Source organism: Pelophylax lessonae (assembly GCF_965119305.1).
Source record: "Pelophylax lessonae genome assembly, chromosome: 6".
Classification (NCBI taxonomy): domain Eukaryota; kingdom Metazoa; phylum Chordata; class Amphibia; order Anura; family Ranidae; genus Pelophylax; species Pelophylax lessonae.
The window spans coordinates 278,182,446-278,243,393 of NC_138773.1; the positions used below are offsets into that span (position 1 = coordinate 278,182,446).

At 45.2% G+C, this 60,948-nt stretch overlaps 1 protein-coding gene across 1 annotated transcript; it reads right to left on the bottom strand.

Moving 5' to 3' along the window:
- Positions 1 to 22,004: 22,004 nt before the first annotated feature.
- ARL6IP6 (ARF like GTPase 6 interacting protein 6) lies at positions 22,005 to 56,195 on the bottom strand. Its single transcript, XM_082262435.1, has 4 exons — positions 55,820 to 56,195; positions 55,472 to 55,522; positions 52,746 to 52,878; positions 22,005 to 22,247 (listed from the first exon to the last, which is right to left on the bottom strand). The coding sequence occupies exons 1-4, from the start codon at positions 56,190 to 56,192 to the stop codon at positions 22,154 to 22,156; spliced, it is 651 nt and encodes a 216-aa protein (XP_082118561.1). The 5' UTR covers positions 56,193 to 56,195; the 3' UTR covers positions 22,005 to 22,153.
- Between the last annotated feature and the right edge of the window lie 4,753 nt (positions 56,196 to 60,948).

Here is a 60,948-nt window from a genome sequence, read left to right on the forward strand (position 1 = left end):
AAAAGATCTTACAATAACAGGTACATTACATAAACAATAGCCCATTCACAGGTTGTCATTATACCAAAAGCATATGGCCATAGGAATTGAACAAACAAAAATAAGATAGATCATTGTCAAATAAACAAAAAGATACATTAGAGTGCTCTCAGGTAAATATACCAACATGAAACAAATAATAATTATTACCAGGAAATAGAAAATATGATCCTGGGCAGCAAGGGACCAGGTACAAAATACTTATAGTCAATAACTAGAAATTCAACCAGGTAGGCTGGCTATGCAGACAGATGCATTTTAGCCACCTGGGTAGGAGCCAACTACCAACGTAAGAGGAGAGATTCAGTTAGGTGCCAGGGCGATACTGTGGCCATTTTAAATATACGAGGAGCGTTAAAGTCAAACCGGGACTTTTGAGTTTATATAATAAAAGAGCAAATTTCAAGGAGTGGAAACTGCATTTATTTTTTTACATACTCCCCTGCTACATTAAGGCTTATACATTTTTTAAATGCTTTTTGCAGAAATGCACTACAGTCCATTTAACATGGTTTCCTATGGGACACGTTGACATCTATGTTTTTTTCAGCCATTGCATTTTTGGAAAGGGCCAGGGACTTTTTTAAAAGCAAAAACGGTGCATTTTTAGTTCAATAGACTTCAATAGAGAAGCCGCAGAAAGCATGTAGTGTGTTTTTGCCACAATTTTTTTTAATCCACCCAACAACAAATTGGCCAAAAAAAAAGCATAAAAAAATGAAAAATGCATACAAAATGCATGTGCAAAAACATAAAATACATCGCAACAAGCACTGCAGAAACCGATCAAGAGAAAACTGCATATGTGTGAACCAGGCCTTTTACACTTATCCCAGCACTTAACGAATGCCTGGAAAGCTTTGGCATTGAAAGATTTGTCAGTACACTGAACCATCCTAGGACAGCCTGCTTCACTTCATCATCAGAAAGATTAGTCTTTTGTGCAATTTCACGACAGGTTATGCATCAATTACCCAGGATCAGGAGTTCCACGTGCTGAATGTTAACAGGAATGACTACTGTAGGATAGGTATCACCATGGCCGGGATAGTCACTGACGGACATACAGCCATCTTTGAAATGTTTACACCCTTCAAATGTCTTACTGCGGCTGAGCGTCTCATCACCATAGTGTGGTTGAAGTCTTCTGTAGATATCTGCAGGTTTTATGCCTTCGTTCACAAGAAACTTCATCACCACACACTGTTCCATGCACCTACGAACACTGTTGTCTGCCATCTTGATTAACGGTCTCTGGTTTGGCCAGCGACATGTGCAACTCCTATCAGTAATAGAACACACTTGCCACTTACTACTACATGCAATACCTCCATGCTAGCATCCTTTTTTATATCTGCACATTTAAAAGTCCCGGTTTGACTTGAACACCTCTCGTATGTCAAGCAGTTGGAGTCATTATTTTGGAAGAAAAAATTATAGGGACAGTATTGAGAAATGCCTCAGTCACGCAGGGGTGCAAGGGTAATAAAATAATTGGTTATGTCTGCTACTATTTCAGACTTGCTTTGATAGAGAAGATGTTCTACCTTATGTATTGCTGTAACACATGTTGCATTGCAGTGTTATTAATTTAGAAAAGCATCAAACTTGTGGGGTTGACCAATTACTCTCCAGACCTGAAAAAATTATGTAAATGTATGTAAATGCCAAGTGTCTAACTGAAGTGAACTTTAAAGGTAGGCTAAGTTTATATTTTTTACAGTGATATTAGATTTATTATACATTTCTAATGGACCTTGCTTGTTAAAAAAAAAATAAATAAAAAAGGATTTGGCACCCTGACGGTCTTTGATTCCTTTCATGTTTTGTTCAGGTGGATCTTCAACTCCCAAAGGTTACTTACTTGCTTTAAAGGCTGACCAGGCACAGCTTCCTGTTGGCTTGCCTGTCATTGCAGCAGTATGGAACAGAATCTGAAGATAGACTCCCAATAAAACCGATGTTGGTGGTCTACTGTGGGACAGTACAAAAGCAAATTAGCACCCCTTTTCCTCAAACTGTATGCCCTAACTCTTTAACTACTACTTAATACCGTGCACTTTCACCCCCTTCCTGCCCAGGCCAATTTTCAGCGCTGTCACACTTTGAATGACAGTTGCGCGGTCATGCTACACTGTACCCAATTACATTTTTATAATTTTTTTCACACACATAGAGCTTTCTTTTGGTGGTATTTAATCAATTGGTTTTTTATTTCTTATAAAAAAAAAAAAAAGAAAAAAAGACAGTAAATTTTGAAAAAAAAAAAAAAAAATAATAATGTTTCTGTGAGTAAATTTTTGAAAATAAAAATAATTTTTCTCCTTCACTGATGTGCCCTGATGAGGTGGCACTGATGAGGAGGAACTAATATGCCACACTGATGGGCACTAATAGATGGCACTGATAGGCGGCATTGAAAGGCGGCACTCAGAGGTGGCACTGATGGGCAGCACCATCAGTGCCCATAGTGCTCCCAGTCAGTGCCTACATGAGCAGGCACTGATGGGCACTGACTGGCAGCACTATGGGCACTGATTTTCACTTTTTTGGAATCAGGGCATTGATGATCAGTGACCTGATCACCTGTCCTGGTCTCCCCTGTGAGGAGGAGACGCTGATCGGCTCTCCTCGCCTCACACTCTGACAGTGTGAGGCGAGGAGAGCCGATAAACCGCACTTCCTCATTTACATGTGACTGGCTGTGATTGGACACAGCCGATCACATGGGTAAAGAGCCATGTCATTGGCTCTTTACCAAGACCAGGGTCGCGCCATGTCCTAGTAACACGGCGCAGCCACGATCGCCGCACTGCTCGCCCCTGGGGGCGCGCGAGAGAGGCTGTTCTGGTGCGCCATCATATGACGGCGCCTCAGAACAATAGCTGCACCGCTCATTTGACAGTGGGCGGGCAGTATGTGGTTAAGCAACACAGTATTGGAGATTTATCATTAATTCTTAAAAAGGGGCTCATTCACATGGCCGTCAGGCCCACCACACTCAACAGCCTTTTTATGTATATTGAACACGGTGAAGCTCGCATGCAGGCAGCCTATGTTAGGCAATAGTAAGCAGTGGCTGTATAAACTCACTTGCACATATACATTTGACAGATATGGATAATGAATTAATTTTTTTAAATCTCTTATGTAAACATTTCTATTATTTATTTTACTGGCCCTGGAAATCAGCTTTGTGTTAAATATAAAAAAAAAAAACAAACACAAATATGACAGGCATAATGCAGGGATAGGCTCTAAAGCCCCGTACACACGCACCGACTGTTGGCCGTAAATTTTGGGCCAACGTTCTATCGGCCGATTGTTGGCTTGTTAGTCTGATGCTTCCGACAACCGACTGCGACTTTTCGGCCGAACAAAATCTGGTGTGCATGCTATAAAGTTTTTGTTGGCCGTCACCAGAACGGACGATTGTTCGTCAGTCAGTACAGATATCGGCCGACAAAAGTCAGATGAGCAAGACTGGGCATGCTCAGAGAAGAAAAAACACATGAAAAGTAGACCAGAACATGACATCACTTCTGCAGTTGGTTGTTGTTGGCCGACAAAATTTGTGTGCAGTCTAGAGCACATTTCAACCAACACAACAACACTGGACAAAAGACGGCCGATCGTTCGGCCGACAATCGGTGCAAGTGTATGAGGCATAAGTCATTAAATTGTTTGGAAAGCAGAGCTCCAGATTGCTTTCATTAGACCATCAGTGCCAAACATGTGAAACACACTACTGTGCAGCACAGGTCAGAATGTATACCAGAGATTCTGGGGAAACTGGCCTTAAAATGGTAGCTGTAAAGCCCCGTACACACGTACCGATGGTCGGCTTACAAATGTTCCTCTTTTCTCCCCGGGATGTCGGTGTCTGCTGAAAAGTGCAAAGACAGCACAAGGACAGCACAAGAATTTTGTCCGCCGACTGCAGAAGTGATGTCATGTAATGGTTAACTTTCCCTGTGTTTTCTATTTTCTGAGCATGCCCAGTCTTGCAAATCTGCGGTCTGTCGGCCGAATTGTGTACTGACAGGCGAACAATCGTCCGTTCTGGTGTCGGCATACAAATATTTTCATGTTTGCACGAAAGACTTTTGTCCGCGGATTGTGCGCAGACATCTGTCGGAGGCACCATACTAACACGCGTACAATCGGCAGATCCTTCGTCCACCGACGTTTGTATGCCGACGATCGGTACGTGTGTACGGGCCTTAAAGCATGCAGAATTACATATGAAAGTACTAAGAAATGTAACAGGCTGCATTATTGTTTTTTACACTCCAATTCTAACCATTGGGAAATCCATACTGAGCAAACGACCTACAGTTGTGTTCAAAATAATATCAGTCCAACATCACTAATAACATCAATCACTGTTTTTGGTATAAATTATATTTCTGGCAAATAATTTACTAGTACGTGTAGTAGAGTAATAGAAAACCAACAGTCATGACATGCATGCTGTTAATTCTGTGTTATTGAATCAATAATAGAAAGGGGCGTGTTCAGAATAATAGCAGAGTGGAGTTGAATTAGTGAGGTCATTCAGTCTATGAAAAAAAAAAACAGAGGTCAAACAGGTGGCCCTTGTTTAAGGACGAAGGCAGCAAATGTTTTACATGCTGGGTATAGTGCATTTTTCTCTGAAAAACTGAGTAAAATGGGTCATTCAAGACATTGATCAGAAGAACAGCGTACTTTGCTTAAAAAGTTTATTGCAGAGAGGAAAACATATAAAGAAGTGCAGAAACTGACAGGCTGCTTAGCTAAAATGATCTCAAATGTTTTAAAATAGCAACCAAAACCAGAAAGGCGTGGAAGAAAACTACCATTTGAATGGATGGAAGAATAGCCAAAATAGCAACAACTCAGCCAATGATCAACTCCAAGGTGATCAAATTAGAAGATGCCAATGTAAAGCCAAGAAGCTCCCCACAAAGTCCCATTGTTGAAAAAACGACATGTGCCGAAGAGATTACAATTTGCCAATGAACACATTGACTGGCCTAAAGAGAAACAGCGCAACATTTTGTGGACTAATGAAAGCCAGATTGTTCTTTTTGGGTCTAGGGGCCACAGACAGTTTGTCAGATGACCCCCAAACACTAAATTCAAGCCACAGTACACAGTGAATAAAGTGAAGCATGGTGGCGCAAGCATCATAAGGGGATGTTTCTCATACTATGATATTGGGCCTATTTATCGCATACCAGGGATCATGGATCAGTTTGAAGACATCAAAATATTTGGAAAAGGTCATGTTGCCTTATGGTGAAGAGGAAATGCCCTTGAAAAAACCCCAAACACACCAGTAAGTGAGCAGCATCTTGGTTCCAGACCAACAAGATTAACATTATGGCGTGGCCAGCCCAATCCCCAGTTCTTAATCCAACAGAAAACTTGTGGGGTGACATCAATAATGCTGTTTCTGAGGTAAAACCAAGAAATGCAGAGGGATTGTGGAATGTAGTACAATCGTCCAGGACTGGAATACCAGTTTACAGGCGCCAGAAATTGGTACATGCAACACAAATGTGAAGCAGCTCTCAGAAACAGTGGTTATACAACTAAATATTAGTTCAGTGATTCACAGGAAAGCTGTGAAAATCTTCAAGCGTTTTTCAGTTTATACAGTAAATGTTTGAGTTTGTAAAGGAAAAATGCAGACACTATTTTTTTATTTTGTAAAACGGTAAAAATTGGATTTTTTGACTTACCGTAAAATACATTTCTCTGATGTTCATTGACAGACACAGCTCCTGATTCTTCATAACCATTGGGTTATACTGCCCCCTCCAGGAGTAGGACACTAGGCAGAAAAAAGCTTGACTAATGCCTCATACACACGCAACGATTATCGGCCGACCGATCGGTCGACTTTTGTCCAGTGTTGTTGTGTTGGTTGAAATGTGCTCTAGACTGCACACAAATTTTCTCGGCCAACAAAAACCAACTTCAGAAGTGATATGTGCTGGTTTACTTTCCGTGTGTTTTTTCTTCTCTGAGCAAGCCCAGTCTTGCTCATCAGATTTTTGTCCGCCGAAATCTGTACTGACAGACGGAAAATCGGCCGTTGTGTTGACGGCCAACAAAAATTTTATAGCATGCACACCAGATTTTGTTCGGCCGAAAAGTCGGAGTCGGTTGTCGGAAGCATCCTACTAACAAGCCGAAAATCGGCCGATCGGACGTTGGCCGAAAATTCACGGCCAACAATCGTTGCGTGTGTACGAGGCTTAAGTCTTTGGGCAGTCCCAGGAGGTATCAACCCACTCTCAGCTATAGGGACTCAGTTTTGTTACAAGCAGTGTCAGAAGAAAGCCAACTCCACAGAGGAGTAGGTGCTGTGTCCGTCAATGAACGTCAGAGAAATGGATTTTACAGAAAGTTAAACATCCCGTTTTCTCTTTCGCTCATTGATGGATGCAGCTCCTGATTCTTCTTAACCATTGGGACATCCCAAAGCAGTGTTAAACATGAGGGGTGGGAAAACATCAGAAAAAAATTCACAAGGCTAATTATAGCCAACCAGGTAACATAGCGCTCAACCATAAACAACTGGAGCTCACCTGAAAAACAATACACCCTCTAAGAGGGCCAAGTCCTCTAAACAGCAGCCAAAACCAGCAGCAAAATCCTGTGGCCAAAAGAAGTATCTGTAGATGCCAACAAAACCACTTAACAAAAATATTTGTAAAAGTGTGCACCGACGACCAGATGGCCGCCTTGCAAAAGTTGCATCACTGACGCTTGAAGACGGAAATCCCAGGAGACACTAAGCGCCGTAGTAGAGTGCGTCTAAACAGGGAAATGAGGAACCTGACCCCTGATGCAATAGGGCTGAACCCCCATCTGTCTGATCCATGAGGAAATGGTCACGGAAGAAGCGGACAACCCTTTGTGAGGTCCGTCCAAGAGTCTGGAGTTCCTAAAAGACTCCGTAGCTACCAGGTACACCCTAATTGCCCAGACCACATCCAAGACATGCAAGGCAATTTTCCTCAGAGGTTTAGGCCTGAGAAGGCAACACAATGTCTTCATTCAAATGACAGTCAGAGACCACCTTAGGAAGGAAAGACAGACAGAGGCAAAGCACCATCTTATTCTTGTGAAGCACCATAAAGGTGAACGACAGGATAACGCTGTCAGTTCCGACACCCTGCATGCAGAGGTGATAGCCACCAAAGAAGGCCACCATCTGGGGCAACGTAAGTAAGGAAAACTCCCGAATATTTTCAAAGAGAAGCTTGAGTAGAGCTGAAAGCACCACCTGGCCTACGTCTTCCACGTACGATGGTAGATCTTCCTAGAGGCAGATTTCCAAGCTTTTAACCGCGTAGGATTCATAGATTCAAAACAAACCTCCACCCTTCAGCACCTGGCGTTCAACAGCCAAGTTGCTCTAGCCAGTGACTGTAAAGCAGGATGGAAGATTGGTCCTTGGCACAGCATATCCTCCCTGACAGGAAGTCCCCAAGGAGCATCGGCGACCAGCCGTACCAGATCGGCATACCAAGACCGTCGATGCCAGTCTGGAGCCACTAGAATGACCATAATCCCTTCTGCCTGAATCATGCACAGGAGTCGTAGCAGAAGTTTGAGAGGGCTTGAACGAATCAGTCAGCCCACCTTTAAATGCTGGCTATTTACCGAGCCGCCAGGACACTTCTTGTGCCCCCTTGGTGATTGACATAGACCACCGCCGTGGCATTGTCAGAATGAATTTGTACCGGTCACCCCTACAGATGATTGTCCAATGAGCCAGACAAAGTCTGAACGCTCGGAGTTCCAGTACACTAAATCCGCAGTCTGGGCTCTGCCAGAGTCCAGACCCCCTGAGGATGTCTGTGCTAAGGACGCTTCCCCACCCAGACAGGCTGGCATCCGTGGAGACAACCGTCAAGTATAGGAGGAGAAGGATTTTCTCTGCTGAAGTACCAGAGAGCGAAGCCACCTCTAAAGACCGTGGATCCTGGATCCACTTTACCAGAATCTCTTTAGCAGAGATCTTGTGTGGATCTGTGAAACAGACCACCTCGAGGGTGGACACCATCAGACCCAGCACATGCATGCAAACCCGGAGGGATGATCGTCTGCTGAACAACAGAAGCTGAATTGCCTCCTGCAATGTGTGGAGTTTTTCCCAAGAAGAAACACTCTGGGTGAGTTCAGAGTCAGACCCAGATAGGCCATTTTTTTGTGGACAGAACCAAAGCAGACTCCTGAATGTTCAGGATCCCACAAACTCAGAGTAATCCCCAGTAGTCCATCAGAGCAGTCGGAGACTCGCAGAAGATAATCCTCCAGGTACCCCAGTACCGCGATCCCCCACTGACTCAAACAATGCCAGGACTGGGGCCAAAACTTCTGTGAAGAAACGAGGTGCGGAGGTGAGACCAAAGGTCAGCGCCACAAACTGATAATGCTCCTCGTCCATGGCAAAACAGAGGAAGCACTGGCGGACCAGCGCATATTAGAATGTGCAGGTAGGCATCTTGATGTCGAAAGAAGCAAGAAGAAATCTCCTTGATTTAGGGACACCACTACCGTGTGAATATACTCCATGCAGAACTTATGTACTCGCACAAAGCAGCTTAGCGCCTGGAGGTCCAGAATTGGACGCACCTTGCCTTCCTTCCTGGGGACTGTAAAGACGTTTGAGTAAAAAACCTTTAAAAATGTTCAGAAGTCGGAACCCAAACAACCACCCCTTGAAATAACAAGTCTTGCACTGCCCCAAGGAGACCCTGTAAGTGATCTAGGGACAAGCAGAGGTTGGAAGGGAAAAAACCTTTCCAGAGGACAAGATTGAACTCGATCTCATAGCCTGACCGAATAACATTGTGGACCCACTTGACCTATACCACGGATCCGGAAACTAGCGAAGTTATCCCCTCACCCCAGATACAGGTGAGGGCGCCTCTTCATGCAGAGGCAGCCTTGTCCACAGGTCTGGAAGAGCCCGCTCGTGGCTTGCCAGACCAGGCCCTCTTAGGTCCTCCTATGTTGGAAGCCCTGACTTTTGATCCCTAATCTTGAGATCCAGAGAGGCGAAAAGGGCCGCTTAGGAGCAGAGGAGAATGGCCCACATCTTCGACGGGGCTCCTCGCCCCTGGTTGACTGCGGAAGAAGAGTACTCTCCCCCCCGTGAGACCCTTAACGATGTCATCCAAGGAAGCTCTAAACAGGCGACCCCCTACAAGAGGGGGATCAGATAAGGCCTTCTTAGAAGTTTAGGCCGCAAACCAGCATTTCAGCCAGACAATACGCTGAAGGACCACTGCTGATACAGACAGCCTAGAAATCAAAAGAGCCTCATCCAAAGATGCATCAAAGACAAACTGTAGCCCCTGGACCAATTGGTCTGGCAGCTCCGCAAGACAGGCGGAAGCTATTCTCCCTCCAGGTCTCGGCGTAAAAGCTTAGCCCAATCGGTCAGAGTTTGCGACACCAGGGCAATAGTAATTACCGGCCGAATTGCGAAACCAGCTACAGCGCACATATGGTGGGCCAACAGCGCACATATGGTGGGCCAGAGCATCCGCCCTCTTATTAGATGGACCTTTACAGGTCGGGGACTCCTCAACCGGGGTGAAGGTAACTCAAATTTGACCTGTAAACCGGTGAGTCCACTACAGGCGGGACCATCCACCTTTTACGCAGTAAATCCTCATATGGACACCGCAAGCAAAAAACGCCTAGTAACCACTGCATTTTGGACAACCCCACTGTGACAATGTTGTCAAAGTAAGCAGAAAGAGGAACACTCTCGCCGCTTGAAGGGCCTGTTGAACCCTCCTTAACCTCCATTTTTTAAAGTTTCGTGCACTGACACAAACAGTGCATCCACCAGAGCCTATTTAAGCGTGGCTAGAGGAGCAGACCCAGGGTGCGTGGACGCAGACCCAGTAGTCTCACCTCGAAAACATAATCAGCGGAGGCCACCGCCTGCGATCTCACAAGGCAGGTGCCACATATAATAATGGCGGCAAGACTGTCATTAACAATGAAGCGCCCCCACAGTGTCACGTGGTTCAAGGGAGGTGCCAAGCTGACAATATGGCCCAGAAGGCCGCAAGCCATGGCCTAAGTTTTTGTGGGGGGCCACCCGCAATTGCACGGATCCTTAGCTTGGCAGATGCCCAAAGGAAGAGTGGGGGCTTCAGCTACACGCACTATAGTCGCCCACCAATGGCAGCGCTCAACTCGGCCGCATGGCCTAGTAGGCAGCCCACCATGGCCTAAATTTTTGAGAGCGGCCGGACGCCAGCCCCAGGGGCAGTGGAGGGGGAAGGTGGATGCCCAAACGGGAGGCAGTGGCTTCAGCCATCCTCACAGGGGCCTGCCTCACATAGGTTCCGAGGAGTAGGCTGCAAAGCTGCGGCCTAAATTTCTGGCGTACCCGCGGATGGTAAAAACATCCGCTTTTTCAGCCCAGAGGACATCCCTGCCCTAGTCACCAACCCCCAGGATGGCAGGGAACTCAAACTCCCCCCCCCCCCGTTGCGCACCAGGAAAACCCAGTCAGCATCAAATCCAACCAGCCCCCCTTAAGAGCATGTGGCAAAGCCAGCTCATCACCTCACCTGGGGGGGGGGGGGGCATGGGGTGGACCAAAAGACCCACAGTGACCGAAATTTTAGAGGGGGGAAGGGAGGGGAACTCAGGGGTCTGACCATCCCAGGGAGGGGCCCACGTCCACCCCAAGGCCCTGTGGGGGGACAGCTACTTGCCACACCAAGAAAAGGGTGGGCACCGCTCCAGACAGGACACCGCTCCTCCGTAATGTGGGTGCTGTCGGCCAGAAGGAAACACTGCAACCCAGGCCAAAGGTAGTTCGTATGCACCCTCGCAAGACATTTACCTCGCAGGCCAGCCCCCATCCAGTGGGGCAATTTTGTGGCCGACCTAGCGCAGAGCTGCGGTCTGCATGCGCTCGCTAGCCGGACTGGGGGGACCCTAAGGATCTATATTATTCTTTTTTTTTTTTTTTATTAAATTTCCAACATATAACAATTAAATCGTACTAACATGTACTATGAAGTACAACAAGATAAGTACGTGAAGTAAGGATAAGGACAACATTAACGACAAAAAATGACCAGGAGAAAGTGAAACAAGATTACATACATGAAAGCCTGCCTCCATATGCGTCAACAGCTGGGCGTGGAATGACCGGGCTGGCGCACCCCCAGAGATCCCTCAATTACGGTCCCGGAAGGTGCGCCTGACCAGGCGAGACTATAGGACGCACGGGTGCTCTAGGTCGAAGTCGTTGAAACATGTGAATACTATCAAAATGTAAAAATAAAGTACAGACTAAGGAATACAGAAATATACACACATTTCCAAAGGCAATATTCAGCAGCATTTAATATAGTAAATGTAAGTAACTCTCAATAAAGTCATCTAACATAGTCCTTTAGCCAGTGCGCTGTGCCAGGGTGACTAATTTGCATTATACAGAAGGACATGACCTTCCTTGAACGTCAATAACTTTTCGTATGTATCTATCACTTTTATATGGGATATAACTTCTGTTATGGAAAGGGGGTCATTAGTCTTCCATTTGCGCATAATGAGAGCTCTAGCAGCAAATATGATATGCATGGAGATAGATCTGGAATGTTTTGGGTAAGAGGTCACCCCAATTCCTAGTATAGCTAATTCCACCGTGGGAGTGAGATGAGTGCCAGTGATCGTATCAATCAGGTTGAATACATCTCCCCAGAAGCCCCTCAGGTGAGTACAGGTCCACAAGGATCTATATTATTCTGTTTGTTGCCCAGTCCGGCACTTGATTGTAGTTCTAACAGGAACAAAATAATAAAAGAGGAGAAAAATTCCATTTCAAATGAAAAAATTGCCAGGACCAGAGATCGCAGCAAGGAACTAGGTCCTTACTCCTGACCAGGCATAAAAAAAAAAAAAACTGAGTGCCTATAGCTGAGAGTGAGCTTTTTCCTGCCTAGTGTCCTACTTCTGTAGGGGGGAACTATAAGCCAATGGTTAAGAAGAATCAGGAGCTGTGTCCGTCAATGAAAGAAAGAGAAATTAATTTCTTTACTTTCTGTAAAGTAATAATAAATTTTAAACATTTTTCTTCATGTTTTGATTTGGAATAGACTCTGCAGTGTTCCCAATGCATTGGAAGTTTGGAATGTATGGAAATAAAAGCTAATTTAAGGATTTTGAGCTTTACTCACTTTTTTTTTTTTTTATAAAACTGTACAAGCTGTCAGCAATGCTGCATGGGTTTCATCACGCATCAAACCCCATGTTGACAAACTCAATGGTTTTCCATGTAAACAGTCGTGTACGGGTTCAGAACAGCCTTGGAAGCCCATTGAACAGTTAGTTGTTTGCATAGGTAGCCAAAGAAACTGGAGATGCACAATTAAAGAACCTGAATTGTGAACTTTCCATAAGACAGCAAGATGGAGGAGGGGGGAAATTGACCAATAAATTGGGGCATCATGAATACATTGAACGTTGAATATTTATTTTATTTTTTTTCCTATGCCATCTAGAGGTTGTGTGAGGACAGCAGCGCCCCAACACGACCCCACCTGCAGCACAATCTGCCCACGCTCTCTGCAGTGCTGCAGGTTTGACAAGGCAGGGGAAGGTGTGTCGGCTTCTAGAGTTTCACTATTTAAAGCATCTTCCCCAAAAATAGATATTTTGGATGGAGAGGGTAAGACTTTGCATTTCTTCAGCCCTGCTATTCTCTTGCTACATCTATTCTGACTGAAAATGATCTGAAATGATGGTCCAACTCAGCATATTATTTTTTTTTTTTTTGTTACTACTTTCTGATTTTCCTGCAATAAATCCAGTTTGCACACTTTTGCTTTACACATTAAAATAACTCCATGAAACAAATGATAGGAATCCATGCACTGCTAAACCGGTCCAGTGCAATGGTGTTTAAGTCAGAAATTCCATTTTTCTAAAACTGCTTTTATAAACTTTGGATGTGAAAATATTACTAGACTGTTCACAGCGCATCGGGGGATGATTCTGGTCTTTATTACAAGATTTCTGCAAAGCAGAGCCCCAGTCTGTGTGAACACATCTGTCTAAGGCTTAGTTAATGCAATGCTGGAACTCCCCCAGCAACGATTCAACATTTTTTTTTCTCCTGCTTTTTACAGGTCTTTTGCTGTTTTGATTGACTGAGACAGTATGATGTAAATCCTGTGCCTGTTCCGGAGTGGCTTCATCCCAGCACGCAGGTACTGGCTAAGAATGTATCCCAAGATGCACATGCACAGCTCTGCGTACATTGTAAAGACTGTAAACAGGCAGGAAAGACAAAGCATGTCTATTTTGCGATAAATTACCTGCTTGCACGCATTTTTTTTTTTTACGATTAGTTTCATTTTAAAGTGATCCTAAAGGAATTAAAAAAATAAAAAAACAACATGTTATACTTATTGGCTCTGTGTAATGGTTTTGCACATAGCAGCCCTTATCCCCCTCTTCTCAGGTCCCCCATCAGCACTCTGAGCTTCTCTCCCCTGCTGAGTGCCCCCATTGATATGGGGGCACTCGTGGTGCTCGCTCCCAAACCCCGGCTCGGTGTCCCCCCCCGCTCCCTTCTCGCTGGCTGTAATTGACAGCAGCAGGGGGCCATTGGGTCCCTTTGCTGTGGCTGAGCCAATGAGGAGGGAGAGAGGAGGGAGAGCCACTGCTCTCATGCACATTGCTGGATCGAGATCAGGCTCAGGTAAGTGTTACAGGGGGCAGGGAGGCAGCTGCACACAGAACATTTTTTACCTTAATGCATAGAACGCATGCTTGTAAAAAAAACATCAGCTTTTAAAAACCAATTCAAGATGAAAATACTGGCTGCTGTTGTGTTTTAGCTTTCAGACTACCAACATGCACAACATAAATGCCATAATGAAAAAAAGGGAAGTAATTCACCAGACTGGCTGTGTCACCAATGTCAGGTTTAAAATGATCTTGTGCCCAGACTGTGTGCATTAAAGTATTTATATATTCTTAACAAGCAGTTCAAGAGTTTTGATGAGAAAACAAGTCATGCCTGACCTCTCTATGTACTTTGAAGAAATTAATTGTAAAACATCCTCAAAATATCTTTGAAAAAGACTTTAAAAAAAGTCAGGTTTCAGTCAGTTTCCAAAGGATTAGAAACACTTGCTATGTGTTTATATTGGAAGACCAGCAGGCTGCCAAGATTCTGGTGCAATAGACATAAGTGTATAACTGGGTTTATACTGTTGTGGTGCATTAATGTGGATTATTGGTTGCATAAAGGCAACTTATTAATTTAAATGGGCTTTCTAATACACCAAAACAGGTACATGTTCTTATGTACTGTATATGCCTTCTGTTGGAATGAATGCATTTATATATTTTGCTCTTGGACTTCCCAATATGCCACCCCTCCAAAAACATTTTACTGGGGATTGATGATCTGCATATCCCCAAAGATTTTTTTGTTTTTTTTGTTTTAATTATTACAAATTCTATATATTTATACCAATAACAGGGACTTCTTCATGGTTAATTGATGTCTGGAAGGGTCTAGGAAATTCCTGTCTTCAGCTATATAAACTAACTTTTGAACTTGGGAAGAAAACACGGACTTTTGATAAAAGTATGGAAACGATGGGTAGAGAGCCCACATACTCTTGCCTATTTAGATCCAGGATCTTGATTACTAAATGCTTCCTTCTGTTGTCCTTGTTGATGTCCTTCTGATGTGTCACTGACTTTGATGTGTAGTGCCCTGTATAAGGATTTACTGTATTTCTAGGAAACTTATGTGGAGACATGAAAGATTACTTTGGTTTTTGTATTGTTCTCCCTCTCTGTCGTATAATGTGTTTTTAATGCAAACTCTATTAGCATATCTTAAAAAAAAGAATTGGTTAGCTGCAATATACTACATTTTTTTGGGGTGTTTAACACCTTTGTACCATAACAAGTTCAACATACTTCCACTGAGATCCAATCCAAATTTTGACTCAGAAGAAGTCAAGCACAGCCAACAAAGCACTAGCAGTGCCCGCTATAAACCCATAAAGATTGTATTGCCATACCTGTTTAAATGTAACATGTCTGACTGAAGCGTGCATTGAATCGTTTTTAGGTAATAAACACAACAAAACACAAGAACATCAGAAGTCAGAATTTTATATGATAAACTTCAGAATAGTAGTATGCATTATTCTTTTTTTCAAAAATTAAGTTTCCTTAATAATAAAATTCAAAATACATCCTTGTAAGAAAAAAAGAAATTGCTTCCACACAAGCCCACAGACATGTTCTATATTAAACGTAAAAAATAAATACACCACATCAGTTAAATGGAAAATTGTAGTCTGTACAATAAAAGCCAAAGTGACAAAAATATAAATTTTTACAAAGCATGTTTCTACAGTTTTACATTGGTGTCATCTTATACAAGGCATTCTTCTTAGAGCTAAGAAAATAAAAAAATCACTGAATCTATTTAGCGACGCATAAATCAATTCACAACTCTTTATTTCTAAATATTCCTTAGGCAACAGTACACAACCTTTTAGTAACACTTTATGCCTTTTGTGTTATTATTGTTCTCTTAAGTGCAATTTTTAGCAATGATACTGAAAAATATTACATTAAGTGAAGTTTTCTTTGATCATGTTAAGTTAACTTGTTTTCCATGGTAAAACCCAGAGTGCCCTTTAATGCAGGAGACAGGTGAGGCGGTGGCACTGGAGTATGATAGGTAAGTAACTGACATACTTTTCCTAGGCAATCTCATCGCTATATCCCCTAGAGCAGGGACTCCCAAACTACGGCCCTCCAGCTGTTGCAGAACTACACATCCTATGAGGCATTGTAAAACTCTGATATTCACATACATGACTAGGCATGATGGGAATTGTATTTCCTGAACAACTGCAGGGCCGTAGTTTGGGAATCCCTGCCCTAGAGATAATAGAAGGCACTGAATGATTCAGTTGGACTATCCCTTTAAAATATATAGGCTTATCTTTTTTTTTCTTTGTCTAATTATAATATTGCCCACAAACAGTGCCCACCTAAAATTCCGTAGTATTTTTAGCCATTCCCTTTAAGGCCTCTTCAGGAGCCTGAAAGGGTAAAGTGTCCGTCTTTAAAGCTTACCCCCCTGAACCATTTACACTCACTGTCGTTGCACCTCCTATACTCCCTCAAACACTGTTATGTGTGTAGGAGGAATTAGCCATGAATAAACCAGTGTAAAGCCTAGTACACACGCAACGAATTTCCGCCGACCGGTCGTCCATCTTTTGGCCAGAGTGGTGTTTTGTTGGTTGGAATGTGCTCTAGACTGCACACGAATTTTCCCGCACGACAAAATTCTACTTCAGAAGTGATGTCATGTGTTGGATTGCTTTCTTTGTGTTCTTTCTTCTCTGACCATGCCCAGTCTTGCTCATAAGATTTTTTCCTGTCGAAATCTGTACTGACTGCACGAAAATCGGACGTGTTTTGACGGAGGACAAAAATTTTATAGCCTGCACACCAGATTTTTTTCAGCCGAAAAGTCGGAGTCGGTTGTAGGAAGCATCATACTAACAAGCCGAAAATCGGCTGATCGGTCGTCGGACGCAAATTCCCGGCCGAATTTCGACGCGTGTGTACGAGGCTGTAGGCTCCATTCACACCAATGCATTTTTTTCATGCTTTTTGCAGAATTGCAGGGAATTTTTTTAACATGAGTTCCTATATAACATGTTCACATTAATGCAAAAGAAGAAAAACCCACAATAAACAATGCAGAAATGCTCAAAATCAAAAACTGCATAGGTGTGAATGGTGTGCTGGATACACAGTATCCCATTTTTTTTCCATTCACCTGGCAGGCTTAAAAAACAAAAAAACGAACTAAAACCTTAATACAAGCGATGTGGATGCAGGAATCCCCCTTGAGGACTCTTTACTGTCAGAATACACCGAAAGCTGCAGCCAATTGGCTGTAGGCCAATGATTGAACAAGGTTTTTCAGCAGCCCCATTTAACAGAAGTTGATATAACAATCGGCTTTTGTTAAACAGCGAGGGTTACACACAAATCAAAAATTTGGCTGGTCCTTGCTGAACAAGACAAATTTTGATCCATGTTTACACAGCTTAATCTCCCAACATGTGGCTTACACAGGGTTAGGACTGCAAAACTGAGCAGCAGGATGGCATACGAGGGGACTTTTAAAGCAAACCTGACCTAGCCAAACCTGTGTTGTCTGCTGGAAACTACATTAGTCTTCAAATACATTTTGTATCCCTGTGAAACCCTCTGAGTCTTGTGGCAGGCTATGGCAAAGGCTTCAACTATGTTCCTCTTTGGAGCTTTCTACCCTTCCCGCCATTCACCTTTTAAATGCCAGAGCCTCCACTGCACACCGATTTTCTGCCATTTGACAGAGGGTACAGTCTGGGCTTAGGGTTGAAATAATGCAAACACATTACACTAAATACTAACACACTTGCAGGCACCACAAGTTGCTTCCTCTTTGGCACAGTTATTAGGCATGGTTTATGCCAGGACATGTTGACTTCACAAGAATAAATCAAACCAATACTGAAAACTGATGTCTGGTTGGCACCCAAGTAATTGTCTTGAAGTCGCAGTGACTAGACAGACCCACTTATAATACTCTACTGACCTCTATACTGACTGGTAACCAAAGGTGCTTTGTAGTACTGACAGTAGCAAGCAGATGCAAGATCACCACAGATGCCACACACTAATTTACTCATTTTTATGCTAGTTGGTAAAATGAATACACTTTTGAGAAAATGTTGTGAACCTAAGACAAGAACCCCTAACATTACCTTATTAGCATATCTGATATTTATATAACAGATACTGCATTTCCAAGGCAGGGCAAACACAGAAACAAACATGTAAATTTCTAGAACAACTGGACAAATCATAAAAATCGAATTTGCAAGCCCTTTTTAATAATAATATAACTAAATGCTCTCTGGCTCTTCATTAAGGTAAGATGCCTTCTAGACATTGTATAGCCACCTGATCTCTGGAAGATTTACTACCCTTAATGACCAGACCATTTTTTTTTTTGCAATACAGCTCTGCGTTACTTTAACTGACAATTGCACGGTCATGCAACGCTATACCCAAATAAAATGTCCGCCATTTTGTTCCCACAAATAGCACTTTCTTTTGGTGGTATTGACTGTGCTTATTTTTTGCGCTATAAAAACAAAAAAAAAAAAAAGACTGGACAATTTTGAAAAAGAAAAAAACCCAATAAATGTTTTACTTTCTGCTATAAAACATCCAATAAAATAAAAAAATAAAATCTTCCTGCATTTAAGCCAATATGTATTCTGCTACATATTTTTGGTAAATAATATTGTGGCGCACAATCTGACACTAACACTTTGTGGGAATCGTTGAGACCAATACAGTGATTCGTGCTAAAAATATGCACGGTCTACTAAGGATGCTGGCTGGGAAGCGGTTAAATTAGCTAGGGTGATTAAAGGGTTAAATGTGTGCCTAACCAGTGTTTATGTGCTGCCTTTACTAAGGGATGTGAAGGATTTTATTCTCTGCTTTGCAGGGAAAGAAAATCCATCACAGCCCCCGCTTGTCAGAACGGAGCTCTTCTTTGTTTACAAAGGCAGAGCTCCATCCAGCCTCTCTTCCCGACGATCGGTGGGTGCTGGCAGACATCCATTAGTGGCTAATCACAGCAGAAGCGGTGTGCCCCCTTGGCGGAAGTGCAGAATCATATATATATATATATATATATATATATATATATATATATATATATATATATATATATATATATATATATATATATATATATATACCCGTGATTCTGCACAGAACGGCCGCCTTTAGCAGTAAATCTGCCATAGGGCAGTCCTTTTGTGGATAGGAAAAATGTAGACACATGGAATGTTGTATTCACATAAGCAGTCTATGAAATATTAAAAGAAAGTAGTGGACAGACCCAAGTCTACACCTGCTAATGGCAGGGTTTTTTTTCTTATTATTATTCTTATTGGCCACATGTATAAGGATACAGGAAAAAGTAATTATCACTTTTTACCAACTTAATGATTTGTCTGCCCTGCCTTGGGGTAATACATTTCTCAGAATAGCAAAAACAATGGAATAAAAAAAAGGTTGCATTACTTTATGCATTTTTTTTTTTTTTTTTGCCCCAAATAACCGGATCGTTATTTCTGTTAAAGTGACTTGTACTGCCTAATAAATTCCTTAACCTCCTCCTCCCACCTGGCCACTGCATATATATGGCCAGATGGGAGCTTCCTCCTAAGTGGACACTCCTGAACCTCCTTCAGAAGGAGGGAGATTGCGCAGCTGCATGATCCTGGTGTGCCTGTGTCCCCCAAGGCTCTGTGATTGGCCCTCCTGATCACATGATGGCTGTGTCCAGTGTAAACAGAGCCTTTTTAATGGCTGTGTCCAATGTAAACAGAGCCTGTCGGGGAGGATAGTGGATCTGTGCTGCCAGCTGGGGATCAGTGAGTTTACAGCACTTTTACTGCTTTTTACTCACTGATCACTCAGCTAGTGTCCTCAAAACAGCGTCCCCAACACAGTAAAAACACCTGTCACACATCTGTCCCAGTAAAATTATCTGTCCATGATCATCTGCCACATCTGTCCGTGATCATCTGAAGCACATCTGCCAGTGATCATCTGCCAGATCTGTCTGTAATCATCTGGCACACATCATCTGCCACGTCTATCTGTGATCATCTGCCACATCTGTTCGTGATCATCTGGCGCACATCTGCCACATCTGTGCCAGTGAACATCTGCCACATCCCAGTGATCAAAATCTGTCACACATCTGTCCACATGGCTAAAAAATTATCCAGGGCCTTTAAAAATGTGATGGGTACTCAGGAAATTAAATGTGTATTTATGCTCCTAGAATGCCTGAAGGTGCTACTTGGATTTTGGGCCTTTGTATATGGCAGGCTGTGGAAAAGTCTCACACATGTGGTATCGCCATACTCAGGACGAGTAGAAGAATGTAATTTGTGTAATTTTTGCATGTACATGCTATGTGTTAGAAATAGCTTATAAATTGACAACTTTGTGTAAAGGAAAATAGGTTTTCATCTTCTTTCCACATTTTCCAAAAACTTGTGGAAAAAAAATGACATGTTCAAAAGATTCATTATGTCTCGTAGAATATACACTGGGGTGTATTCTTTCCAAAATTGGGTCATTTTGTGGGTAATTCTATTGTCCTGATGCTCCAGGGCCTTCAAAAATGTAATAGGTACTCAGGAAATGAAATGTATAATTTATGCCTTCAGGAATGCCTGATGGTGTTACTTGGAGGTTGGGCCTCTGTATGTGGCCAGGCTGTGGAAAAGTCTCACACATGTAGTATTGCCATACTCAGGAGGAGTAGCAGAATATATTTTGGGGTGTAATTTCAAGTTTATCTATGCCATGTGTAAGAAATAACTTGTTAATATGACAATTTTGTGGAAAAAAAAATAAAATCTTCATTACCCAAACTATTGTGGGCAAAAAATTGCAATTTAAAAAAAACTCACTGCTCCTCTTCCTAAATACCTTGGACTGTCCACTTTACAAAAAAGGGTCATTTGGGGGGTATTTGTACTGTCCTGACATTTTAGGGTCTCAAGAAATGATAGTCAGTACATCAGGATTGATCAATTTTCAATTATTCGTAGCCTAGCTTGAATAACTTTCACACAAACCTATCATCATACACTTATCAGGATTTTCTTTACCAAAGACATGTAGCAGAATACATTCTGGCCTAAATTTATGACGGAATTAGATTTTATTGGATTTCTTTTAAAACAGAAAGTGAGAAATATTGTGGTTTTTTTTTTCAAAATGTTTGCTCTTTTTTCACTTCTATCAAAAAATATAAAAACCAGTGGTGAATAAATACCACCAAAAGAAAGCACTATTTGTGTGAATAAAATTAATAAAAATTTGGGTACAGTGTAGCATGACTGAGTAATTGTCATTCAAAGTGCGAGAGCAATGAACGCTGAAAATTGGTCTGGGAAGGAAGAGGGTGAAAGTGCCCAGTATTGAGATGGTTAAACAATCTTTTTGCCCACAAATAAAAACAGCTAGTCTAAAAACAGAATAAAAAGGACTATAAAAATTACCCTTTTAAAACATTAATGGCACAAAAAAAAAAAAAAACACCAAATTATATTATAATATATATATATATATATATAAACCAGCTAACAGGAAAAACTCCTGGTACTATATGGCAAAATGTAAAACTGTGAGCCTGTCATGTAAATTAAGTGTTAAAACCTAAATAAATATTTTTTTTTAAAGAACGAGCACCAAAAAGACCCTGCAGGTAGCTTTTAAATCCCCCAAATACTTTTTGTGCCCCTGTGGAGTCCATCTTTCTGTGAATTTTGATTCAGTGGTTAAGAGTCAAGTTCAACCCCCCAAAAGAGCTAGAATTCACTACTGCTAATTGACAATACAATGTGGGAGCAGACAACTTTGGTTCTGGCATAGACTGTTGAATAGCAAGAAGGGAGGGAGGGTTGGGGGATTTAGCACCGAATTGGAGTCAGAGCCCATATGGTCTCCCAGATTAGGGTTACTTCTTGGGTGCACCAAAACAGAGTTAGCCTAAGTTCACACTAAATGCAGTTTTGAAATTGTGCGAGTTCAGCAGAACTCGCACAATTTCAAACTGGCATTTCTGTCTGACTTCGGGGGGATATGAGAGACATCTGTGCGGGTTCATGCACAGAAGTCTATTGAAATCGCCCCCGAAGTCGCCAAAAGTAGTGTAGGAACTACTTTTAGGAATCGGTGTGGCGCCGTAGGTTTCGATGTTGCACCACTTTCGATATTGCACCAATTTGGATGGTGCCGTTGCCAGCAATAGGAGGGCTTAATGCATGTAAAAGGTATTTGTAGGTAGGGTGCCTGCTCTTTAGTATTATTTGTACGCTTAATTCATGTGACAGGTTCACTTTAGGACGACAATTATTGGTTTAAAAAAAAGGGCACATTCCTTGTAAGTAGAAAAACTGAGATCCTCGAAGAACATTCTTTACATTCAGAGTAGACACCAGAGAACAGTGAGGGCAGCTACAATGCCATTTAATATTGCCATGGTGTAACCCACGTGGAAAGAGTGGCCTGTCAATTTCCTGTAAAGAGAAGAATAAACAGAATAATTATACAGCTCTACAATTAGTATATGCAATAGCAAATTAAACATTATTCAAGAAAAACAACAACAGACACCTGGGATAGTCTAAAGCTGTGTTCCATACAACTTATAGCCAGAAGTCATTTTGTAGAGAAATGTTCCTGCATGTTTGTATGTCTATAGCAAACGCATCAAAATGTGCAATATTAAAAGAGAATACAATATTTAGTAATGATTTTATCCTAAGGTTCCCTAAGAAAACCACACCAAGAGAAATTTGGGTGGGAAAGCTAAAGCAAACCAAGCAAGAGGTAATGGTTCCCCACCCCTAACACTGCCCAAAAAACTAATCGCTTTGTTTAACCACTTGACCTCCGGACGATTTTACCCCCTCATGATCAGGTCATTTTTTTGCTATTTAGCTCTGCGTGACTTTAACTGGCAATTGCAATGCTGTAGACAAACAAAATGTATATAATTTTTTTCCCACACAAATTAGCTTTCTTTTGATGGTATTTGATCACCACTGCGTTTTCAAATTATTATTTTTATTTTGTGGTATAAAAAGGAAAAACGATTAAAAAACTTTTTTTTTTTTTTTTTTACTTTCTGCTACAAATCACAGTCAATAAAAAAAATGTAGAAAATCAAAAAACTTTGCAATACATTTTGGCCAAAATGTAGTCTGCTCAGTCCTTGATAATAAAAACAATCCCAATAAGTGTATATTGATTGGTTTGCATGACAGTTTTTTTTTTTTTTCCAAAACGTTTTATTGAATAATAAAGATACAATACAGCAAAAATGACAACCATATGCAAGTAAATATACATATACAGTATATATCAAAACAATTGAGTTCCCCACCCACATTTGCAGACATAGAAAGGCCAATAAGACCCAGGACCAACGTAAGGCGTCGCAAGCTCCAAGCTATGCGTATCGGTCCAGGAGCATCTGTCAAATCTTGCATAGAATGTGTAACCTGTATATACCAAACCCCGAGAGGGGAAGGTTCAGATCCAAAATCCCTATACCCAAAAATGTGAGGGAGTACAGAAAAACAGTAACAACCCCGTACAGCTTAGGAACACAAAAGAAAAGGAGAACCACTGTGAGGCACTCTAAGCCAAAAGGGTCATGACCTTGCACATGAACGCGCTCCGGGCCCAACCGGCCCAGGCACAGCAACGGTAGGGAGGGGGGAATCAAAAAAGGAGAAAATAAAAGAAAGAACAAAAAATGGTCGTCAGGAAGGGCTGTGGAAAGGTGCGAGCCGTGTGGAGAGCCAGACAGGTCAGAGCACCTAAATGAGGTCGGGGGCAGGGAGGGAGAAGGAGGGAGGCAGGGCAAGGAGGGGGAAGGGGAAGGCGGGGGAAGGAAGGGGGAGACAGGAGAAAGAGGAGAGAAAAAAAAAAAAAGGGGGGGAGCTAATGCCAATTCGTATGTAATGATAGCCAACAATAATAGAAACATCGGGATTGAGGGTGTCGATTCGGAAAACCAATGTACCATCTAAGTAGCCCCAAAACATGATACCAAACCAAGGTGTATCACCAAAGAGACAAACGTAGCTTAAGCGTTAAGTGTAGCAAATTCCGGTGTGGTTGTGAAGTGAGCCCAGCATGCCCATTTCTTGTGATGTTTAGTGGGGGTGTCATTGGCAACATGGATGAGCTCCTCCATTTCCGCGATAACAGCAATTCTACGCAGCCACTGTTTAATCGTAGGTGCCTGCGTTGAATTCCACAGAACAGGAACGCATTGGCGTGCCGCATTGATCATCTGGACTGTAAGCGATTTTGTGTAGGAAGCATGTGAGGAGGGGGAGTGGTGCAGTAGGAATTGAGCCGGTGAGAAGTCCAGATCATCCGTAGTCACCTGTTTGATGAGTCGGTGGACCTCCGTCCAAAAAGCTGTCAATCGAGGGCAAGACCACAGAATATGGAGGAGAGAGCCAGTGTCCGCCAGACACCTCCAGCAAGTGGAGGGTATGGAAGGTGTAATCTTGTGAAGGAGCGTCGGGGTGCGGTACCACCGAGAAACAATTTTATAACCGTTTTCTTGGGTCGTAACGTTCCGCGAACATTTGTGGTTTTTCAAGAAGATCTGCTCCCATTCGTCTTCAGAGAACGAACAGGCCAGTTCCCTCTCCCAGGCAGCACAGCGGGTACGAACAAGCTGACCCGAGTCCTCAAACAGAAGAGAGAGCGTGATGGAGCCAAGCCTACGGAGGGGGCCTTCCCGCTGACAGAGCCCATCAAACGTGGTCGGGGAGTCCCGACAGGGGAACTTTCTAATGAATGTTCGCACATAGTGGGCCAGCAAAAGCTAGGACCAAGGTGGGACAAGGGGTTTCTTTGCATTCTGAGCAATAGAAGAGGCCGAAAAGACCTCCTCTCCGTCGCTGACATGGTGAATGCGCAGTTGTGCCTGCGGCCAGTGGTCAAGTAAGTAATGATGGTGCATGCCGGGGGGAAAGTCAGGATTGAGTTTGAGCGGGGTCATCGGACCCTGGGCCCTCGAGACACCATGCATTTTGCACGTTGTGCGGAAAGATAGGAGAGTAGGGCCGATCAAAGGGTGAAGCCGAAGAGAGGGCGGCAAATGAGTGGGACTCAACCACGGGGACGTAGCCAAATCAAGTGTAGTGAAGCCACCTTCCAGGGACACCCAGTCCTTATACGGCTCATGAACGTTCCAATCAATGATTCTAGGACAGTTCTAGTTCCTACAAACTCTGGTACATATACAGGATTTTTTTTTCTTTTTTTTAAATACTACTAACAGCAGTGTTCAGAGACTTGTAACAGGTCACTAACTGACACTGGGGTAAACTGACTGGCTGTGAAGGGGTTAACATCTAGGGCAATCGGAGTTAAATGTGTACCTAACTATGTAAATTATGTGTAAAGTGGCTGTTTTAAAGATCTCCAAGTTTCTCATCCCTGCTTTGCAGAGATGAGAAACTGAGATTGTTCTCTCTGTAAATAGCTCAGTGTGGATTGTCAGCACAGAGCTCTGGGCAGAGATTGTACACAGCCGATCAGCAGGTTCCAGCCATGAATCATTGGCCGGTACTTGCTGACAGGCTCTTGCCGTGTAAAATCCCAGTGGGCGCTGGGCGGGTACGTCGCTTTGCATACACCGTCCGCAGTACAGTGTGGACGGGTGGGAAGTGGATAAAGCAGAATCAATGTTGGAAACCTTAGATCTGGATCCCTGCTGCGTAGCTATAGGCCCCTTTCACACAGGGGAGTCCGTCGGCGGACTCCCTTTTTCTCAGCGGGGGATCAATCCGCCGATCCCCCTGCTGAGCAGGCGGATGGCTGCTCTGTCTCCACGCTGTGTGCGGAGACACAGCTTTCAGGTCCCCGCTGTCCTCTATGGGGGAATCAGACCCTCTGTCCCTTCTCATCCGATCTGATCCGCTGGACGGATGGAAAATAGGGTTTCTATCCGTCCAGATTTGACGGATCGGATGTCAGCGGACATGTCTCTGCTGACATCCGATGCCCCATAGAGATGCATTGGGCATCCGTTTAGATCCGCCTGAAAAACAGACAGGCGGATCTGAACGGTCCGCTTGTGTGAAAGGGGCCATAAACTCTGTTTCACACGGAAAATACAGGCAGGGCTGTAGGGATGAAAAAGCCCATTGTTCGTGCCCCCCTTTCCCTTCGTCCATTCACAGATGTAGTATCTGTTGACAGAGTACAAAGCATTCTGTGAATGAACATGGGAAAATTCATCTTCCCTTCCAATCTTTTTGTCCATACACAAAACACCTTGAATTATTTAAAAAGAATACAAAAACTTTTCTTTTTTTGGTAAAAAAGAGCCACAGCTCTATATTCTCATAGTGCTGGAAGTATAGAGCCGCCTGTATTATCCGGCATCAGTGAAACTATGGGGTTGATGTACTAAAGCTGGGGAATGCAAAATCTGGTGCAGCTGTGCATGGTAGCCAATCAGCTTCTAACTTCAGCTTGTTCAATTAAGCTTTGTCAAAAAAAAAAAAAAAAAAAAACCTGGAGGCCGATTGGTTTCTATGCAGAGCTGCAGTTTTAGTAAATCAACCCCTATGAGTCACCAGCACTAAAGTAGCTTTTGTTTTCAGGAAGCTGGTTTTGTATAGGCAGTTGCAAGGGCCCCTGGGACATGCTGGCTCTGTATTTTAGAAAGCCATTGATACTAAGTGTTCTCAGCTTACGTATCCTAAAGCCCCGTACACACATACCGATTGTCGGCCAAACGATCGGCCATCTTTTGTCCAGGGCTGTCCTGTCCGCTGAAAAGTGCAAAAGACTACACACGAATTTTGTCGGCCAACAACAGCCGACTGCAGAAGTGATGTCATGTGATGGTTAACTTTCCGTGTGTTTTTTCTTTTCTGAGCATGCCAGGTCTTGCTAATCGGCTGTTTGTCGGCCGAATTCTGTACTGACTGGCGAACAATCGGCCGTTCTGGTGTTGGCCAACAAAAATTTTAATGCCTGCATGACAGATTCTGTTCGGCCGAAAAGTCGCTGTCGGTTGTCGGAAGCATCATACTAACAAGCCGACAATCGGCCGATCGTTCGGCGGCCGAATATTTACGGCCGACAATCGCTACGTGTGTACGGGGCTTTAGGCTAGTTTGTTTGCAATGACAGCTTTGCTGATAATCTAAAAGGAACTGTGGCATAGCATGCCAACCAAAACCATTTGCACTATTTTGGTGTGGAAAAGACTGCAACTTACCTTTTTTTCCCCCAATAATGGGTGTTCTCTGCTGCTTCTAATAACTAACTGTGCATGAGCCCTTTTGGTTGCAGGTATAATGTTTATTCTCTGACATTCATGAAGCCAGCTCTGGGGGCTCTGGGGAGCCAAGATGAAAAAGAAAAAAATCACAAGGTATCTTACTAGCTTCACTTTTGTATGAGAATCTTTGTTTTCAGCACTTCACTCCAGTAGCTTTGTCCTAATGCTTTTTTAATGAACACACAACTGGAGTAACTTTTTTTTATTTATATACCCACAAATATATATGCCTGGAGTAACATTTTATTCACTAAACTAATGGTGCCAAACTACTGCCCGGAGGCTGTCTCTCCTGGAGCTTTTTTAATTACTTGACAATGAATTGTAAAAACAAATTAAAATGAAAGTTCACATGGCGCACAGTATGTACCGATGCTCACCGTAATAAAATGTTGAGATAGTGCCGACAGTGCTCCATGTACTGCCCATGTTTAATCGACCTCACAGCAGTCAGCTTTTATGGCGTGTCCAGATTGCAAATCCTCCTGTCTTACTACTCGATACCAAACAACTTCATACAAAAAAATAAAAAAGTCCAAACATAGACCTTAACGTATCTAAGCAAAATACTTTTGTTATCAGAGTCTAGATGGGAAATCTTCCAATGGGGACACTAGTTCCTAATTTGCAGGGATTTCCTCTCACTTTCTTTTTGGCTATTGGACAGGAAGTAAAAGAAATCTCTGCAATGGGACACAGATGTTGAAAAAAAAAAAAAAAGATCTGACAGGGGTTATACCCTCCCTTACTCTATCAAAAATGAAAAAAATAAAGTTTTGCCTATAATTCTACTTTAAAGTGGAGTTCCACCCTAATTTTATACTTACCTCCATCTTCTCGCTCCGGGTCACCTGAAAAAGAAATGGATAATCGCATTTTTTTTTTTTTTTACTTACCTCATAGCGAAGAAAAACTGAATTTTTGTAAAATCTTACCTGTAAAATTCCTTTCTCTGAGTCCTCCGACAGTCGCCGCCTCTTCATATTCGTCACATATGGGGTATTAGACTTTGCTCCGAAGGAGTAGCTAGGCAACAGAATATGTTAACAATAAAGCTTTTAACATATCCCACCCTCAAGGGGTGGTCCCCTCAGTCAATACCCTCCTACTTCCTGCAACCATATCTCAGTTTTAGTGGAATAGCAGTAGAGTATACAACCAAACCCCAAAAGAGGGGCGGGGGCGGCGACTGTCGGAGGACTCAGAGAAAGGAATTTTACAGGTAAGATTTTACAAAAATTCCGTTTTCTCTTACGTCCTCCGACAGTCGCCGCCTCTTCATATTCGTCACATATGGGGACGTCCCAAAGCAGTGCAAACATGAGGGGTGGGAAACGCATCCGCGCCGAAAGGCAACGCAGTCTCCGCATCAAAGAAAGGAACCTTACCAAAGGAAGGAAACCAGCTGGGCAACAGCAAAAAACAAGTGCTCAACAGGAGCAACAACCCAGGAAAAGACAAAAAACCAGGGGATACAAAACTTATCCCAACAGCCAGGAGTCCCCAACAAGGGACCCTAGGGAACAGCCGCACTAAGAACCTTGCGGCCAAAGGAAGCATCCGCCGATGCCTGAACATCTACTTTGTAGAATCTTGTGAAAGTGTGTACGGTCGACCAAGTCGCCGCCTTACACACCTGGGCTACAGAAGCCCCATGACGACAGGCCCAAGACGTACTCAGAGATCTAGTAGAGTGCGCCTTCACAGGCACAGGGGGAACCTTCCCCTGCAAAGCATAGGCCTGTTCAATGGTCTGCCTGATCCATTTGGCGATGGTAGAGGCCGAAGCCGCCATGCCCTTCCGAGGACCCTCTGGAAGAACAAACAAGGAGTCCGTCTTTCGAAAAGACTCAGTCGATTTAAGGTAAACCCTTATCGCCCGAACAACATCCAGAGAATGCAATCTCACCTCCTTTGGATGTTTAGGCTTCGCGCACAACGAAGGCAAGACAATATCCTCATTAAGATGGAATTCCGAAACTCGTTTCGGAAGAAACGAAGGATTAGGTCGCAAGACCACCTTATCCAAATGAATAACCAGGTACGGAGACTTGCAGGACAAAGCCGCCAGCTCCGACACTCTGCGAGCCGAAGTGATCGCCACCAAAAAGGCGACCTTTTTGGACAACATAGACAACGAGATCTCCCTGATCTGTTCAAAAGGAGCACGTTGTAACACAGATAGAACGAGATTCAAGTCCCAAGGGGGCAGAGGATCCCGCCTAGGGGGGACCAGATGCCGCACACCCTGAACAAAGGTGCCAACCAAGGAGTTGGAAGCCACGGGACGTTGAAACAGAACGGCCAGTGCAGACACCTGACCCTTTATCGTAGCCAGCGCCAAACGCTGATCAACACCCGTTTGAAGGAAAGACAGCACACGGGAAACCGAGTACGTGCGGGGTGAAAACCCCCTGGACTCACACCAGGCAAAATAGGCCTTCCAAGTACGGTAATAAACCTTCCCTGAGGAAGACTTCCTCGCGTTGATTAAAGTATGAACGACCTCTGGAGAGAGACCCCTCTCCTTCAGGACCTCGGTCTCAACAGCCAGGCCGTCAAAGCCAGCGACTGTAAAGCAGGATGGTATATCGGTCCTTGAGACAGTAGATCGTCTCGAAGAGGCAGACGCCACGGGGCGTCGACCGCCAGATTCACGAGGTCTGCGTACCAGGACCGGCGAGGCCAGTCCGGTGCCACAAGAATCACCGTGCTGCGTTCCGAGTGTAACCTGCGAAGGAACCTGGACAGCAACTGAATCGGTGGAAACGCGTACATCAGCCTGTACTGATGCCACGGGGCCACTAACGCGTCCGACGCGTCTGCCCGAGGGTCGCGCGTCCTTGCCACGAACCTCTTCACCTTGTTGTTGAGACGAGACGCGAACAGGTCCACATCTGGAAGACCCCACTTCGCGCACAACATCTGGAAGACAGCCGGGTGGAGAGACCATTCCCCCTGATCCAGGGTCTGGCGACTCAGATAGTCCGCCTGCCAGTTCTCCACCCCCGGAATGTGAACCGCCGTTATCGCCGGGACATGAGTCTCGGCCCAAGACAGAATGTCGGCCACTTCTCGAGCCGCTCGGGCACTCCTGGTGCCCCCTTGGTGGTTGATGTAGGCCACCGCCGTGGCATTGTCCGTCTGCACCCGAACCGGGCAGCCCTGCAGCCGGTCCGTCCAGCGATGAAGACAGAGACTTATCGCACGCAATTCCAGAATGTTGATCGGAAGGGAAGACCCCCCCTCCGACCAAGTCCCCTGGGCGGACAGAACGCCCAGAACTCCACCCCAGCCCGACAGGCTGGCATCCGTGGTGATTACCGTCCACGAGATCGGACGAAACGACTTGCCCCCGGACACCAACGGGGACTGGAGCCACCACAGAAGGTTTCCTCTGGTGCGATGACTCAACGAGATTTGAAGATCCAGAGATTGAGGTCGCCCGTCCCACCTGGACAGGATCTCCGCTTGGAGACCCCGCGTGTGAAACTGGGCGAATGGAATCGCCTCGAAGGCCGAGACCATCAATCCCAGACATCTCATACACGTCCGCAGAGACGAGTGCGGAACGTCCCTGAGGGACCTGACTTCCTCCTGGAGAGTCCTGAGTTTGTCTTCCGGCAGGAAGACCTTCGCCTGCACCGAGTCCAGAATCATTCCCAGATAGGGAAGACGAACCGACGGACTCAGTGTCGACTTTGGAAAATTTATCGTCCAACCAAACTCCTGCAGAGTTTGCATCGTGACAGACAGGTCCTTCTCCAGACCCTGGCTGGTCGCAGACCGAACCAGAATGTCGTCCAGATACCCCAGGACAGAAACGCCCTGGGCCCTCAATAATGCCAGAACCGGTGCAAGCACCTTGGTAAAGACCCGCGGAGCCGAGGCGAGGCGAGACCAAAGGGCAACGCCACAAACTGGTAGTGATCCTCCGCAATGGCAAATCGAAGGTATCTCTGGTGACCCTCGAAAATGGGGATGTGAAGATACGCATCCTTCAAATCGATGGAGGCCATGAATTCCCCCGGAACCAGGGCAGCCACCACCGACCGCAGGGATTCCATGCGGAACTTGCGAACTCGCACAGAGCGGTTCAGAGCCTTCAAGTCCAGAATTGGACGAACCTTGCCCTCCTTTCTGGGCACGGTGAACAGATTGGAATAAAACCCCCGAAACCTGTCCCGATGAGGCACCGGAACCACCACTCCCTGAGCCCTCAGGTCCCGCACCGCCAGGTGCAGGTCCCGCAAGCGCTCTGGAGACAGTTGAAGATTTGAGGGAAAAAATCTGCTCTCCGGCCGAGAGAGAAACTCGATCTTGTAACCAGATCGAACGATTTCCTGAACCCATCTGTCCCTCACACGGGCCAACCAGGGCTGAAGAAAACCGAGCAAGCGTCCCCCCACCCCAAAACTGGGTGAGGGCGCCCCTTCAGGCCGAACTGTTATGGGCTGCAGATCCGGATTGGCCGGACTTCTGTTTACCAGACCAGGGCTTCTTCTGAGAGCCTTTACCTTTGAACGGTTTGCCCTTGTAGTGCGGCCGAAAGGCACGAAAGGACCCCTGAGGGGGCCGAAAATTAGCATGCTTCTTCCCAGAAGCCCCCTTAGCCTTGGGGAAATGGGGCAAGAGAGTGCTCTTACCCCCGGTGATCCCCTTAATCAACACATCCAGGGACTCCCCAAAAAGGCGAGACCCATCATAAGGTAGATTGGCTAAGGTCTTACGTGAAGATTGGTCCACCGACCAACATTTTAACCAAACCAGGCGGCGAGACAACACCGCCACGCTGTGCACACGTGCAGCCAACGGAACCAGGTCCAGGTCCGCATCACACAGATACATGACACCCTGGTGGATTTGATCCACCATATCCAGGGTCGCCGGCGAGGCCGAGTCGGCCACTAGGACACGCCTAAGCATCTGCGTCCAACTTGCGATCGCCTGGGCCGCCATGAGAGAAGCAAACAGAGCCTTAAGCATAGAACCCGTAACAGAATAAGTATGACGGGCAAGAGACTCCAGTCTCCTATCCGTGGCATCACGGAACACAGGGGAATCCTCTGCAGGAATCGCAGTGGCTTTGTTCAAAACCGCAATTGCGTGATCCACTGGGGGAGGCACACACACCACCTTTCATCAGTGGAAGGCGAAAAAGGATAACGCAGCTTGAATCTACTTGGTACCGCAAAAGGTTTGCGCAGATTGCGCCATTGATCCTTAACAGCGCGCTGAAAATCATCATTGCAGGGAAAAACCTGCGGCGTCCTGCGTTTTCTCTGCGTCCCATAAGCCGCCAAGGCAGCGGGGGGACACACTTCGTCCTGCAAACGCAGCGTTTGCTTTATGGAAGCAATCAACTCATCCATGATTGCAAGCTCTTCAGGCGAGCCAGGGGGAGAATTATCAACCCCCTCAACTTCAGCCTCCACCTCAGACCCCACTAGATCAAGAGAGGAGCGGGACCCCGATAAGGAGGCCCCCGCCATAACAGCCCCATCACCTTCACCCTCAGAATCAGAGGAAAGAGCAACTCTGGGCCTTTTAGTAGATTGAGCAGCCACCAGCATCTGCACCTGAGCAGCAAGGCCAGCCACAATAGTGGCTAAATCCCCCCCTGGGGGCGAAACAGCGGTCCCCTGGCTTTCCACCAATGCTGTAGGAAATTTGCCCTCCTGAGAATCCATTGCCCCTGTAATGCCAGACAACAAAGGGTTAACTGCCCCTTTTAAGCAAGCGCGGCAAGCGCAGCCCACCGCACCACACTCAAGCACAATAAGACCCCCACAGGGAATATGCAAACTGAACACAGGCAATGGATAGCAAGAACAGAAGGATAAAACCTGAGGAGACCCTCGCCGCTGCTGCTGCCTCGATCGGTGTTCCTGGAAAGAGGAAGTGATGCTGCCAGGGCGCTCTATGAAAGCCTATGGGAGGCTACAAGAAAATGGCCGCCATGCATGTAAAACATGCGGCCGGAGCGAGTGTAGGCAAAATGGCGTCGTTTGGCGCCGAAAACGCCGCTCCACAGTGCATTAAAACACACATTACATTCCAAATCAGAATACATGTCAGATCGCCGCAGCGATCGCTGTATATGCCCAAACATGCCAAAAAAACATGCCCCACAGCACACAGCTTCTCACACTGACCAGTCTGACACACACAGTGTCATACAGCTCCCCCCCCCCCCTTGCAGCCCACAGCATGCAGCCGAGAGATAGGGAGACAAGCAGTGTGATTAGAGGCAGGTTACACAGTCCCAGACTGACACCCCCCCAGACAGACAGGTCCCCACATAAATACACTTACCTCACATGGCGTGGGGGACCCGCACAGGCGAACAAGCCGCTGCACATGAGGCAGGGAGAGTCGCATTCAAGACGCACACAATGGGGGTTAAGAAACCGCACAGCGTCCAGTGAGGTAGCCACCTCACCAATCATCCCTGCACCGAACAGGGATGGGTCGTTCACTGTGCCAGGAGCGTTACCTGGCTGAACGCTCGATGGCAGACTGGGAAGCCACTGACCCACGACCCGCGACCAGGGGGATCAGCCCGAGACCCAGTCCGCATGATCCTCTTCATCAGAAGAACTAACTAACGCTGACAAAATAACAGCTAAGTAAAGGTAGAGAGAAAACTCAAACAAAATTTTAAAAAGAAGAAAGAGTCTGGGACAGAAAGTCCCAGCACAGAGAGAGCCAGCCACTCCTGACAAGCTAGACATTAAAACTGAGATATGGTTGCAGGAAGTAGGAGGGTATTGACTGAGGGGACCACCCCTTGAGGGTGGGATATGTTAAAAGCTTTATTGTTAACATATTCTGTTGCCTAGCTACTCCTTCGGAGCAAAGTCTAATACCCCATATGTGACGAATATGAAGAGGCGGCGACTGTCGGAGGACGTAAGAGAAATATACTTACCTTACTTCCTTCTTCCTCGGCCGCGGCCCGTCGTCACTTCCTGGCTCTGCAATGATTCCTGGGAGCTGAACGTCATCGCTCCCAGGAATCAATGCGCCTGCACCGGCCCCGGCGTCAGTTCCGGGGCGCGCGCGTCATCCCCTTCTAAACAGCTTCTGGGCATGCCCAGAAGCTGTGGAGGGATGACGCGCGCGCACTGGAAGTGACGGCGGGCCGGCGCAGGGCATCGAGGGACAGAAGAAGGCGGAAGAGGATGCTGAAGAGGATCTCGTTGGCTTCAAGCTGCCCACATCTGAGATGACAGCGCTGGACAAGACGATTTCAAGGTAAGTATTTGTCCTAACAGGTAAGTGCAACCCGGGACAGATCAGAGGCTAGCCATTGTGGCATGCACTAGCCCTGACTGTCCCGGGGGTATTTAAAAAAAAAAAAAAAAAAATCCAGGGTGGAACTCCGCTTTAAGTTCATTTTCATGGCAAAGAGGAACTTTGCAATGAATTGCAATTCATCTGATCACTCTTCATAACATTCTGGAGTACTGTATATGCAAATTGCCATCATAAACACAGAAGCAGCAGATTTTGTTGATTGGCTGTGTGTATGTGTAATTATTATATGCAGCACCCTCCTAGATAGGTGCTAGGAAGGAGGATAGTTTGCTCTGCCTGCTTAACGGGGAGCAGCAGGCAAATCATAGTCTGCTCCATCTGCTTATCAGGGGAGCCTGATCGGTAGTTATGCTGGTTGCATGTGTCCATGTGTGATTCATCTGGGCTGAGGGAGTGTCCCCACTGTATCCAATAGAGGAGCCTGTTGGACAGTGGAGGAAACCCAGCCAGTGACACACAGGCTTTGTAACTATCCCAGTGGGTTAGAGATGGTAATATACTGCGCCAAGCTCAATGTAAACTCATATACCTAAAGCAGCTAACACAAAATCCTGAATAACAGATCCATAGAATATTAAAAAGTAGGTGTAGCGCTAAGCAGGTGACATATATAGTCCACAGAGAAAAGTGAGTGCAGAGACCAGTGATCAACAAATCCTGATGGTAGTGCTTACTTCAGGGACCATCACCAGCAACAGCACCCAAGTGTCAGAGCCTCATTACAAAGGCCAATCAAATGCAGGAACATATGACGCCAGGAGAGCTCCCAAACAGTCTCCCTCGCAGTCCTCGATCGATAGCCAGATAAAATCAATACCAGGCCTGGTCTGACGGAGTCCCAGGACAGGGTGCATGGAGCACACCCGGCTAGAAGCAGCAGGCAGAGCGCTTCCCACACACCGGCCGGTGCTCCATGCGCCCGGGCCCGGGACTTCATCAGACCAGGCCTGGTATTTATTTTATCTGGCTATCGATCGAGGACTGCGAGGGAGACTGTTTAAGGAGCTCTCCTGGCATCATACCTTTCTGCATTTGATTGGCCTTTATCTGAGCTCACTCCTGTGATGGGGATGGAATGTGAGCCGTAACAGCCAAACATGTCTTGGCAATGTCCTAGCAAGAATGATGTGATCTCTGGGAGTTATTCAGTCAAGCTTCGTGAAGTACATAAATGGCCTACACCTATAGTAGGGTCATTATTCAACTTTGGTCAAAGTGGCACAGTTTGTTTTATCTACAGGAGCCCTTACCTGCATAGGCAGCTTTTCAATAAAGGTGAACTATGCCCTTAAGTTTGCTTTCTTTTAAATAACCTCTCTTCCGAAGACCTACATTTTTACAGACAGTGAATAGTATTTAAATTCTTTGATTACCTAAACCACATTGTAATTTATGTTTAGTGTTCCTTCAATAAAACATTTTAAATAGTCAGAAGCCAATAAACAGCCTAAAGGTTTGTGGTGCAACTGTTCCCTCTCAACGATTCTCTTAAACCATCCAGTTGGCTCAGTAATTACTCAGCTATTGGAAATCGGTACAGAGGAACCAATAAAGCATTTTCGGTTTCTCTTATTCTGCCCGTTCCCTGGGCAAATAACAAAAAAATATAGAGTGGAATAGTTACAATTAGCTATGTCCCCATGCAGTGTTCATAAAAGGGAGCTATGGATGGTGCTTGAAGGATGCCTTGCATGAATACAGGCAATTCATCCTTTCCCAAAATTAAAAAACACTCAATGACTCAGCCACTTTAAGATGTTGAAAAAAAAAATATTTAGGTCTAGCAGTTTAAAATTTATATAGCATTGCTAATTTAAAGTGACACTGTCTGGGTGTGTCAGATGCCTGCGCCTTCCCCCTGCATTCTGTGGTTCCAGCTGGCAACTACTACATTAGTGTGTCCCTAAAGAGCTGAAGGGACGGACTAGCAGCATAGTGCCTGAGGATTTAATGACAGCGTACAGCAGTAAGACACAGATTCTAGCAGCAGGGGCACCTTTGTAAGTGAGCAAAGCCATCCCAATCTCACAGCTATGAAATGCAAGGCTGGTGTGGTTCTGCGTGAAGAATTCTGATGTTAGAATTCCACAATGCATTCCTCTTGGCAGAAGTAGTACATCATGTAGTAGAGGACAGACTATTTTAAAGCTGAATTCTAGGAATTCCGCCAATTTGTGAAAAAAGTACAGGCACAGAATAAGTTAGGTCAATGAGGTGCATGACATCTACTGAACTTATCTCTATTATTTACATCTGACAGGTTTAGGACTGTGAGAGGAGAGAAAGCCACTTACAGCAGCTATGCCCGCCCCTCTGCTGCCCATTCAGAGAAGCCTTTGTATTTTGTGTATTAGTTCACATAATACAAAGGCTTCTGTGATTGGGCAGGAGTAGAGGAGGGGCAGACATATCAGCTGCACTGACACCAATGTTGAAGATGCTTCGACCGAAGGATCAGTGTCAGGCTCTTGGAAATACAGCAACAGCCATCTTCCAGGAGTGCAATAAAACTTCTGAACTTATCCCTATTATTTACACCTGACAATTTTATTGCACTCCTGGAAGATGACTGTTGCTGTAATGCCAAGAGCCTGACGCGGATTGAGAAAGTGGAGTAGAGGAATATGAAGGGAGAGAAGGCTTGCAGAACATTTAACAGAGTCCATATGGACAAAAAAAAAAAAAAAAGAGTCAATACTGGATTGAAACTTTTATAGAGAGAAATGGTCTAACTCTGGGTCAACTGGCACCATCCCCTTGGATAAATTGTAAATAAATTGTATAACCAGGTGAAATCTGGATATGGGGACTTTGAGTGTGCCTATATATCAACAATGGAGACAACAAATAAATAAAAGGGTATAGTAGGTTTATTAAAAATTACAAACAATATGACACAATACATCTATATATATGCAAATCCTCCGATCATATAAATCTCATAATGTATGTCTATAATGCATCACATATTCTGCTTGTGGATCTACGCGTTTCGCTGAAACAGCTTCCTCAGGATCCAATTAATGTATACATCTCAGACAGATATGTAAGGTGTCATACACTCCATCAATAAAGATCAGATGATATACTGCAAAATATGACAGCAGGCGACATTGCCTAAAGATCACAGCTGGGAGTATAATGGTGTCTATTTTACACTTAGGCGCAAACCATCTGGGAATTAAATAGGGAGTCAATACTGGGTTGAAGGGTCTAGGTAATACAGGAGGGGGAGGAAACAAATATTCAAACAGGGGGGCAGGATGAACATTCCGCACATCTAGCAAGGTCTGCAAAAGCTGCACCCTGTCCAGAATGTAGTTTCATTATCTGGGTAATTTGGACTCCTTTGTAGTAGTAAGAAATGTTAGGTATGCCCCCAACCCCCATATCATTTTGTCTTTAAAATGTGAGGAGGATTCCAGACCCAGCAGGGTGACCCACGTCTACAATGGCCGAATCAGATTCAGGATCTGATGAGACAGATGCGGCAGGGGAAGGCGTGGGGCACTTTTGCTAGCCAGTCGCCGGCAAGTCACCTCCACCCAGGATACAAGGGACTCCAGGACCGCTGTCAGTGCATGGATGGATGGATGGTTGGGACCTGGAGGGCCCGAAGCCTCAAAGAGGGGATCAGGTTGGGAAATGTGCTCCAAATAATCACTAAGGGACCCCACAAAATGTGTAAAACACTGCTAAGGGACAACCCCCACCGCGCAGGCAGCCCTCAGCAGAGAGGGAGAGGACCCTACCAGACTCGCCACCCACAGAAACCGGCACCTGCAGCCACCAGGAGAATCTGCACTACACGTACGGTGATCAGGAAGTAAAATGATCCAGGAGTCAGCACCAGGGGATAAGGAGGGGCTTATCCCACCCACAGGGCTCCACTGTAATGGCCGCCACCATTTCCAATGACAAACCACAAGAAAATGGCCACCGGACTACACAAACATGGCGGCCGTATAGAAAAAAACACAGGCTACAACAAAAAGGTGGCCCCACTGGGCACCACAAGGTTTACATGGACCCAGGAGGGGAACCAGGCCTCAAGGACAGATCCAGGCAGGACGATGATTTTTCATATATATTGTACATTCACATCAGTCCCTGCCCTCAAGGAGCTTATATGGTTCTTTTTTTAAACCCATTAAGTTACCTAACTATACGACCAATCAGAAATCCGCTTTCTGTGATCTGTCCTCAGGAAACCAAAAACTGATTGGTTGCTGCTAGGGATGATCAAACTTTTCAAAAGTTCGGTTTGGCCAGAACATCCGAACTTCCCGAAAGTGTGTCCGTGAATGAACGAAAGAGAACTGTTATTTTTAACATTTTTTATTGGATAGGTTTTATAACAGAAACTAAAAAATATTGTTTCTCTTACGTCCTCCGACAGTCGCCGCCCACTTCATATTCATCACCAATGGGGTTATGTCCTCTATTCCGTAGGAGTAGCTAGGCAATAGAATATGGTTAGTACAAAGACTTTTAACATATCCCACCCCCAGGGGGTGGTCCCCTCAGTACATAACCCTCCACTTCCTGTATCCAACTCAGTTTCATTTGTCTAGCTGTCAGGAGTAGCTGGAAGTTTCTGTGCTGGGGCACCTTGTCTCAGCTCTCTTTCCTTTCTTTGGATTTTATTTGAGTTTTTTCTCTCTTTCTTGTTAGCTGTTATTTTACCAGCGTTAGTTAGTTCTTCGGAAGAAGAGGATCATGCGGGCTGCGTCTCGGGCTGACCCCCCTGGTCTCAGGTTGTGGGTCAGTGGTTTCTCAGCCCGCCATCGAGCGTTCAGTCAGGTATCGCTCCTGAGTTATCTGAACGACCCATCCCTGTTCCGTGCAGGGATGCTAGGTGAGGTGGCTACCTCACCGGACGCTGTGCGGTTTCTCAACCCACCTTCTGATGCGTCCTGGATGCGACTCTCCCTGCCTCATGTACAGCGGTTTGTTCGCCTGTGCGGGTCCCCCACGCCATGTAAGAGGTAAGTGCATTTATGTGGGGACCTGTCTGTCTGGGGGGTGTCAGTCTGGGACTGTGTACCTTGCCCTGTGTTCACACTATTACGTTTTCCCTATCTCTCACATTGCATGCTGTGGGCTGCAGGAGGGGGGGCTGGCTGCACTCTGTGTCAGTTTTCTGTCTGTGTGAACAGCTGTGTGCTGTGGGGCTTGAGTTTCTCATGCTTGGGGCACATTACAGCGCCGCTGCGGCGGTTTACCATGTTCCTTTTTTGGGCAGATGGTGTGTTTTACTTCACCCTCATGGGGTGTGGTAGCGGCGGTTTCGGCGCCAAAACGGCGCCATTTTGGCTGCGATCGCTCCGGCCGCATGTTTTACATGCATGGCGGCCATTTTCTTGTAGCCTCCATAGGCTTTAATAGAGCGCCCTGTATGCCAGCACTTCCTTTCCTTCAGGAGCACCGCAGGCAGCAGCAGCAGCACCGATCTCTCCAGGTTCATTTCTCTCTATTCCCTGTATCCTGCCTTGGTATACTTGTCCCTGTAGGGGTCCCTTGTGTGGGGTGCTTAGTGCGAGTGGGCTGCGATCGCAGCGCTCTCTTAAAGGGGCGGTCACCCATTTATTTTTGCTACTACAGGGGCATGGATTCTCAGGAATGCTAGTTTCCTGCCAATTTAGTGGGAAGCCAGGGGACTGCGGTTTCCCCCCCCCCGGGGGGGATTTGGCTGCGATTGTGGCTAGCCTTGCGACTCAGGTGCAAATGCTGGTGGCTGCTCAATCCTCTAAAAGGCCCAGAGTTTCAATTTCCTCTGATTCAGAGGGTTATGGTACTGGGGCTGCTGTGGCAGAGATCTCCTTATCGGGGTCTCGTTCCTCCCTGGACCTTATAGGGTCAGAAATGGAGGCTGAGGTAGAGGGGGTTGATAATTCTCCCCCTGGCTCGTCTGAAGAGCTTGCACTCATGGATGAATTGGTTGCTTCTATCAAGCAAACTCTGCGTTTGGAGGAGGAAACGTGTCCTCCAGCTGCCTTGGCGGCTTATGGGACGCAGAAAAGGCGCAAATCATCGCAGATGTTTCCATGCACTGATGATTTTCAGCGCGCTGTGAAAGAACGATGGCGTAATATACGCAAACCTTTTGCTGTACCAAGTAGGTTTAAGCTGCGCTATCCTTTTACGCCCGCTACTGATGGGCGTTGGTGTGTCCCACCTCCGGTGGACCATGCGTTAGCAGTTTTGAACAAGTCCACTGCGATTCCTGCTGAAGACACCCCGGTGTTCCGGGATGCCACGGACAAGAGGATGGAGTCCCTTGCCCGTCGTACCTATTCTATTATGGGTTCTATGTTGAAAGCTTTATTTGCTTCACTTATGGCGGCCCAGGCGGTCGCGAGCTGGACGCAGGTGCTTAGGCGTGTCCTGGTGGCTGATGAAGGATGCGTATCTTCACATCCCGATTTTCGAGGGTCACCAGAGGTACCTTCGATTCGCCATAGCGGAAGATCATTACCAATTTGTGGCGTTGCCTTTTGGTCTCGCCTCGGCTCCAAGGGTGTTCACCAAAGTGCTGGCAACGGTTCTGGCTTTGTTGAGGGCCCAGGGCATTTCGGTTCTGGGGTATCTGGACGATATTCTGGTTCGGTCTGCGACCAGCCAGAGTCTGGAGAAGGATCTGTCCGTCACGTTGCAGACTCTGCAGGAGTTTGGTTGGACGATCACTTTTCCAAAGTCGACATTGTGCCCATCGGTTCGGATTTCTTACCTGGGTATGATTCTGGACTCTGTCCAGGCGAAGGTCTTCCTGCCGGAAGAAAAACTCGCAGCTCTTCAGGAGGCAGTCAGGTCCCTCAGGGACGTTCCATCTTCGTCCATTCGGACGTGCATGCGGTGTCTGGGATTGCTGGTCTCGGCTTTCGAGGCGATTCCCTTCGCCCAGTTTCACACACGGGATCTCCAAGCGGAGATATTGTCCAAGTGGGACGGGCGTCCGCAGTCTCTGGATCTCCAGATGTCATTGAGTTCTCAGACCAGAAGGGATCTTCTGTGGTGGCTTCAATCCCCCTCAGTATCGGGGGGCAAGTCTTTTCGTCCCCTTTCGTGGACGGTGATCACCACGGACGCCAGCCTGTCGGGCTGGGGTGGTGTTCTGGGCGTTCTGTCCGCCCAAGGTGTTTGGTCGACGGAGGAATCCTCCCTTCCGATCAACGTTCTGGAACTGCGAGCGATACTCCTCTGTCTTCGTCGTTGGACGGACAATCTTCACGGCTACCCGGTTCGGGTGCAGACGGACAATGCCACGGCGGTGGCTTACATCAATCACCAAGGGGGCACCAGGAGTGCCCGGGCGGCTCGAGAAGTGGCCGCGATTCTGTCTTGGGCCGAGACGCATGTCCCGGCAATATCGGCAGTTCACATTCCGGGGGTGGAAATTTGGCAGGCGGATTATCTGAGCCGCCAGACCCTGGACCAGGGGGAATGGTCCCTTCACCCGGCTGTCTTCCAGATGTTGTGCGCGAGGTGGGGTCTTCCGGAGGTAGACCTGTTCGCGTCTCGTCTGAACAACAAAGTACCACGGTTCGTGGCAAGGACGCGCGATCCTCGGGCAGACGCGTCGGACGCGTTGGTTGCCCCGTGGCATCAGTACCAACTGATGTATGCGTTCCCACCGATTCAATTGCTGTCCAGGTTCCTTCGCGGAACCGACCACGGTGATTCTTGTGGCACCGGACTGGCCTCGCCGGTCCTGGTACGCAGACCTCGTGAATCTGGCAATCGACGCCCCGTGGCGTCTGCCTCTTCGAGAAGATCTTCTGTCACAAGGACCGATCTTCCATCCTGCTTTACAGTCGCTGGCTTTGACGGCCTGGCTGTTGAAACCGAGGTCCTGAAGAACAGGGGTCTTTCCCCTGAGGTCATTCACACCTTAATAAATGCGAGGAAGTCTTCCTCGGGGAAGGTTTATTACCGTACTTGGAAGGCGTATTTTGCCTGGTGCGAATCCAGGGGTTTCTCTCCTGACACTTATTCGGTGTCTAGGGTGTTGCCCTTCCTTCAGACGGGTGTTGACCAGCGTCTGGCGCTGGCCACGATCAAGGGTCAGGTGTCTGCTTTGGCCGTTCTTTTTCAACGGCCTGTGGCATCTGATTCTTTGGTTAGCACTTTTGTGCAGGGGGTACGTCATCTGATCCCTCCTAGGAGGGACCCTCTTCCCCCTTGGGACTTGAATCTAGTTCTATCAGTATTGCAGCGTGCTCCTTTTGAAAGGATCAGGGAGATCTCGCTGTCTTTGTTATCCAAGAAGGTCGCCTTTTTGGTGGCTATCACCTCGGCTCGTCGAGTGTCGGGGCTGGCAGCCTTGTCCTGCAAGTCTCCGTATCTGGTTGTGCATTTGGACGGGGTGGTCTTGCGACCTAGCCCTTCTTTTCTTCCAAAAAGGGTTTCGGACTTTCATCTCAATGAGGACATTGTCCTGCCTTCGCTTTGCGCGAAGCCGAAGCATCCGACGGAGGTGTTGCTTCACTCCTTGGATGTTGTCCGGGCGATTAGAGTCTATCTCAAATCGACTGAGTCTTTTCGCAAGTCGGATGCCTTGTTTGTCCTTCCGGAAGGTCCTCGGAAGGGCATGGCGGCGTCGGCTTCTACAATCGCCAAATGGATCAGACAGACCATTGATCAGGCCTATGCTTTGAAGGGGAAAGTTCCCCCTGTACCTGTGAAGGCGCACTCTACCAGATCTCTGAGTACGTCTTGGGCCTGTCGTCATGGGGCCTCTGTGGCCCAGGTGTGTAAGGCGGCGACTTGGTCGACCGTACACACTTTCACGATATTCTACAGAGTAGATGTTCAGGCATCGGCTGATGCTTCCTTTGGCCGCAAGGTTCTTAGTGCGGCAGTTCCCTAGAGCCCTTGTTACGGGTTCTTTGGCTTTTTGGGATATTTGTTTTTTCCCTGGGTTTTCTTGCTCCTGTTGAGCGAGTGTTTTGTTCTTATGCCCAACTGGTTTCCTTCCTTTGGTAAGGTTCCTTTCTCTGATGGGGAGACGGCGTTGCCTTGGGCGCGGCTGCGTTCTTCCCACCCCTCATGTTTACACTGCTTTGGGACATCCCCATTGGTGATGAATATGAAGTGGGCGGCGACTGTCGGAGGACGTAAGAGAAAACGGAATTTTTGTAAAATCTTACCTGTAAAATTCCTTTCTCTGAGTCCTCCGACAGTCGCCGCCCCCGCCCCTCTTTTGGGGTTTTGATGTACTCTCTACTGCTATTCCACTGAAACTGAGTTGGATACAGGAAGTGGAGGGTTATGTACTGAGGGGACCACCCCCTGGGGGTGGGATATGTTAAAAGTCTTTGTACTAACATATTCTATTGCCTAGCTACTCCTACGGAATAGAGGACATAACCCCATTGGTGATGAATATGAAGTGGGCGGCGACTGTCGGAGGACTCAGAGAAAGGAATTTTACAGGTAAGATTTTACAAAAATTCCGTTTTTTTTTCTTTCAAAATTGTCGGTCTTTTTTTTGTCAGTTAGAAAAAAACACTGTGCCGTATCCTGAAAAATGGCCTGGTCAGGAAGGGGGGTAAATCTTCCAGAGCTGAAATGATTAAGAGCACTAAGTGTTATTTCTGTCTGCTGCTTGGTTTCTCTGCCATCAGCATGAATCACTTCTGACAAGTTTTCCTGACACCAAGATAAAAAAGGTGTCAGGGAAGGGAGCTCTAGCAGAGTGACAACTTTAGCTCTGTTCCTGTGTGCCTTGTGAAGAGGGGTGTGTCCCTTCGCTCCAATCAGCTTTCAGAGCTCTGTTTACGGGATTTAACTTCAGCTCTCGGCACCCTTTTTTTCTGAACTCTCAGACAAGCTTTCTAAATCCTGGATTTTGAACAGATGTAGAGATGAGAAGACTGTAGATAGACAGACAACTTACAGTGGGTACGGAAAGTATTCAGACCCCCTTAAATTTTTCACTCTTTGTTATATTGCAGCCATTTGCTAAAATCATTTTAGTTCATTCTTCTTCCTCATGAATGTACACATAGCACCCCATACTGACAGAAAAACACAGAATTGTTGACATTGTTGCAGATTTATTAAAAAAGAAAAACTGAAATATCACATGGTCCTAAGTATTCAGACCCTTTGCTCAGTATTTAGTAGAAGCCCCCTTTTGATCTAATACAGCCAGGAGTCTTTTTGGGAAAGATGCAACAAGTCTTTCACACCTGGATTTGGGGATCCTCTGCCATTCCTCCTTGCAGATCCTCTCCAGTTCTGTCAGGTTGGATGGTAAACGTTGGTGGACAGCCATTTTTAGGTCTCTCCAGAGATGCTCAATTGGGTTTAAGTACCCACTGTATGTAGGATTGGTCTCATCTCTGTATCAACTAAGGCCAGTCACATCACTCGGTATATGTGAGGGTTTACAACCACTTTGAACCTTAAAACATAAGGCAGTAGCGCTTCACATGACACATCCTTTAGGACAGTGGTTCTCAACTCCAATCCTCAGGACCCACTAACAGGCCAGATTTTAAGTATTACCACATGGCAGGCCCTCCAGAGTAAACTTGCTTTAGGACAGTCTCTTTCCACATGGGAGACTCTCCAGGGCAGTTTCTCCCCACATGGCATGACACTTTTCGTTGAATCAGTCTCATTCCACATGCCAGGCTCTCTGAGGTATTCTCTCTTTAAAGCAAGTCAATGGACAGGCTTTGCAGGGCAGTCTGTCCCCATGTGGCAGGCTGTCCAACAGGACAGTACAACTATGGCATAGGAGTACAGTGCCCACAGCGTGTAATGTCAGGTTTTCTTTATAAATAATTGTGAATTTTTTAGGTGTTAAAAAAATGGGTTTTATTTCCCGAGATGCACAGCAGGTAGAGTGCCGACAGACCTATTTCTGATGTGGTATAAAAACCATGAAGATGATCTATTATCATTATTAGGTGCAAAACGGACTGTGAGAACGCAGTAGACAACGTGTAGGTTGTGCAGCTATGCCAACCTTATACACCATTATGAAGTCAGCTTATCCAAGAACACCATCTGCTGACCAGTTTCTTAAATGCAGCGTGTCCCGACTGCCTTCGTATCTGCTCTGCCACATTGTACTTGCTATGATGGAACGATCGCTAATAGCACTGCGGGCAGGAATTCAAACTACCTTTGCCACAGGGACAAACACTTTTATGACTGTTTTCTTTCTAAATGCAACATCAAATAATTGATGGAAGCGGCAAGCACAATAAAATGCTCCAGAGATGAGAGACTGGGAAAAGATTCACAGAAGCTCTTCGATGTCCTTTCTGTGAAATGTTTATAAATTGGGCCCACAGACAATTTTCAGCACAGCCGACGATGGAGACCATCCAAGATCAAAACAGCTGTGTGCTGCTTAGGAAAACCTCCCACTGAATCTACATAAGAGAAATGGAAATTCTAGATCTGTATGGCACAAATGAATGAGTTACTTCTTAACGATTGTGTTGTAGGTTTTCCATATCTTACAATGCTATAAAACACACCAATACTCAAAGACATGTCCATATTTATACATTTATCATCAAAATTGGCAAGAAAAGGAAATTCAGAAAGTTTTGCTTTGATAAATAAAAGTAATTCTGGGTTCAGAGCAGTACGGGGGTCACCTCGTCTATGATGGGGCATTGATCACATGGTCCTCATGAAATGCATCTCCGGGGCATGGCATCAGATACATCTACTGAGATGGCATCTGTGCCTGTACATTGTCCTTAGGTCACTACCACAAGATACTCTGAGTCCGGCAGATACCACACAAAAACACCATTGGCTCCTACTGCGGTCAATCACAGCCAGTGAGCTAGCACGCAGCGGTGCCCCCAGGGCCAGTGGCTTTCCCTGAGGGCACTGCTTGAGGGGGAGGAGCCAAGAGCACCAGTGGAGGACCCAAAAAGAAGAGGAATGGGGCTGCTCTGTGCAAAACCACTGCACAGAGCAGGCAAGTATACCCGGTTATAAAAAAATAAAATAAAAAAATAGGCTTTAGTATCACTTTAACGTGGATTCCTATGGGTCACGTTCACATGTGTTGTGGTTCACAGGTTGAACTGAACGGACTATTGTCTTTATTCAATCTTAACTACGAAGTTACTATGTGTGCATTTTAAACCTGTGCGTTTTTTGGAAAGGGTCAGGGACTTTTTTGTCTGCAACAAGTTTTTGGTTCCACAGACGCCAATGGAAATGTATCAAAAATGTTTGATGCTTTTCCGCTGCATTTTTGCTGGTTTTTCCTCCATGAGAACAGACACCTCCCAAAAATGTGAAAGGCATCAAAAACGCATTAAAAGCTCAAAACACGGTGTAAAAAAATACATCAACCGCAACCCGTATAGGTGTGAACCTAGCCTTAAGTGGCGTTTTTAAAATTTTGGTCAGTCTTTTGGTCAAATCTAAGGATTTGAAACAAATTGCAAGTGAGATGGAAGTTTTTACTGGCTGCTCCTAACCACACACTTGCTCATAAATACAGGCAATTGGATTATTGTGACCAAAATGGCAGCAGCCTATGCCCAGAATCAGGTCCTTCCCTCTACAATAAACAAAATGCCGGCAAAGAATACGCATTCTATTTTTAATGCATTCGAATTATCCTCTACCCACATCGGTCCAGCACCATCACACACCCTACCAGGTGCAAATGGGAACAAATACACAAGTTCCTTACAGATATCGCCTTCACAGTAACCGAACACAAAAGCACAGTGCCGCAAGGCACTTCTACAGACCATGTAGCCAATAAGCTGCCTACTGAGGTAACCATATGCAGTCTGTACAATGCAAGCAACCCTGCAATCCTGATAAACTCTTACCTGCACTCCTGAGGCTTAAGCTTTGCCTCTCCATCATTCCCATTCACTTTGCCGTGATCCAATATCTACACAGACCTACCCAAAATGACCCCAAGGCTCAGGGAAGCAGAGTCCTCTAGTCTCCTAATATTCCACCATTCTCTTTCTGGTTTCTGCCACAAATAGCAAAAACTAAATTGAGCTTATCATCAGATAAGGTGGCTCTGCACAAAAATCCTAAACCCTTTCCACACTTTCTGAGGTTCTTCATTACAATGTACCCATCTTGAATAGACCGTAGGTTCCCATCCAATCATATGTGTACTCTTGGCGATACTTCTGGTGGAGCATCTAGCTGGTATTATAGTTTGACTTTAGTAAACGATAAACCGTGGATGAAACAGAACTCCAAAACTTTTTTTACAAATTTGAAACCCTAAAAAAGACCTTTACAATTGTGCTTTGGGGGAGACTGAACCTTGTTTTTTACCCCTTCCCCCCACAACTGCACACCCTTAAGCTGCAAAGGCAGTGAATGGGGGTGTACACATGCTGCAAGTGCAATGCAAAAATGATCCCACCCTTTTGCGTTTGCCAACTGAATGTGGCTGTATTTCAACCGTGTACAATGCACGCAGTTGCGGCCCTGTGGTCACCCTCTGAAGAGCAAACCACTCTTCAAAAGAGAAACAATAGGGTAAACTAGCCAAAAGTTTGTATTCTCACATACTATGCATTCTGGTACATTGTATTAAAAACATTGATGTACTTTCCAGGAAAAACTCACTTCTCATAGAGATGACTGGTAATGCAGGTAAAAATGCACTGCAACTTTAATGCAACTGTGCAAATGTAGCCTAATGGATTTTTTTTGGGGAAAAAAATTACAGAAGGAATTAGGGCCAGGTCACAGCAGATAGCAGTGTGGGAAAGGCGCGTTTAGTGCTTAATTCCCACACTGAGTTCAAAACGCACTGTCTCTGTGATCAGATGCAGGAGCCAATAAATTGTTAACGACACTTGAAGTGTAGATCACAAACGCAGTGTGTTTGCCAGATCACATGATACCTCGAATAAATTGGGCTGAAAAATCCCATTGAAGGGGAATGCACAGGAATCACATAGGGACGCATAGGGATGCACACCCTTAAAGGGGAAGTCCACCCAAACACTAAAATCGCTACTGGGATCCACAATCTAAGACTAACCAATCTTGCCCTGTACAGAAGAAATCACTATACATACCTTTTCTGAAGCCGCTCTGGTCCGATCCCATGCTGAGCTGTCAGCGGTGGCTTCACTGTGAATCATAATTTATGATAAGGGAGCGGGGGATGGTGCAAAGCCATGCTGCCTGAGTCAATAGACAGCCAAGAAGAGAGCCTACAGGAGTTCCTCCATAGAAAGCAGCTTTCTATGATGGCAGTCAGCCTGATGGATGGAAGGAGCCAGGTGCGCCGGCGGGGGAACCCAGAAAATAATGATTGGGGCTGCTCTGTGCAGAACTCGCGCACAGTGCAGGCAAATATGACATGTTTGTTTTTTTTTTTTTATTAGAGAAAAAAATAAAGCTTTACAATAATTTTTAATGTTTTCTACTGCAACCAATAAGCTTCCAATTGTCATTGATGGGAAAACCAGAAACTTTATTATAGCATTTTACATCTAAAAGCATCCATTAGATTTCTCACCAGTTTCCATGTATTTTTCCCTATGGCCCCTTTCACACGGTCCGCATTCCGTTGCGGACCGTGCTCTGCTCAGCGGGAATCGATCCGCCGATCCCCGCTGAGCCGGTGAATGCGAGAGAGGGAGGTGTCAGAGCCCCGCTGCTCTCTATGGGGAATCGGATGAGAGCGGACCGCCTGTCCGCTCTCATCCGATCCGATCCCCAGGACGGATGGAAAATAGGGTTTCCATCCGTTCGGATTTCACAGACAGGATCAGATGCGGATGGCAGCGGGTGTCAGTGGACATGTCACCGCTGACATCCGCTGCTCCATAGGGCTGAATGGGGCATCCGATCAGATCCGCCTAAAAAACTGACAGGCGGATCTGATTGGAACGCCCGTGTGAAAGAGCCCTATGAATGGAGCGATTTTCTTGAAAATTGCAAGATTCCTCCCATCAACACAGTCAGTGTTGATTAGGGAATGCCTCCTGAGGAGCCATTATGTTCTCCTGGCGAGGGCCGCTGTCAATAATTGTATGAAAAATCCGACAGGCTGGTTGTACTCAAGTTGATCGATCAATCAACTTGGATACAGTCAACCTGCCCATACATGGTTCAAATGTCCGTCTGAACCGTCTATAACCAGCTTAAGGGTTGTCATTATGGGCTTTAAATTTCCTATCTGGGCCATTGTTTGACTAAAAACACAGATCCACAACCTTTACTGAACTGTGCAGGGTTATGATCATCCTGGTTAAGAATAAATAAAAAGGTTTAGGCTCCTTTCACACACTCCGTCCGTTGGATGGAGTCCGTTTTTCTCAGCGGGGGGTCGAGCTGCCGATCCCCCGCTGAGCAGCAGGAGGACAGATGTGTCTCCGCGCTGTGTGCGGAGACACAGCTGACAGTTCCCCATGCATCTCTATGGGGGAAATCGGATGTCAACGGACCGTCAGTCCGTTCTCACCCGATCCCATCCGATCCGCTGGACGGATGGAAAATAGGGTTTCCATCCGTCCAGATTTGACGGATCGGATGTCAGCGGACATGTCTCCGCTGACATCCGATGCCCCATAGGAATGCATGGGGGGACCGTTCAGATCCGCCAAAAAAACAGACAGGCGGATCTGAACGGTCCGCCTGTGTGAAAGGGGCCTTAAATAGGTAGGGTCTACCTATACACAGATGTGTTTAAACCTGACATATTCACGTTTACATGGTTAACCATAATGTCTTTGTAAAAAAAAAAAAATCCAGTTGCAGAGCTGAATAGCCAAAGCTGTAATTATACACACAGCAGAGCTAATCAAAGGAGTGAACATCAACCGTTCTGGTTATAAGGGCCATGTGGTGATCTAATCAAAACACAAGCAGCAACAGTTGTGTTGTCTCCCATAAAAAATAAAAGAATTACATTAGAATTGCCTGAAACCAAGAGTTGTTGAGAAATCCTTTGGTCTAACAATTTGACATTTGTTTTTCTCACCTATTTGTAAGGCAGTGATCAACAGGCCAGCAAACTAGAAAAACAATTCCAAATAGCTAAGGGCTAATGAATGGAAATGTCCGACTCAACCCTCAAACACAAACAGGTCAAAACAGAAAAACAGGAAATAAAGCAGAAAGAACGATTTTGAACTTTGATAATCAAAACAATTTATGTTTATGACACAGATATTTGTAACTGGCTTAAAGTGGTTGTAAACCCAATACATGAAATTTGACCTAAGCACATATATCCGTAGTGTTTACTTAAATCTCTACAAAGTTCTAAATACCATGTCTTTCTGCTGCTCTGTTCCTTTAAACAGCATGAGTCACTTCGAACATGCTCTCCAACACATGAGATAACAGTGCTGAAAATGTGTGATGGGGAGGGAGCTTAGAGGGAGATAGGCAGAGGAATGAAGGAACTTGCAGAGCTGTAGTCTGAATAGACAAGCTTTCTGCCTACGTGGAGTGGGGGTGTTTGCCTTTCCTCCAATCAGCTTTCACACAGTGTTAAGCCCAGACTCCCCCCACCCATTGATAGAAGAGGAAGAAAGATTTCTAACACAATCTGCACAGCAGATATAATATGTTAAACTTATATATTGGGATTTGTTTCATTTCTGTATCATCTGAGGCTATTCACTTTACTGGGTATAGGAGAGGGTTTACAACCACTTTAATTCTGGCAGTCACATTTAAAGAGCAAGTTCACCTTCTGAAAAATTAATGGGGTATTAGTAGGGTTAACCCCTTTACAACTGCGTAACACAAATGTGCGGCGGAAGAAAGGTGAGTTTTAATGCCCACATGCTACACATATGTGTCATTGGGTGGCTGAATTTTCTGTGCGGAAAGGTGCTCACAGTACAGGGATCGAGCAGTGAAAGACAGCTCTTGGTCTATGCAAATGATCAGCTTCTGATCATGTGACCACTGTGACAGCCAATTACAGTAGTCACATGTTTAGCCAATCTTACCCACCACACACACCATTTTTAAAGGGACACCGATGTGGATGGGAAATTGAGAAAAATCACTGTGCAGCTTTTAAACTTGTAGTTTCGTTTTTTTGCCTTACCTATAGGCCAGCACTGTTGCAACAGGGAAGGGGGGAGCACACTGCCTATGCACTAATTTTGAACAAGGGAGAGCGCTTGTTTCTGTGACACTGGGGGAAAGCACTCATCATACAGTGTGTTCTGGCTTCTAGGATGGTAGGTTTTTCACCAAGGCTGTGGGGTTGCCACACAAAGCCCACAGATAAGGTATTTAACCACTTGCCGTCTGCTCACTAGAGCTCTACTGCGGCAAAGTGGCTCTTGTAGGTCTGACAACGTAGACCTACGTCGGCAGACACTCCCCCTTCTCGGAGGCTCGCTCCCGCTGTATTCAGTCACAGCGGGAGTCGGGCCAGGGGAGGAGCAGCGGCAATCGCTGCTGCTCTTCCCCAATCGTCGGGGAATCGAGTCTGGAGATCCGCCCACTTGTGTAAACAAAGCGTGCGGATCTCCTAAGTGACAGGCAGGGACAGATTGCAGGGTTCAGCATAGCTGAACCTGCGATCTGTCCTTGTGTTACTCAGTCACCTCCCCCCCCCACACGTCAGTAAGCACCAGGCATACATTAACCCCTCCCTCTCCAACAAAATTAACCCCTTCACTGCCATTGTCATTTTTACAGTAACAGTGCATATTTATAGCATTGATTACTGTAGTAATGTCACTGGTAACCCCAAAAATGTCAGTCAAGGGTCCGATTTGTCTGCCGCAGTTCCGAAAAAAAAAAAAAAACACGCAGATCGCCGCCATTACTCGACAGAAATCTTTCCCTTAGTTAGTAAACGCAATAACTTTTGCGCAAACCAATCAAAATACGCTTAAGATTTTTTTTTACCAAAAATATGTAGCAGAAAACAAATTGGCCTAAAATGATAAAAAATTTAGATTTTTACATTTTTTTGTGGGGGAATTTCATATAAAAAAAATGTGAAAAATATTCTTATTTTTTCAAAATTGTCGCTATTTTTTGTTTATAGCGCAAAAAATAAAAATCGCACAGGTGATCAAATACCACCAAAAGAAAGCTCTCTTTTGTGGGAAAAAAAGGACGTAAATTTCGTTAGGGTACGGCGTTGCATGACTGTGCAATTTTCAGTTAAAGTCGCACAGTGCCGAATCGCAAAAAGTTGCCCAGACGTAAGACAGCAAAATCCTCCGGTGGTAAAGTGGTTAAACTAAGCAACATTTTTACAAACTGCACAGGTGTTTTTAACCTGCTGGGGGTCTCTTGATTTCATAGTGTATTTTAAAACATGATAAAGGTGAACTTACCCTTTAATAATGACATAAATCCACTTTCTGCCTTCTACAACTGGCATACACCAAAAAGTGCTAACACTCACCTGAAGCGTGCCGGGGAGAGAGGTGTCGGGGGAAACATTCCTGGTTCAAACGAGTCGAAATAAGTGACAGTCCAGGAGAAGCTGCAGCAAGAGATGCCAGCCACTAAGGACAAGACCAGCAGACTCCAGAACCCTGACAATGAAAAACATTGTCCATAAGATCATATTTAAACAGTGTACACATGTAGGACACGTGAGCAGATAATGTCCAATAATTCTACATTATATAACGACACAAGAGAAAAGATAACAATGCTTATCAAGCAATCAGTATGGGTTTTCAAATCTCTAAGCCACAAGTGATTTTAATTGACAACTATGCTTCACTGACCAAATCCAACAAAAACTGATATTGTGGTTTTGGTTTATTTGATGGTGAATTTTTACATCTCTTGGTGACTTCAGTAACAAGATCTCCCAAACACAACCCCAACCATAAGGAACCAAGGCTGCTGTCATATTCCACCATCATAATTCAGAGTAGATTAGCAAACTTGAGTTGGGAGACTGACTGTTAAGCTTTTGAAAGGTCCGAGAAGCCTGTGTATGTTTCAACTGACCAGCGCTCAACAACTTGATCTTTACCACTTGCCTATTATTTAGAACGACAGGTCGGTGGCTATAGTAATCTAGGGCACCATTTTAAAACGAAGTTCTGTTTACTACATGAGCACAAACAATGGGGTTTATTTACCAAAGAGTGCAAAATCTGGTGCAGCTCGGCATAGAAACCAATCAGCTTCCAGGTGTTTTTTTTTTTTTTTTTTGTCAAAGCTGAAGTTACAAGCTGATTGGCTACTATGGGGAGCTGCACCAGATTTTGTACTCTTCAGTTTTAGTAAATCAACCCCAATGACTGCAGAAACCACAAATCATAAGCAAAATGTACAGAGCCAATCACAGTTGCTCTGCGCCTTATGATTGCTTTGATGGCCAATCAGAGCGATTACAAATGTAAACACTTATAGTGGTTACATAGGAGGGCCCTCCTTTTACTCTAACAATGGATAATAATGCTCTTATTAAGGATTTAATGGATGAAGGGTGGGCATCGGCAGATTTGACCTATTTAAATGAGATCTTTTTCTATTTTTTTTAACCCTTTTTGCTCCCCCTTAGGCTCCATTCACACTAGAGCGACTTGTCAGGCAACTTGTCAGCCTGACAAGTCGCTGTCCCTCGCGGTCCATTGACTGCTACAGGACCCGTTCTAATAGGAGCAACACAAGTCGCTCCGACTTAGAAAAAGGGTCCTGTACTACTTCTCTGCGACCTCGGGGCGACTTGCATACACATTCATTATATGAAGTCCGTGCAAGTCACGCCAAAGTCGCGGTGCACGGGACTTCACAAGTCGCCCCTGAAGTAGTACAGAGTCGTGCCGCTGCAGTGTGAATGGGCTCTTACCCTCTCCTGTGCATCTCATTTCCATCCTTTACCTGTAGCACCTGTATATTAACACTTTCACCTTCCTTCAATATGATCTCTAGTTCCATATCGTACTGTATCTAGTGCACCATTACCTTGTTCCATGGTTTACCCCCTCAATATCCGCATGGTTCATTTCCAAAAGAAAATGTGGAAATAAAATAGGAATACCTTGAGGTGTCCAGTGTAATATTTAAAAAGAGCATTATGAGGGTGTTTCTACTGTTCTGGCATTTTTATTTCATACATTTTCAGCCTCAGCCACGCTGTATACTATTGACGCTTTTTTTCTCCTACAGGAGCTTAGCAGCAGCAAAAATGTGGTAAAAAGCCGGTTTTCCATACGCACTCCCATGTCTGGTGTTAATATATTCTGTTTGTCAGAATTCTGGCCATTAGAATGAATAAATGTGGAAATGCACCTAGCATTAGTGGAGAAGTTCACCTTTTAAAAAAAAAAAAAAATAATAAATTCACATCTTTTGGCAAAAATGTGCATTTATTTTCTTATTAGGAGCCTGTAAAGCATTGCTTCCGCCATCATCAGGCTGTGGGTGCAATGTCAGGCTCCTGTGAACTGTCAATGTTGCAGTCTGCCTGTACCTCGTATGGGCAGGCATTTAATAATTGGCAGGGAGAATTAATGAACTAATAGAGCGCTCACCAGCGCCCTTGTAGTTCATTGAGAACTACAAGCCGTCGGCTGCAATGGTTGACAGTAGCTGTAGTTCTCATTCACCGAACTCTGTGAATGAATGATGTGGCCAAGGTGTGGAGCCCAGCATGACCCCATACTTTTTAAATTGTTACAGTGGGTTTGGGAAGAAGGTCCCGTCACAACAGGGGCTCGGGGGGGGGGGGGTTGTAGGGGCTGCTTATTTAGTGTTATGAAAGGTGAACTTATGCTTTAATGCGTGCTAAAGAGCTTTTGAGCATTTTTATGCTCAAAAGCTCCTCTCCTGAACGCATAATTAATGCTTTTTTTTTTTCTGCCTCTAAATTCCCCAGCAACTAAGCTCCTGAAAAGGCCTATAGTGTGTATGGACAAATAGGCTAACATGGAGAGGAGTTTACAGGCAGAGAACTGTAAGAGCAGCTGTAGAAACCGCTTTTTTGAGCTGCAGTGTACATGAAGCTTTATAAAAATAAAGAAGGGAAACTTTTTTTTTTTTTTTTAAATAGCTCTGTGCCAAAAATTATATAAAATTCATGAGTACAGTATTAATGACCACTGAAAGGGGTAATACAGGCTGGTACTCAAGTAGTTAAACAGCCACCAATTATACAATGTTTCTTACCTAATATACTTGTTTTCACGCCATCTTCACTCTCTTTTCCATAGCGCATTTCTACACAGAACAGAAGTCATTATTTCACCAACAGAACAGAAAACAAAGCTTAACAATGTCACCCATCCTCCCAATGTATTTAGTAAAACTCCATCCCACAATCTTTTACATTTCCATTGCTTCTGGGACTAGGTCTGTAATGAAATCATGGTCACCCCATGTAAACTGTAGCGGTTTAAAAGAAAAATAAACTACCCCCGGGTGTTGTGGTGTGTATTTGTCAAGTGTTTTTTCTTTTCTTTTAGCTCCCCCTTCTCCCCCCCCCTTTTTTTAAAAAAAAATAATAATAAAAATTACCTTGTAGTATAATATAAGCAAATACAAGCAGAACAGCGAGGATGCTAACAATCACAAGGCAGCAGAACATGGAGAATAATCTGGATGGCCATTTTTTACTTTTCCTGGAAGTAACCACTTGTGACTTGACGGTGCCGTTGTGTTCAGGCTGCTCCGATTCCTCATACAGCACAGAGTCCTCCCCGAGGAGGTTTGTCTTGTGAGGGATTGCCTCAGATAAATCACTGTCCAAGTTTCTAACCAACGAGTCTTGAAGAACGACTCCCTTTGAACCCTGGCTCTGGACATTATTAGATGTGGCACTGGTGTAGGCGGCAGAACGACGGTTGGTACTCCTTAACCGCCTGGCGCTGGTCACATAGGAGGTATCCATCCAGAAACCTGTTTGAATGAAAATGTTACTGTGAAGAAAAACATTTCAAAAAGAACATGTATGTATTTTTATATACCTAAAATCAGAGATGTATAGTAACTAAGTAGAACTACTTCACTACTGTACTTAAGTACCGAAAGGCGGTATCTGTACTTTCCTGGAGTAGAATTTTTTTCTCCTACTTCCACTTTTACTTCACTACATTTTTTCAATGACTTCAATACTTCTACTCCAATATTTTTTTTTTTTTTGTGCTGCATAGTTACTCGTTACAATTATAAAAATTACCACTGCCAGAAGAGTAGATGGCAGGTTTCATGAAGCTCAAAACATGTGTATTATCAGCGCATACGAAAATAAAAGCTACTGTATGTATAAATAAAAGCTGCATTTGAAATAATAAAAAACAATATGATGTTCAAACTTTTGACTTCTTTCTTTAATAACTACATAACACAGTACTTGTACTTTTACATTCAGTACTTGAGTAGCAAAATTAAAAAAAAAAACTACTTGCAATACTTAAGTACAAAAAATGTTGAATACTTTAGTACTTCTACTCAAGTCACTCTTTGATCGAGCACTTCCACTTCTACTCAAGTCACTTTTTGATCGAGCACTTGTACTTTTTCTCAAGTATGGGTTTCGAGTACTTTATACAACTCTGCCTAAAATCAAAGCACCGTTAAACCCAAAAACAATCATTTAAAGTTGAACTAAAGTCTGCAATACATACTTCTGCTTCAACAGTTTGAGGTTCCTTGCCAGCGACAGCAATTTCTGGGTGCCAGTCTTCAGCCACCCCGATTGGCTGGCACAATATTACATCACTTTTTTGAATGTGTAGGAGTACAGTCATCCTGGCACACAGGACTGAACTGTGCATTTCAGTGTATAGCCTACAGAGAACTGCAAACAGGTTTGACTTAGTGCAGAAGAGACATTACACATCTCTTCTGCAATAAAGAGCCTGCCTGTTCCCAGATTCGTTTTTTATTTAAAGCTGAACTCTAGGCACTGCAAGAGTTAATTGCTCAATTTAAATAGGGGGGGGTGAAGGGCGATTTACTTACCTGATCCTCCAATTCATCCTCCCGGTCCCTTCAGTTCCTGCCCCCCATACTCTAGCAGTCTTGAGCGTTGGGACTGTTCCTGACATCATCAAGCCCAGAGCAGGCTCCATAGACCTGCTCTGGACATGAGGATGCTAAGAACAGTCCACCGCTGAATCGTAGGGGAGTGCCGCTTGCCGGTGGAGCGGAGGATCAGGTGAATACAAGGCTTTCTTCTCTCTCCTTGACAAAACACTTAACCCTTGCATTGTGGGCACAGACCAACTGCAAGGGAAAAAAATAGGATTTTTGTACTCATCGTAAAATACATTTCTCTGACTTTATTGATGGACATATAAAGAAACATAGGGTTATATCGCCCCCTACAGGAGTAGGTCACTAGGCAGAAAAAACACTTGGCTACGCCTATGGGCAGTTGTAGCTGGTATACATCTCCGTCTCTGCTATAGGCCTTCAGTTTAGTAACAAGCAGTGTCAGGTATCAAAACTCCATAGAGTGGTGGGTACTGTGTCCGTCAATGAACTCAGAGAAATGGATTCTAAGGTAAGTACAAAAATACTATTTTCTCTTTGGTTCGAAGGACACAGCGCTCCATATTCAGAACCATAGGGACATCCCCAGGCAGTGGCAAACATAAGGGGTGAGACAAAAAAAAAAAATCCCAAGGCTAAAACACAATAGCCAACCAGGTAAACAGGAGCTCAAAAAAAAAAACAAAAAAAAAAAAACAACTAGACCCCAACAAAGAGGGAAAAGACCCTCTAAACAGCAACCTGCAAAACCTTGCAGCCAAAGGAAGCATCCGCAGATGCCAAAACATCCACTTTGTAGAAATTAGTAAAAGTGTGCACCGACGACCAAGTGGCCGCCTTGCAAACATGCGCCACTGACGCCTGATGACGGAAGGCCCAAGAAGCACGAAGTGTCCGAGTAGAGTGCGCTGTTACCAGGAAAGGAGGAACCTGACCCTTGATAGAATAGGGACACCGTCGGTCTGATCCATCTGGAAATGGTTGCGGAAGAAGCGAACAGCCCTTTTCTTGGCCTGTCCTTGAGTCTGACCTCCTAAAAGACTCTGTGGCTGCCAGACGAACTGAATTGCCCGCACCACATCCAGGGCATGCAACGCAAATTTCTTTGGATGAGCAGGCCTGGGACACAAAGAAGGCAAAACAATGTCTTCATTCAAACGGAAGTCCGAGACGACCTTAGGTAGGGTGTAGACAAAGAACCACCTTATGTTTATGGACCACCAGATAGGGAGTACAACAAGATAACTACGCCAGTTCCGACACCCTGTGAGCGGTGGTGATGGCCACCAAAAACGCTACCTTCTGAGACAGCGTAAGCAAGGGAATCTCCTGAATATTTTCAAAGGGAGGCTTCTGAAGAACTGAGAGCACCAAGTTCAAATTCCACGGCAGTAAAGGAGACCACCCCGTTGGAGTCAGGTATCAAACCCCTTAAATAAAAGTACGCACCAATGAATGCGTGGCTAAGGGTTGCTGAAAGAAGATTGCCAAGGCAGGCACTTAGCCCTTGATGGTACTCAAGGCCAACTTCTGCTCAACACCTCATTGATGGAAGTTCAAAATCTGAGCCACAGAAAAAGAACGAGGGTGAACACCGAGTGACTCACACCATGAAATGTACACTTTCCACATACAATGGTAAATCTTTCTAGGAGGTAGACTTCCTAGCCTTCAGTAGTGTCAGAATTACCGACCCATGCAAACCTCTGCTTCAGCACCTGCCTTTCAACAGCCAGCCCATCAAAGCCAGTGACTAAAGCAGGATGGAAGGTTAGCCCATGGGACAGCAGGTCCTCCCTTAAAGGCAGTTTCCAAGGGATGTCAGCGACCAACCGCACCAGCTCAGCATACAACAACCAGCGAGACCAGTCCAGGGCCACCAGAATGACCGGAATCCCTTCAGCCTTGATCCTGCCCAGAGGCAGTGGAAGAAGCTTGAGAGGAGGGAAGGCGTAGAGCGGACGATACTGGCCACCAAAGCGCCTGTGGCCATCGCCAGAGGACATGTGACCTTGCCACAAACCTCGGTACCTTTCTGTTGAGCCGAGATGCCAACAGATCCACCTCAGGATGCCCCACCGTAGACATATCAGATGAAACACCTTGAATGTGTATGGCGGAGAGAGCCGGAACAAAGCGTTCTGCCCACCGGAGAATACCGGCTACTTCCAGAGCCAACACAATTTTTGTTCTGCCCTGGTGCATCTCCCCCCATTACACCCCTAATGAAAGGTTTTCCTGAAACGCGTCGGGTGGAGAGGAGAGAACATGTGATTCACATATGTATTCACCTTAAAAAAAAATAAGATCCCAGTTAAAAGTTTATTAGGTTTGTATATGTATTTTTGACTACAACGACTATTTTCATAATCGATTAGTTAGCCTTAAAAAGTGTGGTGTATAATTAAGATATATATATATATATATACATACACATACAGTGGGTACGGAAAGTATTCAGACCCCCTTAAATTTTTCACTCTTTGTTATATTGCAGCCATTTGCTAAAATCATTTAAGTTCATTCTTCTTCCTCATGAATGTACACATAGCACCCCATACTGACAGAAAAACACAGAATTGTTGACATTGTTTCAGATTTATTAAAAAAGAAAAACTGAAATATCACATGGTCCTAAGTATTCAGACCCTTTGCTGTGACACTCATATATTTAACTCAGGTGCTTTCCATTTCTTCTGATTATCCTTGAGATGGTTCTACACCTTCATTTGAGTCCAGCTGTGTTTGATTATACTGATTGGACTTGATTAGGAAAGCCACACACCTGTCTATATAAGATCTTCCAGATCACAATGCATGTCAGAGCAAATGAGAATCATGAGGTCAAAGGAACTGCCTGAAGAGCTCAGAGACAGAATTGTGGCAAGGCACAGATCTGGCCAAGGTTACAAAAAGATTTCTGCTGCACTTAAGGTTCCTAAGAGCACAGTGGCCTCCATAATCCTCAAATGGAAGACGTTTGGGATGACCAGAACCCTTCCTAGAGCTGGCCGTCCGGCCAAACTGAGCTATCGGGGGAGAAGAGCCTTGGTGAGAGAGGTAAAGAAGAACCCAAAGATCACTGTGGCTGAGCTCCAGAGATGCAGTCAGGAGATGGGAGAAAGTTGTAGAAAGTCAACCATCACTGCAGCCCTCCACCAGTCGGGGCTCTATGGCAGAGTGGCCCGACGGAAGCCTCTCCTCAGTGTAAGACACATGAAAGCCCGCATGGAGTTTGCTAATAAACACCTGAAGGACTCCAAGATGGTGAGAAATAAGATTCTTTGGTCTGATGAGACCAAAATAGAACTTTTTGGCCTTAATTCTAAGCGGTATGTGTGGAGAAAACCAGGCACTGCTCATCACCTGTCCAATACAGTCCCAACAGTGAAGCATGGTGGTGGCAGCATCATGCTCTGGGGGTGTTTTTCAGCTGCAGGGACAGGACGACTGGTTGCAATCGAGGGAAAGATGAATGCGGCCAAGTACAGGGATATCCTGGACAAAAACCTTCTCCAGAGTGCTCTGGACCTCAGACTGGGCCGAAGGTTTACCTTCCAACAAGACAATGACCCTAAGCACACAGCTAAAATAACGAAGGAGTGGCTTCACAACAACTCCGTGACTGTTCTTGAATGGCCCAGCCAGAG

What these genes read in the sequence shown, in the direction of transcription:
- ARL6IP6 (XM_082262435.1), bottom strand. Translation starts at nt 56,192, where the DNA reads ATGGATACCTCCTATGTGACCAGCGCCAGGCGGTTAAGGAGTACCAAC. An exon ending in TGCTTATATTATACTACAAG is followed by an intron (nt 55,523 to 55,819) that starts GTAATTTTTATT and finishes TGTTCTGTGTAG; the next exon opens with AAATGCGCTATGGAAAAGAG. An exon ending in CGTGAAAACAAGTATATTAG is followed by an intron (nt 52,879 to 55,471) that starts GTAAGAAACATT and finishes TTTCATTGTCAG; the next exon opens with GGTTCTGGAGTCTGCTGGTC.